The sequence below is a fragment of the Dermacentor andersoni genome, chromosome 5 (assembly GCF_023375885.2).
Source record: "Dermacentor andersoni chromosome 5, qqDerAnde1_hic_scaffold, whole genome shotgun sequence".
In the NCBI taxonomy this organism is placed as follows: domain Eukaryota; kingdom Metazoa; phylum Arthropoda; class Arachnida; order Ixodida; family Ixodidae; genus Dermacentor; species Dermacentor andersoni.
In genome coordinates, this window is record NC_092818.1 from 61,639,211 (window position 1) to 61,700,007 (window position 60,797).

Consider the following 60,797-nt stretch of genomic DNA (forward strand, 5'->3'; position numbering starts at 1 on the left):
GTTGCTTTCTTTGTGGAGGACTACGGTGGCTGTGGAGCCGCTATAGATATCTTCCAGTATTTTTACATATGGCTCATCTACACCCTGATTCCGTAATGCCTCCATGACTGCTGAGGTTTCGACTGAATCAAACGCTTTCTCGTAATCAATGAAAGCTATATATAAGGGTTGGTTATATTCTGCACATTTCTCTATCACTTGATTGATAGTGTGAATATGGTCTATTGTTGAGTAGCCTTTACGGAATCCTGCCTGGTCCTTTGGTTGACAGAAGTCTAAGGTGTTCCTGATTCTATTTGCGATTACCTTAGTAAATACTTTGTAGGCAACGGACAGTAAGCTGATCGGTCTATAATTTTTCAAGTCTTTGGCGTCCCCTTTCTTATGGATTAGGATTATGTTTGCGTTCTTCCAAGATTCCGGTACGCTCGAGGTTATGAGGCATTGCGTATACAGGGTGGCCAGTTTCTCTAGAACAATCTGACCACCATCCTTCAACAAATCTGCTGTTACCTGATCCTCCCCAGCTGCCTTCCCCCTTTGCATAGCTCCTAAGGCTTTCTTTACTTCTTCTGGCGTTACCTGTGAGATTTCGAATTCCTCTAGGCTATTCTCTCTTCCACTATCGTCGTGGGTGCCACTGGTACTGTATAAATCTCTATAGAACTCCTCAGCCACTTGAACTATCTCATCCATATTAGTAACGATATTGCCGGCTTTGTCTCTTAACGCACACATCTGGTTCTTGCCTATTCCTAGTTTCTTCTTCACTGTTTTTAGGCTTCCTCCGTTCCTGAGAGCCTGTTCAATTCTATCCATATTATAGTTCCTGATGTCCGCTGTCTTACGCTTGTTGATTAACTTAGAAAGTTCTGCCAGTTCTATTCTAGCTGTAGGATTAGAGGCTTTCATACATTGGCGTTTCTTGATCAGATCTTTCGTCTCCTGCGATAGCTTACTGGTTTCCTGTCTAATGGCGTTACCACCGACTTCTATTGCGCACTCCTTAATGATGCCCATGAGGTTGTCGTTCATTGCTTCAACACTAAGGTCCTCTTCCTGAGTTAAAGCCGAATACCTGTTCTGTAGTTTGATCCGGAATTCCTCTAGTTTCCCTCTTACCGCTAACTCATTGATTGGCTTCTTGTGTACCAGTTTCTTTCGTTCCCTCCTCAAGTCTAGGCTAATTCGAGTTCTTACCATCCTGTGGTCACTGCAGCGTACCTTGCCGAGCACGTCTACATCTTGAATGATGCCAGGGTTCGCGCAGAGTATGAAGTCGATTTCATTTCTAGTCTCACCATTCGGGCTCCTCCACGTCCACTTTCGGCTAACCCGCTTGCGGAAAAAGGTATTCATTATCCGCATATTATTCTGTTCTGCAAACTCTACTAATAATTCTCCTCTGCTATTCCTAGAGCCTATGCCATATTCCCCCACTGACTTGTCTCCAGCCTGCTTCTTGCCTACCCTGGCATTGAAGTCGCCCATCAGTATAGTGTATTTTGTTTTGACTTTACTCATCGCCGATTCTACGTCTTCATAAAAGCTTTCGACTTCCTGGTCATCATGACTAGATGTAGGAGCGTAGACCTGTACAACCTTCATTTTGTACCTCTTATTAAGTTTCACAACAAGACATGCCACCCTCTCGTTAATGCTATAGAATTCCTGTATGTTACCAGCTATTTCCTTATTAATCAGGAATCCGACTCCTAGTTCTCGTCTCTCCGCTAAGCCCCGGTAACACAGTACATGCCCGCTTTTTAGCACTGTATATGCTTCTTTTGTCCTCCTAACCTCACTGAGCCCTATTATATCCCATTTACTACCCTCTAATTCCTCCAATAACACTGCTAGACTCGCCTCACTAGATAGCGTTCTAACGTTAAACGTTGCCAGGTTCAGATTCCAATGGCGGCCTGTCCGGAGCCAGGTATTCTTAGCACCCTCTGCAGCGTCACAGATCTGACCGCCGCCGTGGTCAGTTGCTTCGCGGCTGCTGGGGACTGAGGGCCGGGGTTCGATTGTTGTATTCATATAGGAGGTTGTGGCCAAGTACTGCACCAGGGTGGCCAATCCTGCTCTGGTGAGAGAGTGCGTTACCGGTTCTGGTCACCGGGATCAGGCCGCACTCCAGGCCTGTTTGTGCAATTTTCTCAACACACGGTTTTTTTTTTTTTTTCCGGTGGAGAATAGCGCGGCACCGTGATTTGAATCACGGTCCTCTTGCACTGGAGACGGATACTCTACCGTCCCCGTAGGAGTTAAATTAAAATTTAATTTATGGGGTTGTACGTGACAAAACCACTTTCTGATTATGGACGCCGTAGTGGAGGACTCCGAAAATTTCGACCACCTGGGGTTCTTTAACGTGCACCTAATTCTAAGTACACGGGTGTTTTCGCATTTCGCCCCCATCGAAATGCGGCCGCCGTGGTCGGGGTCCGATCCCGCGACCTCGTGCTCAGCAGTCTAACACCATAACCACTGAGCAACCACGGCGGGTCCCGCAGGAGTTGTACGCCTCATTTAACCTACAGTGGTGCCCTATTTGGTCAATCAAGGTGGACCAATCTGAGCTCGGTTATACCGCATGGATGGCACTCGGCTACAGAACCTGGTATTTATGACCTGCACATGTGAGTGTGAGGCCATACATATTTGAAGATATATATCGTTCTTTTTTTTTTTTTTAGGAGGGTTCCCGTACAGTGATAAAATAAAGGACAAGGCATTAAAGGAAAGAAAAAAAAAAAGAAATGGGGCGAAAAAAAAAAAGGAACATAACAGGTGATTTGAACTCGTGACCCTTCGATGTTCGAAGGCATACTTTCTAGGAAAAATGGCCGCTCGAGGAGAAGAGCGAACTCGAGCGGCTTTAGAGGCTAGGAAAACTGCCTTAAGATATTTAGACTTGAGGGAAAGCTTCGTAAACAAACTATAACACGGCAATCAGCACTCGAATACGACGAGAGAAATTACTGAGACGTGGAAAATTCCCATGAAAAAAATCTGGTTTGCGAGACAAATGGTTGTATGTATTGAACCTCTTAAAAGATGAGGGGGAAATATGCGCTCACCGAGAGGGCATCTTCAGCACGGGACCACCCCAAGGCACCTTACAGAGATGTGGAGAGCTTCGCGGCCGGAACGAAGCATCCCTTCTCCGCCGGCCAAGTGGGGGAAACGCGCTTTCCGATCGCTCAAGGTTGCGCGGACAAAGCATAACTCTAGCGTCTAGGAAAAGCTTATCCAGGTGCGATGGCGGCACGCATAGCGTGGGAAGCTAGCCGCCAGAATAATTATACCAAGGACTGCTGCTGATGAGGGCGAAATACCTTCGTGTAATTATAATAACCCTAATAGGACTACTTTCGAAAAAAAAAAGAAGTAAACGGCCCAGAGGGCTATACTACGAGAGCTATGACTGATAGTTTTCTATATGTATATATATATATATATTCATCTCATCTATGGGATCGCATGCGCGCGCTGTTGCTTTGTCTCTGCGTGTAGTATAGTTAAGAGAGCCAGTTTAAGGGCGGAGAAGAAGAAAGAAAAGAAAAGCAAAAACTTCAGCGCCGTGGTTTTAAAGCGCACCCGTGGTAGAGAAACGGAATGCGATATAAGCGTGCGTAGCCATGATACGCACACGACAACTGCCTTAAAATATTTAGACTTGAGGGAAAGCTTCGGTAACAAACGATGGCACACCAATCAGCACTCGAATATAATTATAACCCTAATACTAATTGTAAATATTCATCTCATCTATGGGATCTAATGCGCGCGCTGTTGCTTTGTTCTGTGTGTAGTAGTTAAGAGAGCCAGTTTAAGGGTGGAGAAGAAGGGAGGGAAGGAAAGTCTCTGAAGCAAAATTACAGCGCCGTGGTTTTAAAGCGCATCCCGTGGTAGAGAAACGGAAGGCGATATAAGCGTGCGTGGCCATGATACGCACACGACAAACTGCCTTAAAATATTTAGACTTGAGGGAAAGCTTCGTTAGCAAACGATAGCACGGCAATCAGCACTCGAATATAATTATAACCCTAATAATAATTGTAAATATTCATCTCATCTATGGGATCTAATGCGCGCGCTGTTGCTTTGTCTCTGCGTGTAGTAGTTGAGAGAGCCAGTTTAAGGGCGGAGAAGTGGGAAGGAAAGGATAGTCTCTGAAGCAAACTTGCAGCGTCGTGGTTTTAAAGCGCAACCGTGGTAGAGAAACGGAAGGCGATATAAGCGTGCGTGGCCATGATACGCACACGACAAACTGCCTTAAAATATTTAGACTTGAGGGAAAGTTTCGTTAGCAAACGATAGCACGGCAATCAGCACTCGTATATAATTATAACCCTAATAATAATTGTAAATATTCATCTCATCTATGGGATCTAATGCGCGCGCTGTTGCTTTGTCTCTGCGTGTAGTAGTTGAGAGAGCCAGTTAAGATAGGAGACCTTAACTCCGAAGAACTACAGATCGGAAGCGCAGGTACGCCCCGAGGTTCAGTAATACCACCGATGCTGTTCAGCCTGGCTCTTATCGGATTACCAGCAAAGCTACAGGAAATCGATGGCCTCAATCGTACTATCTACACTGGCGATCTCACCCTCTGCGTGAGCGATGGCAGCGATGGACAGGTTGAGAACACATTACAACGTGCAATAGAAGCAGTTGAACAATACCTAACAGGAACCGGACTGGCGTGTTCGGCAGAGAAACCTGAGCTCCTAATTTATGTACCATCGTGACGTGGCCGAAAACCATGCAACTACGAGGAACGAAACAATCCGCAAATTCCCCTAACTACGGCAGATGGTACGCCCATACCAAAGGCTAGCTGACAAGATCAGAGTATTGGGCCTCATTATTGAAAGTAACGGCTACAATTTAGAGACCATACGCAAATTACACAATATAACATCTCAAATCATGCGGCTACTTAAACGAATAGCCAACAAACATAGTGGAATGAAAGAAGGCAATCTTTTTAAACGAGTCCAAACGACCGTAATAAGCAAAATAGTATACGTGGCATCGTACCTACGACGGTACTCGTTACAAAAATACAAATTAGATCGCTTAATCAGAAAATCTACAAGCAAGCAATCGGACTCTCCGTCACCACCAGCAACTATAGACTACTGCAGCTAGGTCTCCACAATACACTGGATGAGCTAATCGAGGCACAGCGAATAGCACAATACGAACGCCTGTCCAAAACAGGTAGGAAGATATTTGATCGCCTAGGTATAAGGTATCATACCCAACATGGCGTCAAAGTAGATATGCCCAGACACATCAGAGACATGATAACCATCCCTCCAATACCCAAGAATATGCAACCTACCCACCATTAGGGTAGACGGGAAAGCAGAGCACGCAATATACAGAAGAAATTCGGTAACAGCAAGGGCACCACATTTGTAGACGCAGCTAGATACAGACACAAGCGCGCCTACACAGCAGTGGTGATAAATTACGAGGGAAAAGGCACGACGAGCGCTACAATCAACACGCTACACGCAGAAACCGCAGAAGAAATAGCTACTGCGCTAGTCACAGCACAAACACCAGCGGGCATAATCATCAGTGATTCCCAGACTGCCATACGAAACTTCGCCAACGATCGAATCTCCCCAGAGGCACTGCGACTCCTAAAATTAGCTAATAACCGCGACAAAAGTATCGATCTCATCTGGACACCCGTTCACACACTACCAGACGATAGCAATGAGGCGGCGCACCGCATGGCTCGAGAACTTACGGACCGAGCCTTGGTTAGCCCCGCCTCACCGACTACGGATGAGTGGGAGTGGAAAGATCGAATGACCAGATTACGCGAAATTACAAAACACCATAGATTGCACAGGCGTACATTCCCGCCGCTGCCCCCCAAAATAAGCAAAAACCAGTCTGTCCAATGGCGGCAGTTACAGACCAGATCCTATCCTAGTCCAGCTATTATGCACGTAATACACCTAGATTTATACACGACGGACAAGTGCAGACATTGCGACTCTAGAGCCACCCCCTGGAGCATATCCTATGGGAATGCCCGGCTGTAATACAGGATAAAGGTGATTCAGCCTCAAACAGCGATAGCCTCCGCGGGCGCTGGGAGTCTGCGTTGCTCAGCTCGGACCTGCAGCACCAACTCTGGGCCGTCCAGTGAGCCGAGGTAGCCACCAAGGGCCAACAACCCTTGGCCGAAACCTAGGCGGGGTCTAGGCTCACCCCACCAAATCGCAGGGCACTGAATAAAGTTATTTGAATGAGTGAATGAATGAAGATGTGACGAGCCACACTTGCTACTGGAATGGTAACGGCGTGCTCTTTTGCATTTACAAGGGGATGAAGTGCGCTGGCGCAGCCAGAAATTGCCTATTTAGCACCCATTTGACTGCTTTAGTGAGGGTTATATATCATATCTACACGTATGTCAGGTATGCTACATATTGTTACGTTTCGCCTACGACGCGCGGTATAGCCGGCGCGGATGCAACGGACGCCGGGGCTTCGTTCAAAGCGGCGGACATTTTGGCCCGTTCAGCGCTGCCGCAACGCCTCCCCGCCAAGCGCGTCTAGGCATGTTTCAATGCCACGTGTCTTCGTGTGCGCGCGTGTGTGTGTGTGTGTGCATGTTGGTGCCCACGCTTGTCAAAGCGCGGCAGCCGGGGAGAGGAGCTCCCCAACTGTGAAGCGAGGAGGTCTGACCGGCGCCGGCCCGGCGGATGCGTCACTTCTCGTCTCAACATGTCCGCGCGGCGCCGTCACGTGCGCCTCATCCCGAGCCGTTCCTTCTTGCCCTCGACTCCGAGAGTATAAAAGCAGCTGCCCCCGGACGCCGAGAGAGGCTTCGAATTCTTCCGTCGAGTAACGTGCGCTCCCGTCTCTCCACTTCGGTCGACCTGACCGGCCGCTCTTTCGCGATGCTCTAATAAACAAGTTGTTCTGTTAGCAGTCGACTCATCCTTTGCCAGGACCTTCGGATGCTTCCAGCTGTGCCCCAGGCCGCCAGACCAACGCTACCCTTGGGGCTTGCGACCCAGATGCAACAATATGCAGAGCTGCTTAGCCTTTTCAGGTGGACTACCCGACAAGGCAGACATTCTCTGCCCAAAAAATCATTAAAAGACAGACATTTCTGCCACTGAAAATCGCTTTTTTCTCAGCTGGTACCATTAAATTTTCTGTAACAGTTTACTTTAACGCACGTGCTGAGATTGCGAAATTGAAGCTTTGGTCAGTCAGCGCCCTTCAATGCCTGATTAAATATGTAACAGCATGGCTTTTTTTTAACGAGAACAAAAAAAAAAAGAGAACCAAAGAGCAGAGACAAGGACAAGAGCTTCTTTCTGAGTCGTGCACTTGCTCTCTGCACCGGCGTCTCTGTTTGCCTGTTACCCAGCCGCCGTGACGTGACAAGTGAACCTGCTCACCGAAGGCTTCCTCTGCTATAGATGTCATCGCGAAAGGTTGCGGAAGACTGTTGCCTTTACGTCGAAAACTGTTGCATTTAAGACAGTTGCCTTTACCACTTCACACCGACTCTGAAGAGTCACTCGTTGCTGCAACGTCCGCCGTTGCTGCCGGGTCCGCCATTGTGTGCATTGTCGCGCGCAGGAATCAGAGCAGCCGACGCCGGAGCCAGTGCTGGACAGGCCTCACGCATGCGCGGAGATCCTGCGCTCGAAGTTCGCTCGCTACCGCAACATCGCGCGCCTGGCCGGCATGCGTCCATCGCTTGTGTTCCTGTCCTATCACGCCGACCTGAACGAGGACGGGAGGGGTAAGCGCGCGCTGTGCACATGCCGGCAGGTTTCTGCCATAAGCCACAAGAAGGTAACGTAGCATCTCGTTGATGACTGACTGAATGGACATTAAAAACCACCAGTAAATCGTTTTACAAACTTGTAAAGTATTCTTTACTAAATCTCGTTTTGCTAAAAAGGGTTGGATGTTTAACAATCCTTCCTCGAACTTCATGCTCAAATCTGAGCTCCACTAAGTCAACGTTACGGATATTAATGTATCTTCACGTTTTTAGGCCGTTTGATGGTACAGTAAAGGTTATATCAGCTTGATAGTTTAACCTACGTATTCTCAAACCATCCGTGACTGGACGCTCTTCCATTCCACAAGCAGTTTAGCACAATGCCGCGCTTCTACTAAAGAAGACACTATGGTTTGTAAGAATTGTTGCAGGTTGTCACTGAAGAGCAGTGACCACTTGTGTCAAGTGATCGTGCACTGCCCTGCACTTTCTTTTGACGAGGTGGATTCGTGGAGTCGAGGAACGTTCTAGCATGTGTGGATAGGGCTTTGGGGCGTCCTTACGATGCAGTCACGTGACCATCCTTACTCAGTAAACAAGAAAAAAACCGGGCAGCAGTCGCTTTCAAGATATGAATCATGCTGGGCTGATGCGAGAATTTTAAGGTTGGCGTTGCCACCTGTCGCAATTGTTTCTACGCCATTTATTTGCTTTCCATGCTTCATCTTAGAGAAAGACTGGCCGCATTGCTATCGCGGAAAGCTAATGTACTTGTGCAGCTTAACTAAATGCCCCTTAACTTAACTAAGTGTCCCTTAAGAGGGATGCCAAAAGTGAGTGGATACCATCAAGCCCGACTACAGCTTCCCTCAATAGTACTGAGTTTTCTATCTCGAAGGTCGCGTTTGAAAGACCATTGGCAGCTCGAAAGACTCTTTTGACTTTGATGCATTGATGAGTTGATGTCTTTCTAATAACCACGAAATGAAAGTGCTGTAAATGTAGATATATGACTAATGGTGAATGATAACAGCATTAATTATGATCATTTCCCACGCCAATTCAAACCCTGCGCCAAGAACCGTAGCTATCCGATCACCGGTCGTACCACAGCAGTCCCGAAACCGGCAGGAAAAGCGATCCTGGGCGCTCACAAACCAGTGACATTGAAGACCGAGCTTGTTGAATTTCGAGTGACAGAATTCGTCTGCTATTCTAGAGCGTGTTACACTAAGTCGTTCCAGTCGGAATCGTGGTCGTCATCATCGCTAAGTGAGGTCGATGGCTGTGGAAGTCGCAGTAGCTGCTATAGTGGATATAGCGAACCATTTTCAGTTTATTCCCTGCAGAGGAGCGGGTCGGAAATCGACAGCACTGCAAGCAGCCATGAAGGTGAATGTGAAAACGTGCATTGGTGTACATGAGCGGCGATAGACGCGAGAGCTTCAGCTGTGGCCATGGCACCGTCGAAGAAAGAACATTGCCGCTGACTTCGCCGGCTCTGACACAATATGCGCGGGGTGGTTGTCCGTACTATGCCCCATCCAATGCCACATCCTGTCTGAACTTCTAGGAAATCAGTTTGATGTGGTAGTTGGTTCAAGTAGGGAGCCAGATCGTCCTTTTTGTCTGTTCAGACACGCGAAGACGGCTAGTACGACATAGAAGCCAGGAAGCTGCGCCTATCCCATCGTATTTCCCGCAAGTACGGTCGGTAACCCAGTATCCAGATTTATGACGTTAGCAATACTCGTGAAGCCAGAGGGGCCACTAAACACGTCATATCGATGAAGATGTCTTGAAGTGGTGCTGTTTAAGACCAGCCACTCGCGCTGACATTAGAACCATATTAATACATGTTCATGGCTACCTTATCTATTATTATTCTGTCAGAGGTACCCACGTACGTAGTGAAATCGAGCAGGATCATCTAGAGTATGACATTTTGTGTAAGGGGTATTTTAAGACTAAAATATAAAAAAAAAACTACGAAGGCATGTATTGGTGACTGCTCGTGCGCAGTAACAGTTGATGGTGTTTCAGTTCGTTTGTGGGCCTCCTGCTGCATAATGAACTACAAGCTGTAGGCAATACTGACGCTTTTCAGACCATGATAGTGTTCCTGTAGATGCCCTCTGCGAGCACACACGGGAGCGTTGGTGCGTGCAGACATTGTGTGCCATCTAATAGGGGTGGTGCGTCAGCAAACCAAACATATTGTGACGCTGTAAGTTACGAAGCAGCGCGTGCCATCACACTATGCGGGCACGTATCTCTCTGCTTGCCCAGTGGTGGACTGCGTGCGCGAGCTGCTGCCTCCGAACTTCGTCATCGCGTATTTCCATCTGAAGCCCATCCGACTGGCCGACGACTCCGATGACAGCGCACACGGAGGCATCTTCGGCGAGGTTCTTTTCCACGCCGAACCAGCCGTGCGACCTGCGCCAACTGACGACGAGCTGCAGCAACCGCCGCCACTGGACAGATCTGTCCCCGGGTGAGCATCCGACCAGCTTGGCGGCTGTGGAGAGAACGATACCAGCCGGTGGAGCGGATCTTCACCGTGCTTTAAAAGAGTGTGTTGCGCTAGTTTGTATTTTGACATGTGAATCATCTTGATATAGCGCGCCACGGGACGACACAACAGGTAAGACGACGAACACAGCCGCAAACTAACAACTAATTTTATTGAAGCCAGACCCACAGGTACATATGTCCGCAAGCTGCGCAGGCGCACCGTTACAAGGAAAATGGAATTCGTCAAACATGAAGTGATTAAACCAGGCGCGAAAGGAATTTCATTTCTGGATTGTACAGTGAAATCGATATTTCACTTGCCTTTAACGTTTCACGAGCAGATTTTTGCTTGCTCTCGCCTAGAATTTTCATGCTACGGTAACGGGGTTAATGCCATCAGTGTAATGCCTGCATTATAGAATGATGAGGCCTGTAAATACACATGGGTGTTTTCGGAATACATTGTGACGCGATGTTGTTTCGAATATTCTCACTTACGCTTCATTTTGTATTGTTATGTGCTTTGTATATTGCGATGTCAAGTGAGGTGGTGCAGTCGACGGAGCAACAACCCTCGAATGACTAACGTTCCTTTTTTTTGCCACCTAGAAGTTGGCCCCGCGATATGTAGATGGCGCTGCCGTGCCTCAACAAGCTGCCATTGCAGGACTTGTGGGCTTCTATGGCACATTTACTACCATGTGTACATATGCCTTGTCCTAGGCAGTGTGACTTAAGCACTTGCGCCAAGAAGTCTGAGCCATATCCCCCCCCGTCTTTCGTTCACCGCCTCCTCTTCGCTCGAAACCGAGGACAGACAGGTCCTGCGTGCGAAGTCGGGGATAAAGTATATAGGCAAATCTATCGGTTTAAAATTGAAAGAAGGATGCTTTTTAGGCGGCATCTTGAAGAGCCCTGGCGGGGTCTCTCGGTGCAAGTGATGTCGGTGGCCATCTTCAGCGCTATGCAGAGGAGACGGCTGGACACGCCCATGCGCAGCCTAGGCGAGGGTTTCGGCTCCACGACCGACACCATCTCGGTGGCATTCCCGCGCAACCAGGACGAGGCGCGACTCGAGCTCGAGGCCTTAGAGCACAGTCTTCAGTGAGTGCTGGCGCTGGCCACTCAAGCCACGAAATTCAACGTGCAAGATCAGTTCGCGCCCATTGGCCGCCTGAAGCTCATACTGCTGCTTATCAAGCCGCTCTACTGACGAGGTATGCGCACGATGTCGCGTGTCTTTCTCTGTAGAGCAGTGTTTCTCAAACGGGAAGTGGGGCTTGGAAGCTTCGAGCTGCGGTATGAAGGTCTCAGTAGAGCGTAGCGGGCCGCAACTTAGATTTGACGTATCCGAACTGCACCCTCTTTTCGACAAACTGTGCTCTAGCAAACTGGCGACTAGGCTCATTCTCTCATGCAGGCATGCTTTATCTTTAACAGCTCGTAACTTCTGTAGCGAATTCGATGAGGTCTTATGTCTCGGTAATTACGCGCTGAAAGTGGTTAGCTTGTGACAGACAAAAGATGTAAGAAGGGAAAGGGGAGGTGCTGCCTTGTATGTTATATATAGAGTTTTTTTTTAAGCTGCACCAAATTACAAAGAAAATAAAAGAAAATAGATTGCTTGTGTTAGATCATTCTAAACTTTGAGCTAAATTACTCGATGCGGCGGCCATTAGTTCTGCGAGAAACCAGAATGCTTAATTGAATAAGTCATGTAAATATATTAACGATTTAGTTAATTGCTTTAGTGCACGTATACTAACATATGTATCGTGGCTAGTGAGCTTGCAAGGCATCGCCAGTTGAAGCTTATTCGGAAGATGCATCGGTTTCGAGATATGCGCTGTCCCGGTTGCGTTATACATGCATTGTTGTGTGATTTATTTTTACACAAAACACTGTTTTCTGCACTGAAGTACAAAAGTAACTGGAACACCAATGCATTTCGTCGGACAAGTCGAAAATTATTATCTTGAAACTGGTGCAGTACTGTTAATTCGTTCCAAGTGCATAAGCCTTGCGAACTCACCGGCTACAGTTCGTACATTGAAATAAGTAGTTTAAGGCAATGAACAAAATGTAATTAGCGTAATTATACTAATTGTTAGCTCTGCCTGAAGTGATGGACGCCTTATCGAGTAGTTTAGCTCAAGGGTTAAAATATTGTTATAGGCCACAGGCAATCTTTAAAAATTTGGTGCAGCTAACAACAACAACAACAACAACAACAACAACAACAACAACAACAACAACAACAACAACAACAACAACAACAACAACAACAACAACAACAACAACAACGACGACGACGACGACGACGACGACGACGACGACGACGACGACGACGACACGACTTGGTATAGCGGGATTGCACGACGGTTGGATAGTTTGAGAAGCACTGCCGTAAAACACGCTTTCGTAAAGTCACTGAGGAATAGCGAAGGGGAAAAAAAAGCTACGCCGTTCTTCTTCATTTTGTTTAACTGTAACCAATGGCATACGTTAAACGAACTTTTTATTTTAATAAGTATCGTTTAGTGTAAACACGCTGGGCCTAATCTTCATTTCGCACAAATAGCTCCGTTCGAAATACATTTCCCTTCTGTGGAACAGCTGATTAACCGGCGCCAAATTTAACCGTCCGCTCCATCCAACAGCGGACTACAGCAAAGAAAAGAAAGCTGCACGTAGACTTGCCCCTGAGCCCCATATTCAGAGTCAGAGTGAGAAGTGGTTTTAGTTAGGCATAAAATGAATTACAAAAATTTGTGTGTACAGAAGGAGGTCCCATAGTCAGAAATTGAATTGGGACCTCCTGTGGCAGTGAATGTAGAAAAATGATTTAAAGCAGCAAACACCAGTAGCGAAATGAAACAATAAAGTACATCCCAGGAAAAAGAAAAACCATGGTGTGTCGCATATTGTGTAGCATTGGCTGCACCAGTGAGAAAAAGAAAGCAATACTGTTTCATTTACTGCCGCCAAGCAAGGAATTGACACAAGAATCAGACGTGGCAAAACAACATACTAGTTACGTGTACATCGTGCTTTTTTTCCGTCTGAATTTCATTTTACTTCATTCGGTGGTTTTACGAGCCGAAACCACGATATAATTATGAGGCACGCCATAGTGGTGGAGTTAGTATCAAGAGGCAAGCAAAGATTTGCCATAAAAAAGGCGCGCTTTGTTTTATCTGCAATAGACTGGGTTAAATGGCTGATCTTCATGGTAAACGCCGCGCAAGAGGAACGGCATCATAATGTAGAGAAACTACTCACGACAGGCGCTGTACTAATCTGTTCTGTTGGTTTGTCTTCTTTTTTTTTATTATTGATTTTCCGTACTACGTTGCTTGCTCGTAGTACAACCAGTCTGTCAACTTTCAGCTTGGAACACTGCTAGAAAACGAATTTTTTCTCGTCTACTTGCTGTCGTATTCTGCTTATTGTTTTATAAAGTCCAAAGATGCGCAGACTACATTAGCATACAGGGCAAAACAAGTATGCAATTTCTTGAACAGCGCTCATGTATGTTCAGTATTTTCGTGTAAAAGTTAGATAAACGATATTATATTGTTGCCCCCAATTCGTCTTTACCTCCTCCCTTCCGCTTACAGAAGAAAAAAAGCGAGAGTATGCAAAAGCAATCCGTCGCATGTGAAAAAAAAAGGAAAAGAGAATGGCAACGATTAGCGAGAAGACATACGAATTTGAAATTTCTTCAAGCGCAAGGTACTGCAGTTTACGATAACATTGCATTAAAGCATTATAAGCATCAAAGTTCCATACTCGTGCACAGTTGAGCTTGGCAAAGAGAAAATGTGCAGTCACAACCAACGTCTGGCGACCCCAGGCGCCCGGAAACATCCTTTTCTTCTTTACTGCGCAGGCATGCAGTTTGAAATCAAGTGGTATAGCTTGCGTGTGCCTGTTCGGTAAATGCAATGTATTGTAACTATTCCACATTGCACAGAAGTAACTGAAATTTTCGCTAAGCTGATGCCTTGGTCTCTAGATATTTTCTCGACTTTACAGTGCCGTATTACTGTACAATCCCAAAGCATAATATTTTCTGCAGTAATGTTATATGCTTCTGCGAATTTCATAGGATGTGCTGGTAAATGGGTGAAAGTGAACTTTCTTTTTGTACATAATCAGCACTGATGGATGTGTACTGTTGTAACCGTTGTTTGCGTCTATTTAACCGGGCAATGGGTATTTATCATGGTTCACCGCACTTTGTTCAACACAACCTTATTTTCCCGTACCTCATTCACATAACGTATTATTTTAGGTTTATATATTTATATTTATGATCACACAAGCTATAGAGTTAATCGCTCCACTTTTACTAGACATTTCAAAAGTTTGTGCTTTGAAGAGTGCATTAAATATAACTTCAACAAACTTCATGAATAGGAGAAGAATGCGTCCAGGACTCAATTGCATACGACGCCGTTGCTCTCACTGCTAGTAGTTAAGCGCGAATAAACAGTGTGCTAAAAAAAAACTTCGTTTCCTATGAAAGTGTACAATATTTGCTTTTTTTTGTCTTTCCTCGTTTCCCCAGGGTTCGATCAAAGGAGTTGAGCTTGGCGGCAAAGGACAGCGTCAGACGACGCCCACGTTTATGTCGAGGAACAAAGAAATAAGAAAAGCGCGACCAACAAGTCTGTGACCTAACTTCAGCATATCGTATTTTAATATTTTCTAATTATTATTTTTTAATGATTGAGGTACTGCTTAGTCTCGCCGCACAAATAAACGGTTCCAGTACAGCACGTATGCAGCGCGTGGCACGAATTCAGCGCTACACATACAGATCATCCCTATGGACCTGAAGAGAACAGCCCAGGGCTTTTATTTGTCTAAACACCGAGATGAGCGTAATAAACGTGCTGCCGGGCTATTCTATAGGCATGAACTGCGTAATATTCTAGGATGTATTGCCTTCATGACGCAGCATTCTTGATTTTTATGTCATCTCGCATTATTCAAAGATGCTTCGCAGTTAATTTTAGTTGTTGACGGTGCAATCGTCCAGGTGAAATCAGCATCAACTTTTTCGGGAAGATGACGGCAAGTATGGGATTACATCACTTTCGCACAGTTCCGCGAGCATACACCCACGTGTTTGTCTTTCTACATGTGACACCATGCTTGATAGTTTCATTAGTAAGCTAATGAGTTTTGCAATTTATACTTCGAACAAAACTGCGGGCATTACTCCATGTAGTTGCGTAATATTTTGCCATCGCTGTCAATGCTTCGTCATTCGGCCAAAACTGCGTTCTTTTTTTTTAGCATTTCCTGAGGTGGGGTTAAAACATTTACAGAATGCGTTAGCAGTTGCAAACCACGTTGGGGTCCTATTTACTCCCCTCGCACTCATCCCTCTTTATGAATACGTTTTCACCCACCTAGAGCAACACGCATTTGGTTGCCACAATGATGTTTATTCTAACACTCCCCCCCATGGCAGCTGACATGCAAAGGAGTGTGTATAATCTTATTCGGATACCACGGACTGTGTGAATCGATGTAAGCAAAGTTTTCTATGCTGTTTGCTTTCACTGACGATAATTAGCGCTGATGTTGACGGCAAATGAGGGGCTTTTTTTTCTGAAATCGGTCAAATCAACATAAACGGAATGCGAGAAAAAAGTGAAAATTTGTTACCTCACCTAAATGCAACGCTGTCAAAGCTATTATATGTGTTTCACATGTCAGCTAAGGGAAGTTTACGGTCACAAGTAATTAAAATTTATGTGGCGGATTTGACCAATATTTGATAACTTTAGATTTGGCTCGTATTGAATCGAAAAACTGAATTTGATGCGGTGTTCTTACGAAAACTTTATTGCAAGAATGATACCTTGGAGTTTTGGCGGAAAAGCCATTAAATACAGGCAAGAGAGCTTCAAGAACACCAACTATACATGAAGAGCACGTGAGTCGTCTTGGCAGCATAAACAGCTTGCTTCGAATTTTTCCGCTGGGTCATAAAATTTTTGGGGGGCACGCCGGAAGACACTCCCGAAGTAAGCGAGCTCTTCATTGTCTTGCCATGAATTCCAAAAGGGCTTCATAAGAGGGCTGGTCACATCTCTCAGTGTTATTTCGTTGACGCGGTGGGTGTAGAGTGCACATTGCACGGGTGATTATGCAAGGGCCCGTCCCCTCTTTAGGACTGGCTCGAAATTTGATGCAGCAACCTTATAGTGTGGTTTTGCTCTAATTTTAGGACTCCTAGCAGCTGGATTTCTTTGAATGTAGAAGACCTTCGTTTTTGTTATTTTTAACGGCATGCTTCATGTGGACTTCATCACTGCCGTACAGTAGGCCTTCCAGTGATACACGTCCCAACGTTTTCTAAGCTCTAACACAGTGCTGTAATTTGAAAAAAAAATGGTAGCCTTGCGGATTAAGGATTTCTTCGTGTCACCTGACATCTTTTTCAATTCTACCAAACACCCTGTCTGGGAGTAGAAACTGCCCTGTGACAGGAAACACGAGAAACTACTGATGCTTCTGATGGAGCCTCATTCTAGAGCCTCCAAAGAAGCATGCGAAGCAGAGTACTGTTCTTGTTTTGTCCAGCATAGCCACCCTCTATTAACCGCACCTCCTTGATTCCTTCGAATTGAGCGCTTCGAAGTGTATTATGCACCACACTGACAACTTGGTTGCATCCTTTGGAGCTTTCATCGTCGCTCCACGTGTAGGAACGGACGGCTTCTTTGAGCATTGACCAGTTCGCCTGGTTTTCCACCACGTAAAGGTGGTATTCGTTAAGCTGGTGACTGTAGTACGCTTCCTGGTCCGGAAATTGGGGAGCACTGGATTTCGTTGGTAATCAGATGAAAAAGTTTTCAAGTCTGCCCTCTTCTCACGCAGCAGAGAATTAAAAGCCTTATACTTCAACCTGTGCATACGTTGCTCTGTAACGAAACGCTGCTTCCGTGAAGCACCTTCACAAGTTATCTTTCCATACGCATTTTTCAGGCGCACAGAGCAAACGTCTGTCCTCGGTGCTCTGAACGAAAGATTGAATTTCGTTCGAAATATGCGGTGAAAAAAGCCATATTAACCAGCAGATCTTCTGGTGCTTGTTGGTTATAAAGCTGTCACCGGTTTCGGATGCTCTTCAGCTCAACAGTAAATTATAACGTTTTGTCTTCTTCCGGTTGTAGTGTGACTCTCTTGCGTGAAGTCGCTTAAAAAAACCCCACAACAGCTGATCGCTTTCGAGCGCAGTGTTTGAGCTTCTGGTCATCTCCCCGGCTGTTGCGCTTCAATTCGCCATTTTCATGCTTGTGCTTTGCATAGCGAGTAAGTGTGCTGTGACTAACAGCAAGCACAGCGCAAAACATATCGCAACAAACACTAATCTTTTCCGTTTACCAGTTGTACATTGTAAACAGCAGCAGCAAGGCTCCGACGAGGTTCCGCTCCTTTTCCTCTCCTATGTTTTACTTCTGATGGTGTGCAGTAAAACAAAACGAACGCCTCTTGTTCCGCCCTGCACAATTCGTTGCACTTCTCTTTGATAGGTTTAACGGATGTTTCTGTCACAGGCACGCACCTGAGTCTCTTTCCCGTGTTTACATTTAGGCAGCAGCATATTCCTGCTTTTCGGGTGGCGACCTTGCTTCTGTTCACGTTAGCGTCAACGTCTAGGAACAGATCTTTCGACAATCTCTTCATTGCCATCCGAATACATAAGCCAGTTCCGACAAGGAAAAAAAAAAAAAAAAAAACTTGCGAGAACACCCACGAAACAGGCCGAGCTGTCAGGCGGGAACTCGCGAAGAGGCTGTCATGTTAGGTATATGACGCCACCCCAAAAGTCCACTCCCACTGGCCAAATGGATTTGGCTTATTTTGATCCGTGCCTCAACAGAATCTGGCTCATTTTTGATGCGAAGTACGATCTGCGCACATATTCGCCGGGAGTTGTCTGACCTATTTAGTTGCAAGCGCTTTTCTAGGGGTAAGTTGCCGAGTTTTCCTTGTCACTACAGTTTTATCTCACTTAGTTCCGGTTTGTGGATTTGACTCATTTCGAAAAAAAAGAAAAACGCTTCAAATGTTGGATTTCTTGCGCGTTTAGTCTAACACGAGAGCGGTGAGTTGATGTTAAACGTTATCTTGCGTGCACCACTGCTGTTTCTCTGCGTATAGTACACAGCGCACCGGGGGTTTGTTTGAGGCACTTTTCCGCCATACTTCATAACCTAGGTGAGAGTTGAGCGTATGCATTTGTCTCGCATGGCACATCACATCCTAGCAGAAGTATCAAACTTGAATTATCGGGCTGCGTGTGCCAAAACCACAATTGGATTATGAGGTACGCTATAGTGGTGGACTCTGGATTAATTTTGACACTGTGGTGGTCTTCGACGTGTCCCTTGTTGTAACGGCGCCCGCCGCTGTCAGTGCGTGATCGGCGAAAGACCAGAGACGACTGTAGTCCAAGCCGCAGACAAGCGGAAAAAGCCCCGTCTTTATTTCCACAGCAGTTAAAGTAGAACCAGCGTGACGTCAGCGACAGGTGGTTCCATACATGCGGCAGGCGCAATCGATCGGCAGTTCATGAGGGAGCGTGCTTTCAGCCTCAGAGAAATAGATCCCAGCACATCCCTAAGTCTAACTGCACGAGCATAAGCCGGTGATAACAACGTTGTGGTACTATATACAAGTATTCCCTTTACCCTGGTCCCTCTAAATGAATACGTTTTCACACACCTAGAACAACACGCATCTGTTTGTCGCAAGGATATTTGCTCCGTCACCTCCGCCAATGGCAACCGACACGAAAAAAGAATGGGTATAAAATATATCGGTATCACGGCGTCTGTGCGCGTATTGCAAGAAAGCTCATAGGCCAAAAGTGTTTGCGTAAATGAATTCCCGCCAATCCTGGTGCTGGATATAATACTGACACGTGTACTTGTTTATCTTTTTCGGGTGACCACTTTTCACCGTCTAACAAATGTTCTCGTTCAGCGCCGGACGCGCACCTATGTATCAGAAGCTCCTCGAAGCTTATCGATGGTTCTTTCTGGTGTCTGTTGTGACCGAAGCTTGCGTAATCTGACTGCATGTGCGACGCGAATTGTGTAGAACTTTCTGGAAGACACACGGACACCAGCTATTACTCTGGAACCTTCGATGGCTCATGTTCAAAAGCCGAATTGCTTGACTGGCAGATCATATTTTGACTAACGCCAACCGTGTTCACCGCTATCGCTGTGCTTTGAGCATAACTTGCTTTTGTGGGTGCAAGTTCGCCCAATAAAAGGTTAGTTTCGTCATTCACAGTTTTCCTGCTATGTTATTCACCGTCACTACTACGTGACAATATAGCCGAATGCAACCGGTCTCGCACCACACGAATTATTCCAGCTCCGCGGTATGTTGTTACTTTAGTAATTTATAGCAGATCGTAGGAGGAAAGAGAGGCTTACGTTTCGAGGCATTCAGCATTATGTGGTCAAATAATTATGTTAGCAACCAAACAACGAATATTTGATTACGTATCAGTGTGTCTGAGAAGCAGAAGTAGTGCAGTCATTTCCCTATTTTAATTGAAGAAAAGTAAGCATGCGAAACAAAACATCGCGTGCACCCCGCCAACTACACCGTGAAATGGTAGACGTGCAAGGAGCCCGGAAATGCGACACCGTGTCGGAAGCCATAGCACACACGAGATCCCACGCACAAACTCCCGGGCTGGAGCGCCAGTGGCTCTGTCGAGAATTCCGCTCGTGGCGCGCCGGTCCCTGCGAGCGACAGCAGTCCACAAGAATCATAAATCCAAGTGCTGAGCAATGGGAGGCGCTGCTGGCCAGCGACCGCTCCGAGGGCCAACTTGGTCTCGTGCAGCGAGCACACAGGGCAGCTGAGGCCGTTGGAGCCCTGGACAAAGGGCCCTTGCTAAACCCAGTCAAGGGCGTCCTAGAAGACCCTGACGGACTACAACAAAAGATCCTGCAGAGATGATTATGATTTTCAGGATGATTATGATAATTGCTCCCTCGTTTGCTTCACTCGGCGACGCATACCCCGCGGCCCAACTTGGCAAGAATTCCAATAAAGAGCGGCACGTACCCAGTGCATGCATGGCGCAGCCTGCTAATGCGTTGTTACGTTTCGCCTACGACGCGCGGTATAGCCGGCGCGGATGCAACGGACGCCGGGGCTTCGTTCAAAGCGGCGGACATTTTGGCCCGTTCGGAGCTGCCGCAAAGCCTCCCCGCCAAGCGCGTCCAGGCGTGTTTCAGTGCCACGTGTCTTCGTGTGTGCGTGTGTGTGTGTGTGCCCACGCTTGTCAAAGCGCAGCAGCCGGGGAGAGGAGCTCCCCAAGTGTGAAGCGAGGAGGTCTGACCGGCGCCGGCCTGGCGGATGCGTCACTACACTCGTCTCAACGTGTCTCTCAGCCTGTCCGTGCCCCGCCGTCACGTGGTCTCATCCCGTGACCTTCCTTCTTGCCGGCGACGCCGAGAGTATAAGAGCAGCTGCCCCCGGACGCCAGGGGAGAGGCTCCGATTTCTTCCGTTGAGTTACGTGCTCTCCCGTCTCTCCACTTCGGTCGACCTGACCGCCCGCTCTTTTGCGATGCTAGAATAAACAAGTTGTTCTGTTACCAGTCGACTCATGCTTTGCCGGGACCTTCGGATGCTTCCAGTTGTGCCCCAGGCCGCCAGGCCAACGCTACCCTTGGGGCTTGCGACCCATTTGCAACAACGGGCGTCAGCGCTGAGATTGCAACAGCGTCGAGTCGCTGTCCTTGAAGAACCTTTGTGACGCGGGCTCGATTCCGCTGAGCATCGGATTAAGTTAAATCATATTTGTCGCCATTGTAGAGTGGGACATTCCCAGTGGTACATACCAAGTTACTCAAGTTAGCGTCAGACATTCATTGAATAGCGGCACATGCTTGGCACATTCCCAGTGGCACAAGTTGGCATCAAAAAGGTTCACTTAACGCCAGCACAGACAGAGTCGCACATGCCCGATGCTCCAAGTCGGCCTCAAGGAGTTTCATCGAAGAGCGGTAACTACCCAGTCTCGTATACAGTGACCTATGTTCTAGGGAAAGAGCGTCGTTAAAAAGTCTCACGTACGTACACATTGCCACGTACTCAATCACCCAAGTTAGCCCGATAGTTGGTTTCGAACCCTGTTCCCTGAGCACAGCAGCACAATGAGCCGACCATTCGGCCACTGCCTGCCGAGGGACACAAACAGGCGGGAAAATGGTTAGATACAAACCTAGATTGATAAAAGCGTAGATAGCCCGCGGAAAGTGCGCGGAGTACCCTATCTAAGCATGTTAACGGGTTAAAGATGGTTAGACATTATGTCAAAAAGATTCATGAAAGACCTGCACAGACGAACTGATACATACATAGTGCTCCATCTTGGCGTCAACGTGTTTCATCGAGCAGCGACACCTACCAAGTCCCGCATCTACAATGACCCATGTCGGCGGGAACGACGAAGTAGAAAATTTGTTTTCTAAAACCAATTTAAATACTACCGGCGTCTTCCTAATATCCCTCAAATCGAGGCCAATCACCCACAGTGGGCATGCGCCATCGTACAACGAAATCCAACTTAATCCAAGAAAAGCGCTTGATCGAAGCTTCCTCTGTGCTTCTCGTTGAATTGCACTCTCGAAGAAGAATAAGAAGAAGAAGAGGAGAAGAACGTGCCGAAGGCGCGCGCATCCTTTCCCGGGTCCCCTGGATGGCTGCGTCCCCAGCCAGCAAAGCGATGTCCGCTTGCGACCAACAGCCTGATTCTGTGGTGGACGTGAGCGACTTTTTCGGCAACGACTTCGTGGTGGAGAGCGTGTTCGACTACCTGGGCACCGAGGAGCTCTTCGCGTGTGCCGAGGTGAACCGGCTCTGGCAGTCGGTCGCACTGGCTCTGCTGAGGAAGAAACTAATATCCGTCTCCATCTGCTGTTCACCGGTCAGTTAATGCTTTTGTACTTGCGGTGGCTAACTCATTCTTTATCGTATCAACCATGGTGAGGGTGCATAAGATAAATTCCTGCCAAAAGCTTTACTCTACCATCTTGGAGCCGTACAGAAAAGATGACGCTTCAGCGACACATGTAGTCTTTGCCAAACGTTTCGAAGCTATAGTGGTTCTCGAAATGAGCTTTTGCGCGATGCCGTGTTACGGGGTTCTCGTAGAACGTGTAGTGGCCAAAAGCTCATGTCCACGAGAAACTTGCCGGTCCCTCTCATTCTGTGGGCCGTGAAAGCGGCGAAAATTGTGCGGGAATGGACAACAAGTACGGTCAATAAGGGCAGTGGCTTCGAAGCTTTGAACAGGTTTAGACCAGAAAAGAAGCGCAGCCGAAAATTTCTGTTCGGTTTAAACAGTTCAAAGAAGATCGCTGAGGAACGTCAGTCTAAGGATTCTTGAAAAAGGTGCAGTCGCAACAGAATTGCACAGCACACGCGCACGCACGCGCACACGTGCAGACGCGCACGCGCATGCGTACACTGATCCATCTCCCACGTGCTCTTCGGCACCAATGAGCATCGTGACCTACCTTTTTCAATGGAGAATGATGCCTTTGTGTGTTTCGCATCACATTAGCGTTCTTCTTTTTCTTTTTTAATACTACCGGCCACAATGTTCACGCACTGCCTCTCCGCCGACATATAGCCGGCTCGCGCTTGGCTTCGTGCAAAAATAGTACGGCGCTTCTCCGCTGCAGATTTTGCGACGTCACCAGTGATGTTTTATCAATTGGGGGCTAGAGTGTAGGCTCTCTCGTGGCTAAAGACCGAACGCTGGCTTTTGGTTGAATTTTTCGTCGTAACTAACAATATTTTGCCAAGATGATCATGACTACAGCTTGTCCACGCACAGCCGCTTTTCACTCAAATTGTGCGAATATATTGTAAAGGCGTGGGGTGATAAAGAAATGAGTGAACGATGCGCATTGTTCTGTAGCGAAGCTATCTGAATTGGATATCTATTATCCGTGATTTAATACCGAGCTAAATAATTTAATGTGTCAAAGCAGTGGTAGCAATTCTGTCCAGATGAGTGCGTGCGCACATGAATAAAGCGTATGGAGGAGAAGACAAAGACAAGTAATTCATGACGATGGTCATTATTATATTTTATTACTCTTGCCTTTCATACAGCTCTTCTAAGAGAAGAAAAAAAAGAAGCTATGACTGGCACCACGCTTTCTACTGGAATGTTAATGGCATGCACTTCTGCAGGTACCAGGGAATCAAGTGCGTTGGCGCAGTCCAAAATTGACCATTTAGTACTAATTTCACTGCTTTAGTGAAGACTATGTAACATATTTGCACGTATGTCAGGTATACTACATATGCAGTGCTGTTGACCCTCTTCAGGTGAATTACCGACAAGAGAAACCTTCTGTGCCCAAAAAATAATGAAAGGACAGTGATTTCCGCCACCAAAAGTCGCTTTTTTCTCAGCTGCACCATTTAAAATATTCATAGATTCTCTTCTTAAACTGTGGACTTTAACGCACATGCTGAGTTTGCGGAATTGAAGCCTTGGTCAGTCAGCGCCCTTCTGTGCCTGACTATAAAGGTTTAACGACGTGACTTTTTTTGAGCGAGGAAATAAAGAGCTGACACAAGGTCAAAGGTTGCTTCTTGAGTCGCACAAGCGTTCTCTGCGTCGGCGTTTCTATTTGCCTGGTACCCAATCGCAGCGACGCGTCAAATGAACCTTCTCACCGATGGCTTCATCGAGCTTAAATGTCATCACGAAAGTTCGCGGAGAACTGTTGCCTTTACGACGAAAACTGTTGCCATTAAGACTGCGGCCTTTATCACTTTACGTCTACTGTGAGGCGTCACTGGTTGCTGCAGGGCCAGCCATTTCTTCAAATGTGCGTTCGCGCGCGCAGGAATCGGAGCAGCCGGGCCCAGAGCCCGTGCCGGACAGGCCTCACGCATGCGCAGAGATCCTGCGCTCAAAGTTAGCTCGCTACCGCAACATCGCGCGCCTGGCCGGCATGCGTCCATCGCTTGTGTTCCTGTCCTATCACGCCGACCTGGATGAGGACGGGAGTGGTAAGCGTGCACAGTGAACAGGCCAGTAGGTTTCCGCCGAAAGCCACAAGAAAGCAGCGCAGCATCACGTTGATGTCTTACTGAAGGGTCATTAGAAAGCGACAATACATATTTTATGAACTCATAAGGTATTCTTTACAAATCTCGTTTGGCTGAGAAGGGTTGGAAGTTAAACAATCCTTTCTCGAACTTCGTGCTGAAACTTGAGCGCCACTAAGTCAACGGTACGGATTTCAATGTATCTTCACGTTTTTAGGCCGTTTGATGGCACAGTAAAGGTTATATCAGCTTGCTAGGTATTGCTCCGCTTTCTCAAACGATCCTCCGCTGGACGCTCTTCCATTCCACAGATAGTTTAGCGCAATGCCACGCCTCGACAACGCAAGACCCTACGCTTTTTAAAAATTGCTGTGCACTTTGACAGAAGAGCAGTGAGCAGCAGCACTAGTGTCGCACTAGTGTTGCAGTACAAGAGCAGCACTGGTGTCGAGGGATGGCGCTGCCTTGCACTTTCTTTAGCCGAGGTGGATGCGTAGAGTCGAGGAACATTCTAGCCTGTGTGGGTAGGCATTTGGGGCGTCCTTACGATGCATTAACGTGATCATCCTTATTCCATAAACAAGAGGCTAAACCGGAGAGCAGACGCTTTCAAAATGCGAGTCACGGTGGGATGATGCGAGAATGTTAAGGCCGGCGTTGGCAGGCGTTGTTATTGTTGTTGCGCTATTTCTGTTCTTACCGGGCTTCATCTTCGAGAAAGACTGGCCGTATTGCTATCGCAGTAAACTAATGTGTTAATTCATTACAACTTCTCTCTGGGCGAGTTGGTGCATACTTGATTTAGTGCACACATGACAAGCCGTTCATCAAGTGTTCCACAGGAGTGGTCTACGCCATTCCCTTGAAGTGTGGAAAGGTTAGGTCGGCCAAACCGGCCGCTGCATTAATGAACGCTTGGGCGAACATGCCCGAAATTTAAGTGATTTAAAGGACCGGTACGCAGAGTTGGTCGCGCAGGTAATTAAATGCAGAGGTTGCGAGGCTCGATTGGGAGAGACTAAGATTCGCGGTAAGATCGCCGTCACGACGGCGCGCGTCAGTTTTGAAGCGTTCCACATAAAGAAATATGGCAGCAAGTGCGTAAGCACCCCCTCTGTATCGCTTTTTGCTGCAGAGCTTCAATTTTTGGAAGCGACCGCCTACTGATTTGATTATCTGTTTGTACCCCTTGCCTTTCTTCCAGTTCTTTTTTTTCTGTGTCTGTTTCCATAGATTATTGACACGTATGTTCATCGATGCGCAATGTCATTTTCTTTCCAGATTGTATCGCTCCCTTCCCCTTCGTTTCCGCCTTTCCCCTTATATAAGGTATCCGTCTTCTGTTAATAAAATTCAGTTGACAGTGAGCGCCTGTGTCTCGTCCTTGTTACTTTGTGGATGCATGTGGTAGCGCTGTAACAGTTTTCAAATCAAATGTGCTAATAAAGCTTCACTAAATATATCGCTTAAGTGTCCCTTTAAATCGATGCTGAAAGCGAGCTGGTAACATCAAGCCCGAGTAGGGTGCCTCAACCTCCCCCCCCCCCCCCCCCCTAGCAATAGTAATTTGTCTTCTATCTCCAAGGTCGTGTTTAAAAGACATTTGGCAGCACAAAAGACTCTTTTGATTTTTATGGGTTGATGAATTGATATGTTTCTATTAACCATGTAATGAAAGACCAGTGCATGTAAATACGTGACGAATATTGAGTGATAACAGCACTAATTATGATACTTTCCCACGCAAATTCAGCACGCGCGCCAGGAACCGTAGCTAGCCTAGCGCCGACCGCACCACTGCACTCCAGAAACTAGGCGGAAACACGATCACGTGCTCTCACAAACCAGTGGCGTTGAGGAGCGAGCTTGTTGAAGTTCCAGTCGCAGAATTCGTCTGCTTTTAGCGAACGTGATGCACTGCGTCGTTACCCGTCAGAATCGTGGTCGTCGTCATCGCTAAGTGAGGTCGACGGATGTACAAGTCGCAGCAGCTGCCATAGTGTATATAGCAAACCATTTTCACTTTATTCCCTGGAGAGCAGCGGGTCGGAAATTGACAACGCTAGAAGCAGCCATGAAGGTGAATATGAAAACGTGCGCATTGCTGTCCGTGAACGGCGATAGACGCGAGCGCATCGGCTGTGGCCATGGCACCTGCAAAGAAAGAACCTTGCTGCTGACTTCGCCGGCTCTAGCACAAACGGCTTGAGCTCGTTCTTGGTATTGCGCTCGAGCCAATGCCACATCCTATCTCAACTTCTCGGAAATCGGTTCGGTACGGTAGTTCGTAAACATAGGGCGTAAGAGCGTGCCGTTTGTCCAGACGCCTGCCGACGGCCATTACGACATGGAAGCCAGGAAGCAGCGCCTAGCCCGTCGTACTTCGCGCAAGTATTACCGTCATCCCTAGTATCCAGATGTATGAAGTCAGCAATACTCGTGGAGTAGGCAAAGATTTGCCGAGAGCCCGAGGAGCCACTGAACAAGTTATTTTTGATGACGATGCCTTGAAGTGCTGCAGTTTTAGACCAGCCACCCGCGCTGACAGTAAAACTATATTGAAATACGTTCATGGTATCGTTATCCATTAATATTCTATCAGAGCAACCTATGCATGCATGGACGTCGAACGTAAACATCTCGAGTTTGAAATTTTGTGTAAGCGATCTTTTAAGACCAAACATTAAAAAAAGCGAAGGCACGTGTTCGTGACTGCTCGTGCGCAGTAACAGTTGATGGCGCTTTAGCTCTTTAAAGGGCCTCTTGTTGCACAATGAACTACGTGCTGTAGGCTATACTGAAGCTTTTCAGAACTAGACAGTGTTCCTGTACATGATGTCTTCGAGTACACACGGGAACATTGGTGCATGCAGGTATTGTCCCACCCGGTCGGCCTACCAATTATATTATGAAGCTGTAAGTTACGAAGCAGCGTGCGCTATCACACTATGCGTGCGTGTCTGTCTCTGCGTGCCCAGTGGTGGACTCCGTGCGCGACCTGCTGCCCCCGGACTCTGTCATTGTGTATTTCAAGCTGGAGCTCATCCGACCGGGCGACGACTCCGATGACAGCTCACACGAGGGTGTCTTCGGCGAGTTTCTATTCCACGCCGAGCCAGCTGTGCGACCTGCGCCAACGTACGACGACCAGCAGCAACCGCCGCCGCTGGACAGCTCTGTCCCCGGGTGAGCATCCGACCAGCTTGGCTGCTGTAAAGAGGCCGATAGCAGCAAGTGGGGGTGGGTGACGCGCTGCCCCGACGAAACTTCATCGTGCTTTAAAAGAGTTAAACGTAGGGATAGTTGGTATTCTGACACGAGGGATATATCTTGATATAGCGCGCAACGAGACGGCACAACGGAAAGGGAGATGAATACAGTCGAAAACTAACAACTAATTTTATCGAAGCCAGGGCCACAGGTATTTATATTCGAAAGCTGCGCAGGTGCACCGTTACAAGGAAAAATTGAATTCGCGAAACAGGAAGCGATTAAACAAGGCGCGAAAGGTTTTGCGTTTCTGCATTGTACAATGCAATATCCTGACCTGCTTTGCTCATAAAAAATGCCTCTAACGTTTCACGAGCGATTTTTTGCTTGCACTTGCCTAGGATTTTCACGTGACGGAAGCGTGGTTCACAAGTGGGGCAGCTACTGCAAGAGTCAGTAAGGTGTATATTCTCCTCATGAGCTAGATGTCTTGCCCTCTCCCTGAATCGGTCATTGATGCATCGCCCCGTCTGGCCGATGCATACTTTCCCGCAAGATAGAGGGATCTCGTACACGACATTGTTGGCACACTCGACAAAGCCCCGTGTGCTGGGCTTACAGAAAAAAGGCGCCTCCCATACAAATCGGCTCACTCTAAGATAATTAAGAAAGGCATTGTGACACGCTGTTTAGAATCCGCGCTCCGAAAGTGGTGTTTTCACAATGTGCAAGCTAGTTTTCATCTACAACTGCGAAGGCTTTTTTCTTTTCAGCTGGATTCCCTGGTGCAGTCGTAGTGTCAGTAGGGGAAACGCCTCACAAGAATATGAAGCGCCATGCTTGCAAGAATGCCGCGGAAACATGGTGGGCACTCAGAGGCCGGAAGTAGTTCCGTACATACACAAGGTCCCACATTGCTGAAAAAAGTGGATACTTGGTTTAACGTGCCGACAGTATGTTTCAGCCCGCAAGAAGCAGACTCAGCTAAGCCGAGGCATCACTTGTGCAGACAAAAATGTTGGTTGTAAAAATAAGCATGAGAAGCGTCCTTAGAGCGTTCCAACAACCTCGTGTATCAGACCCTCCTATTCTGCGGAAAAGAATACATCGGCTATATGGGACGATGCATCCATGATCGATTCAGGGAGAGGGCAAGATATCTAGCTGATAAGGAGAATATACACGTTGCTGACCATTGAAGCAGCTGCCCCACTTGTGAACCATGTTTCCGTGGCGTGAAAATCCTAGACGAGAGCAAGAAAAAAGCACTCGTGAAACGTTAGAGGCATTTTTTATCAGAAAAGGAGGTCAGGATTGTGAAAGCGAAACATCGATTCCACTTTACAATGCAGAAATGCAATTCATTTCACGCCTGGTTTAATCCCTTCCTGTTTCACGAATTACGGATATGTATATCTGTGGGTCTGTCTTCAATAAAAGCAGTCGTTAATTCGCGCCTGTGTGTTAGTCTTATTCCTTTCTGTTGTGCCGTCCCGTTACGCGATATTTCAAGATGGTTCTCATTTCATCGCACTCTCTGGGTCACTTTGTATGCAGTACTGCACAGCCCGTTCGCATAGCTACAACTATGCCACGAATGCGAAGGTTGTGAAGAACATGGTTTAAAGGACATTCGTAGTCGTATTAACTGGGGACAAAGGCAAGTCCCCTTGTGGAAAGTTGGTCCCGGGCTGACGCTTCCTCGGTGTTAGGCCACGATAGATCACATCAAGTGTCCATATTTCTGTGACCCATGATGTCATACAGGACTGATATCTCTAAAGTAGTTCTATAGTCTGTAGATAGAAGCGAATTACACTGCATTGTCAGACCACGTGCAATGCGGAAGTATAGTGTGGTCATACAAGACAGGGAGGAAGAAGTCGCTTCAGTGGTAGGAAAGGTGGGTTAGATGTCGAGGCCCACAGTGCCGCGCTTGTAGGACTGAGAGGAGGAGGTCTGGTGGTAAGAGTAGAAAAGAGGCGAGTAGTGAAGGTGTGGGTTTCTAACTGCCGAAAGACAGCTGCCTGTTGGCGAGAAGCAGATGGGTGAGGACGGGGACAGCGCTGTGGTGCAAGTCACCGGCTGTCGCCTGTAAAAAACTTGCGCCATCTTCCCTACGTGCCCTGTACTTCAATCCTTAATTACAATCGACACAGCCAATCGTCACCAACTGGACCGAGCCAGGCTCAGGCGCGTCGTTCCGAAGGCGAGTCGCAAGCCGTTCCGGTTGGTGCGGCTGCTGCCCCAGCCGGTGGATCACTGCCGGCGTTGCCTGCCGTCCCGCGACGCCACCGCGTTCCATCGACGGTCCGAGGCAGCGGCGCAGTCTTCAGCAACGTGCTGCCCGGCGTGCTCGTGTTCGAAGCACTGCACGTGACCGAAGGTACCCAGGAGGCGGACGTCGCCAACTCCCGCTTCACGGAGGAGGCCACCGGCAGGATAATCCAGGTGCTAAATGTGTGCCACGTGCACAGGAAAGAGCCTTCCATTACCGAAGAACAGTTCCCTTAGACCAGTTTGCGTCTTTTTACTGGGCTAGCTGGGTAGTTTCCGCCGCTTTTGTGACCCACGTTTTCTATCTCATCTAGGAAGGCCATTACAGCGATGCCAATTATGGGCTCACTTTGCTAGTCGTTTTGATGTCCACCGGTGTTGGCTACAGTATTTCACAATTGCTCTGCGAGACGTTTATAAGCAAATGAAGAAAGAAGCAGAACAAATTAAAGAAAACGCGAGATGTTGAGCGTCGAAGAGAACTGTGGTCTACAGATTGGGATTCATAGGTCGTACCTTTGAGTGACTTTCTTATTACCAAAGTCAAAAATTTTTGTGAACTCGGTGTGCCAAGATACGACTCCGGATCTTACCTTTGTCAAGAACCTGGAAAACGTCAAGTGGACCAACACAGCCATGGACCTCGGTAGCGATCATTGCATCATCGAAGCGGTGATCAAGGCTGCCCGTAACAAAACGAGGACCTTTAGGTTCACTGACTGGGACTTGTTCCGAGCCAACCGCTCCGAGCGCGTCCTTAACGATGATATGGACTTAGACTCTTGGTGCGACGAGATAAAGAAGGATGCGGCTAGAGCCACCAAGGAGGTGACAACCGATCTGGAGGTGGACAGGATGGATAGTAGGCTGGCGCATCTATTGGAAGCCAAGCAGGCACTGCTCGCGAGATGGAAGACTCAGCGCCATAACAGAAGACTACGCAAGAAAATTTCCGATATAAACAAGATGATAGAGGCTCATTGCAAGGTGCTATGCAAGCAGCAATGGGACGAACTGTGCGACTCGGTGGAGGGCCAGCTCAAGAACGGTAAAAGCTGGGGTCTCCTTAGGCACCTACTGCACGATGACAACACCAAGTCCAACCAGAAGAGAGCTTTGGCGAAAGCTGTCCATTTGGCGACCGACTCGACTCCAGATGAGGCAGTCACGGAGCACCTCATAGACAAGTACCTGGAGGCCACGGACGATCCGGTGCCCCCCCAGTTTCCCGAGTACGAAGGGCGTGACGTACCATCTATGGACGAGGATTTTACCGTGGCTGAGGTCAAGCGAGTTCTCGCATCCCTCAACGGCAGATCTGCCCCTGGGCCCGACGGGATCACCAACAAGATGCTCAAGCATCTCGACGACGCCTCAATCGAGTTCCTTACGCACAAGATGAATGATATCTGGTGCAGCGGCCTCATTCCCAAGAGCTGGAAAGCAGCCCACACAGTACTCATACCGAAGCCAGGTAAGGCGCCGAGCATCGACAATCTAAGGCCCATCTCCCTGACGACGTGTGTTGGAAAGATGGCCGAGCACGCCATGCTTAACCGCCTCACTGACCATCTCGAGTCTAACGAATGCTATACACACAACATGATTGGCTTTCGGTCGGGGCTTTCGACTCAGGACGCCATGAGACTGATCAAGCACCAGATCATTGACTCTACCTCCGCCGACACTAAGGCAATTCTCGGCTTGGATCTGGAAAAGGCTTTTGACAACATATCGCACGCCTTTATTCTCAAGAGCCTGGCAGAGTGTAACGTTGGCAAACGGGCGTACAATTTCGTGCGCTCCTTCCTTTCCTCAAGGTCCACTAGACTCAAGATTGACGAGTTTTTGACCCACGAAATCCAGCTTGGGCCAAAGGGAACACCTCAGGGGGCAGTGATCTCTCCGACGCTGTTCAACATCTCCCTGATCAACCTGTCGAGGGCCTTGAACAAAATCCCGAACATTAACCACACGATCTACGCGGATAACATCACCATCTGGTGCTCCAGTGGATGTGAAGGGCAGGTCGAGGGTGCTTTGCAAGAGGCCATCGATGTGACGGAGCGGTATCTTATCCCCACCGGGCTAAGGTGCTCGCCCGCTAAATCCGAGCTCTTGCTCTACAAGAAGAGGCCCAGAGGCGGTTCACACCGGTCCTGGAAGCCAGCAACAGAGAGCCGCATTACGTTACTCACCGGTAAGGGCTCCCCAGTACCGCGGGTAGGCACTATCAGGGTCCTAGGAATGTTCATCGAGTCGAACGGGGCCAATGGAGCCGCCCTCAAACGCATTTGCTCCAAGACCGAAAGCGCCCTCGGCCTGATCCAAAGAATCGCCAACAGGTACCGCGGAATCAACGAAGACAATCTGATCCGGATTATCCACGCCTTCGTGTTATGCCACCTCGCTTATTCAGGGGCTATGCACAACTGGCTCGTATCGGAGCGCAACAAGATCAATGCCCTAATCAGAAGAGTCTTCAAGCTTTTTTGCCCTCGGCCTTCCCATCCGAACGCACACAAAAGACCTCCTCAATTTGGGAATTCACAACACGTTCGAAGAAATCATTGAAGCCCAAGAATTTTCCCAGTTTGTCAGACTTTCCGGTACGCCAGCGGGCCGAGCCATACTTGGCAAGCTGGGACGTAACCCCACGGTCGTCAGTCTCGACGCTGTGAAGCTGCCTAGCGACGTAAGGTCCAAGATTTACATACACCGGTTGCCACGAAATATGCATCCCACCTACAACGAAGGACGAAGACGAGCCAGGGGTAAAGCTCTGCTCGCCAGTGCCCGCTTGAACAAGGACCGAACATGCTTCGTAGACGCTGCTTCGTATGTTCAAGAAGAGGCCTTCTCCTCAGTGGTCATCGACGGTGATTCTAAAATCCTTAGCTGCGCTACCGTCCGCACTTCTAATTCCAGCGTTGCAGAGCAGGTTGCTATTGCTCTTGCATTAACGGACAGTGTACACGACACGATTTATTCTGATTCCAAGGCCGCTGTCAGGGCCTTTCAGATGGGAATGGTGGCTCCCCAGGCCCTACGTATCATCCAAAGTGCCAAAGACATGAAACATCACTCTTTGGCCTGGTTCCCTGCGCACCTTGGAACCATTGAGGGTGCCTCGATCAACCCCAACGAGGAGGCGCACTCGGCTGCACGAGGTTTGACTGACCGTGCGCTGGGCAACGCGTCCTCTCCTGGGCGACCCGAGCCTCTCTACTCGTACAACGAAATCTGCAAATATAATTATATGTCAAGAAGACTCCTACCTTCGCCGCACTCCTCGCTGTGCAGGGCCCAGGCAGTCACTCTAAGGCTTCTGCAAACAAGCACTTACCCGAGCGCCGCGGCGCTGCACACAATGTACCCCGAACGGTTCCCAAGCCCGGACTGCCCTCTGTGTGGTGATTATGCGGACTTCGAACATGTCCTGTGGGGCTGCGCCTCTGCCGGTCCCCCTTTCACTCAAGAGGAAATGATGAAGTTAATTAAGGCCCAGGATCAGACCTCTCAAATCCTGGCAGTCCAGAGGGCTCGCGAGAGGGCCGTCAGGTTTCACCTGATGGTCCCCGAGTGGGCCTAGCCAGGTGACGTGGAGCTTGCTTACGTCTATAGTGGACCGAATAAAGTTTTCTCTCTCTCTCTCTCTTCCCGAAAACGCGCTTTCAGGGGCACCAGCCTCTATGAACGTTATCCTCAAACCCACTATAGCATATGCTTAATAATGCCTCAACTCTAGGGAGCCATTCAGGATCGGGGTTTTGAAACTGGTACGCTGCCACACACCTACTTATTCTTGGCACAAAAATATATCCGTATCGGCTTGAAGTCTATGTTTGCGTTCTGATCTGCCATCTTAGATCACCAGAAACCTTGGAGGCCCAGAAGCATAATTAGGCGAGATTAAATACAGCATTCATTTTAGACTGGCGAAAAGCCTTTCAACCACTCTGCCGTTGCTACAGCAGACGCGCCGCTATCTGCTCTGATTGCCTGATGCCATGTTCTGCAGCTTATTCCTGGACCATCAACTAGATGAAATGATTTCAATAAAGCTAAGGGTAAAGGCTGAAGCACTGTACGGGAGAGGAAGGACGAAGTAGTTCCCAGCTTCACCATCGGGGAGCGCTACCTCCACAATGAGCGAAGTTTACTTCATCTGGACAGCGTATTGCTCCGGCGCACATGCGAACATTTGCTCTAACCGATACCGCTGGAAAGAGTACAGTATTACGCCTAATAGTGCGGCCACTGCCCATGATTTAGCAGAAAAGAATACGCACCGGGAGAACTATGAGTGGCTGACGCTACGCTCTGCAGCTAATCTATAAACCAGCAGCGAAAGGACGAAGCCAGCGGTAAGAATTGAAAGGCAGGATAGAAAAAACCAGGAAGAACGAACCGCACGTGTCATTCCACTTTCTCATAGCCATGGAACTCTACCTCCACAAACTATGACGACTTGGAGCAGAGTCGACGGGGAAGAAAGTTTTCTTCTCCCGAAAGCAGATTGCTTGGGGGCATCTGCGAGTATTCACCATTCGTAGGTGCGAACGACAAACATTGATCTTGCATAGAACAGAACTGTGCAAGGCTTGCTGTGCATCATACTGCGCCAGCTATCATGTCATTGCTTCGCAGTATGGCTGAAACGGCTACTTTCTTGCCCTCCTCTCCCGTATAAGAAACTGCAGTGGGCCCTTGTATATTTTAGCTGTCAAAGCTTATTCTTTGACTTCTGATGCTGGAACAGGAGCTGAGAAGCGGAGCACTTCAAATACTCAAGTGTGACGGCAAGCCCCAAGTCAGACTTCAATACTGTAATACAATAGCCAATTTATCTCAACCTAATGCGCTGTGGTTAAAACATCGACTAGAGGAGAAAAAACTTGAGGCTGTAACACAACACGATTGCCTATACAGGACTTTCTCGGGATGCGCAAAAAACCACGCAAGCTTGCCGCGACATGCGAAGCAACCTGACCCCTTACGTTGGTTTTAAACACTGCAGGTCTCTCGACGGACAATCCGGCTTTAGCAGGCTTTGGCAGGCCGACAAATCACCCGGCGGCAAATTAAAGCTGCTTGTACCGCAGCCAACATACAGCTTGGCGCTGAGCTAACCGAAGGGCAGTTCGAAGACTCTGCCGGCCGCGGCATTCTTTGCTCAGCTAACGACTCCGGCAAATCCGAATCTCTACACATCCATGCTCCCTCTAAGTGTCAATGGCCAAGAATAGCGATTCACAATCAACGGGCTCACCCTTTCATCGGAAGCTGTCAATACGCGAAGCGCTTCCGGCGAGGGTGGTACGAATAGATGAGTCGCGACCTCCACGAGTCGGAGAAGCGGGCACTACTTCAAGCCCAACACAATCAACAACCTTCGGTCCATTTCTCTGACGTCGACGTTTTACAAGCTTCGCGACGAGTGAGCGCAGAATTCTTCGACCCTGCTCCCACCGGTTTCCGACCGGGCAGGTTGCACAGCTCTCTCGAAACTTTATTCAACTGTATCTAAGCGCAGCTAAATAGAGCGAAAAACCAGACACGAAGGATCTGGGGATGATGGCCTAAAGTCAAGCGACAGCCTTCTGGAGTAAACATATCGAGATGTCCCCAGGTACCGGGAAATACTGTTTTGTTTTGTGCAAGGTGCCATTTGCTTGCTCTGCATCTTGAGGTGTAGTAATTACACTCTGTGATTTAGAAGTGCACTAAAGTCAAGTATCAAGCGAAGATGAAGTGAATTGTGCTTGACAACATCTAAGGTATCAATATTATCATGGAGTGAGCGTTAGTAATCGAGAAATTGAGGTAAATGCAGGACACCATTAGACTCCCCCGGGATATGGAAGCAGTAGTCCGATGGCGAAGGCAGTCCTCATTATTGTTCTCTCACTAGTACTCAACGACTTGTAATAAAAACGTAATCGTTTTGCATTAGGACGCGAAAGAAAATGTTACTTCTCCAGTTTTATGCAATCTTTAGAAGAAAAGATCTCATCGACGATACCCTTCACAACGACGCGGACGGACGAAAAGTTTCTTTTTCTCCACTATCCGCCGCCCGCGCTATCACGTCTCAGTAGTTTTCGTTATCACGTAGGGTTGCACTGGTTTTGCGGGCTCGCGAAACTCACAAACCACAGGTACAAACTCGCAACACAGGTACAAGAGAATTCCACGTCCATGTTATGTCTCGGGATTCCCGAACGGTCCACGTCACATGACCCAGAGCAGCTACAGCGGCGAACCCAACGTTGTTTCTTGGTTCGGTTTTTCCATGGTCGCGCGTTTGAGTTTTGCGCAGAAATTCGCTGTCTTTCGGATGGCGTTTCACTCACCGACGGCAGTAAATGCCGGTGGTGGCTTATGCAACGTCACCACTCCCCCGCTCGGGCGCGGGCAATTTGAATTGCTCTAAAGGTATGCGTACCCTTGAAGCTCAATTTGTTTCATAAACTAAGCATTTCCTTGTCACAAAACAAGTACTGCAAGGTTTCCAGAAATGCATTTTAACAGCCCATGTCGTTTGTATTTGTCTTTAGTGTACCTTTGATCGCAGTTCTCGTTTGAGCATATAAGCGCAGAGGCGCGCTCATTGAGAGGGCGCTGCCTTTACTGAGCTTTGACGTGGAAAGATGGACGATGTTCGGAGCGTGCTCTTCTGGACGCCACCCGCTATGTTTCGTGTCGTATGGGCGCAGAAATTGTGCCGACTGTAGCGATTATTTTTACTCTAGAAGGTATATTGTTTTTATTCGGTTGTATTGTACAGTGTATGCGGAAATCGTGTGGCTATTCCGAGTAATTATGCTTTATGTTGCTATGTATATTAGCCCCATCGAATCTGCGGAAACTGATAGACGCGGTAGCTTCTCCGCAACGCTAGTGTTCGTTAAGAAACCTGGGCGGCTTGCGCGACCACGAGACAAGGTCCCTAGATGTTGGCGAATTCGTATTCCGTAACGGATCGATACTTGAGGCGTATGCATTGAAAACGACGGCAACACGAAAATGACCCAGAACGAGTCACGGTGTATGAACACAGCGCTGTTTGTGCCGTTCTCCTGTAGCCGTCGGTTTTCTGCGAACATTTAAAGTACATATTCCTTCCAATTACTGTTTCACTTTCTGCCTTGTAGAAAGCAGCCACGCAAGTGTCACGTGCGCCAAGTACTGCTCGGGCTATTGCAACGTATCGTACAAGTCTTCAGTGCTTTCCTTGCTTGAACACAAGACATAATCATCCCGCCGATGTTCAATTGCTTTTTGCCGCTATATTTCTTCGGCCACATGAGAACACATATGTTACTCTGTTCGTCTAGTCAGGTCATCTTATTTGCCCCTTTACTCGAAGGGGATGAAACTGCGTCAGAAATGGGGCGGGGCCGCAAGGAGAGACAATAGGCACATTCTCTAGTCTCCTCTTTCGCTCGGTTTTTTGCGCTGTTTGACATCCTTGGACATGCAAGAAACAGCCTAGTTCAGCAAACTTTGGCCCGTTTGCTTCTGCATGCTGTTTGATATCTGTATAACCCTACGATGTAAGCATCTAGCGTCTTCCTATTTATCCTTTAGCCGGAACATCCTTAATCGGGAACTATTGTGACGGGCAAAAGTTTAAACAATTTTTACACTCTTTGGTCAGGTATACACAGTGCAAAGTTTTCTTAACTTCAGCGCGAATGCCTCATTCATTTCTTGTAAATGAACCCCGTCGGAAAATCGTGCGTGACTAGTTCTGAGCACTGAGTGGCACAGAAGGCAGGACTCAATTTTCGGCTTATAGTAAAGCGAACGTCAAGAATGGAAGTAAAATATCGCGGAACTGCAATGGTTATGAAATGGGCATATTTTCGCATAATGCCTTAAAAATGCCTTAAGTTTATGTAGTGCTGGTACTATGCCGTCGTAAGAATTTTTATCAGATTCACCAATAAAATTAAAAGATATAAATCTTGTTACAGGTTGTTAATCATTTAAAACAGTAAACACTGTCAAGGTCATCGCAGCTCGTGTGTCGTGAACGCGCATCTTTCACAGGAAGTTAACGTGCGACGCCGGGACTGCACCCTCCCATCGATGTGCACTTATTATACAACAAAAAGCCGCGACTACGGAGATAACATATGAAATTCAGGACGACTGCAGAGATTAGGCGACTGAGCAATACCGCACCGAAGTGTCTTTTTAAAACAAGAACACAAACACCAACCAAAACAAGGTTGCATCTCGGGATAATCTGCGTACTACAGAAGTTCCTGGATGAGTCTCTCAGTATCATTAACGGTAGCGTTTCGAGGATCCTCTAGCAATATTTTCACTGCTGTAGCGATTATCAGCAATTGTCGGCAAGGCACAACGTTCCTGGACATAAATACGAAATTACGACATTTTCGAGGGCTAGTTGGTTTATACTGAAAGGAAGTCGCAGTAGACGACTAGTTTTTTGACACTGCCAAAAGTCCCACTAGATGACTTGGCGCGACAAGCCTCGAACGGCAAACAGATTTTTTTCACTAAGAAGTTGGCCCTGCAAAATGTAGATGGCACTGCCCTGCCTCCACCAGCCGCCATTGGAGGACGTACGGGCTTTTATGGCACCTTCGCTACCATGTGTACATATGCCTTGCCTTAGAATGCGCGACTTCAGCACTTCCAACAACAAGCCTGGGCGCTACATCCCACATCTTTCGTACTGCATCTCCTCTCAGCTAGAAACATATGACAGGCAGGTCCTGCGTGCGAAGTTCGGGAGATATTAGGCAAAGCTATCAAAGCCGCCTTGGTCAGGTGTTTCGCAGCTGCTGGGGACTGAGGGCAGTGGATTAATTGTAGATATCATCAGGGAGGTTGTGACCAAATACTAGACCGGGGAGCCCAATTCCTGTCCTGGTGAGGGAGTGTCTTTGTTCAAGGTTAGTGGGCCTTCCTAATTTGGTTGTACCTCGATTAGTATAGCCCTACTCGCTGTCGGCATCTTTCGCCGGTGTCAGGCGTCACTCCAAACATGCAGATGAGCCAAAGGACAGGGGTAATTGGAGATCGCATGGAGTGCACATAAACTAGGTTGTTGTTGTTGTTGTTGTTGATGATGATGATGATGATAGCTAAAATTTAAAGGAGGATGCTTTGTGGGCGGTATGCTTAAAAGCCCCGGCTGGGTCTCGCGCTGCAGGTGACTTCGGTGGCCATCTTCAGCGCGATGCAGAGCAGCCGGCTGGATCCGTTCATGCGCAGCCTAGGCGAGAGCTTCGGCCCCACGTCCAACACCATCGCGGTGGCATTCCCGCGCAACCAGGACGAGGCGCGACTCGAGCTCGAGGCCTTCGAGCGCAGCTTTCCGAGAGTGCCGGCCCTGGCCAATCAAGCCACGGAATTCAACGTGCAAGATCATTTCGCGCCCATTGGGCGCCTGAAGCTCATACTGCTACTTATCAAGCTGCTCGATTGAAGAGGTATGCGCAGGCCATCGTTCCATGTCCTCCGTAGTGCAGTGTTTCCCAAACGAGAAGTGAGGCTTGGAAGCTACACTGTGGGGCGGGGGAGTCAGTGTCGCGATGATAATGGCGAGCTGTTCCAACGCCAAGACTTAGCGCTCAGAGCGTTAGTGCGAACATTCGATGCTGATAGCTGTACAGGGTGATCAGTTTTTCATTTTACGCTATTTTTAGAAATCGCCTCTTGCGGATGAAAACAGATTTCAAGTCTCTGTGTTGGATTATTCAGAGAGGCGGACATTACTGCACGAATAATTAAACATAAATAAAATATAAAAAATAATAAAGAAAGAAATCAAAACTAATAACCGATGAACAAAAATCCACAAATAAACTTCTTCACTGAGGACTTTACGACACATATTGCGATAAAGGAATTGTTGCCGATAAGTTTGCAAGACTCTGTAATTGGAATGAATTTCCAGAATGACACCAGTTCGGAGATATGCACCATCAAACTCCCTGTAAGTAATTCACTCTGGTTCCACTTTTACAGCGAAGGTGTATAGGGCTAGCTGATTCATTCCGTCCGTCCTCCTGTCGGTCGCCTGTACGCCGGAAATTCCTCCGACACAACCCCATGCGCATGGACGAAAGAAAGAGGAGAGGTGCGCGATTGGCTGCGCCAGTAGTGACGTCCGTTGCTCTCCGTCGCAGCCAAGCGCGCGCGGCTCCGGCTCGGAAATGGGTAGGCCCCGCTTCATACGCACTCCTGAGGAGCAGGCAGCTTTCGATCAGCAACGCCACGAGCAGAAGCGGGGACGAGTTAGTCTACACCTTGCCGATTCTGCAGGCCGGGCACAAGAACAGGCTCGTGCAGCCGAGCGCAAGCAGCAACTGAGTACCGAGCATCCGGCAGCCTTCCAAGCCATCGTTTAATGAACCGTCGGGATTAACCCAGTGATAAACGACGGGGCCGCACGTTTCATCTTCGCAGGTTAACCATTTGTGCGGAGTGATTGGGCGGTGATGTGTTTTTTTTTTGTTGAAGAAAACGTTGTTTTATGCATTCAAGCAAAAAGGTAACCGGAACGCCAATGCATTTTGTCAGACAATTCGAAAATTAATATCTCGAAAATGGTGCAATCCTGAGAATTCGTACAAAATTGATAAGCCTTGCCAACTCACCGGCTATATTAAGAAGCACTGCCGTGAAACACGCTTTCGTGAATTCGCTGAGAAATAGCCAAGCAAGAAAAATGCGTTGTTTTTTCTACTTCGTTTGTTTTAGCTTTAACCGATAGTAACGTTAAACGAACTTTTTATTTTAATGCCTATAGTATAGTGTAAACATGCCGGGCCTAATCATCATTTTAGACAAATATTTCCGTTCGAAATACATCTCCCTTCTGTAATAAACGAGGAGATAAATGTTTATCCGAGGGACACGATTTTTATTAGTCATATCATGAGAAGCCAACAAACACTGACACCAAGGACACCAAAGGGGAAATTACTTGTGCCTAATGAATGAAATAAACAAACTATGTCGTTTCTTTATTTCATCTATTAAGCACAAGTAATTTGCCCTATGTTGTCCTTGGTGTCAGTGTTTGTTGGTTTCTTACGATATTTCTCTTCTGTGGAACAGCTTATTAACCTGCGCCAAATTTATTAGTCCGTTCCATTCTGCAGCGGGCTACTGGAAAGAAAAGAAAGCCGCATCTAGACTAGGCCTCTGAGCCACATATTGTGTAGCATTGGCTGCATCAGTGAGAAAAGAAAGCAATACCATTTAATTTCAATGGCACGAAGCCAGAAATCGATACATCAGACGGGGTAAATTAACACACTAGTTACATGTACATCGTGCTTTTTTTTGTCTGAATTTCATTTCACTTCATTCTGGGGTCTTGCGTGCCGAAAGCTCGATCTAATTATGAGGCACGCTGCAGTGAGGAACTCCGGATTAAGAGGCAAGGGAAAAACAAGGCACCCTTTGTTTTATCTGCAAAATTGCTGGGCAAGTTGCTTGATCTTCGCGTAAAATCCGCGCAAGAAGAACGGCAACACAATGCAGAGAAATACTCACGACAGGCGCTGAACTAATTTGTTTATCTGTTTAGTCGGTTTGTCTTCTGTTTAATTGAATTTCCACCGTACCTTGGTTCTTCGTAGTATAACTAGTTTGTCAACTTTTTGCTTGGAACACTGCAAAAAATTATTTTTACCGTCTACTTGCTGTCACATTCTGTTTATTATTTTGTCAACGTAACGGTACAGAACGAAACAGGGAGCGATTGGTTGAACAGCGCTCATGCGCGTTCACTGTTTTCGTGTAAAATTTAGATAAACATTATTTTATTGTTTTCGCCAATTCGCTTTTACCGCCTCTCGCCTCCTCCCCCCCCCCCCCCCCACATAAAGAAAAGAAAGGAGAGTATGCAAAAGCATTACGTCGCATGGGAAAAAAGGAGACAACTGGCAACGATTTTCGACGAATTGTTCAACTTTGAAATTTCAGCAAGCGGGTACGACTGCAGTTTACGATAGTTTTGCATCAAAACGTTATAAGCATCAAAGTTCACTACTCGTGCAGAGTTGCGCTTGGTCTAGCAAAACTGTACAGTCACAACCAAAGTCTAGAGACCGCAGGGGCCACGAAGCATTATTCTTTTTCGCAGCCTAGGCGTGCTGGTTGAAATCAAGTAGTATAGCTTACACGTGCCTGTTTAGCCAATGAAATCTATTGTGAATATTCCACAGTGCACAGAAGTAACTTAAGTTTTCGCTAAGCCGGTGCCGCGGTCTCTAGGCATTTTCTCGACACCACAGTACAGTGCTACTGTATAGCTCTGAAGCATAATATCTTCCACTGCCGTGAAGAGAGGCGCAAGCGAAGCGCGGGATCCACGGCTATTCGTTGTCGTAACAGCCCGGCTTAGCGCTCCCTCACGGCGAGGTCGGCACGTCGACGGCGAGCCCTTTCTCGAGCGAGTTCCCGGCGGTTTTCATCAAAGGCTGCCTGTTCTTCGGCCGAACGCAAGGCACGTGGTGCGCTGCCGTTCCTTCCAACGCAGCCTGCTCTTAGGCAGAACAAGCCAAACGTGGCCTCCCCATCTGACTACTGAACCTGAACAAACGTGAAACACCGGACGCGAGGCGAGATAACACGCGATCACACCCTTTCCCTCCTCCTATCCTTCTCCTCCCGAGGGAGGAGACGCCTGTGATTAGCTCACGCCATGCGCTGCGTCTACTTCTTCATGCATTTAAAGCACCGCTTTTAAGGGCACATACGCTGAACTGACAGTGGCTCAATCGGTTAGCGTAGTGGGCTTGCAATGCGCAAGTCGGTTGGTTCGAATCCGCAGCCCACCAAGAAATGTTTATTTTCGCGTTGCTTGCTATGGCAACACCGACGCGGACACAAGGGAGGCAATACAAGGTTCGCTTGATTTGGGCAAAGTCAACTTTTTTCGTACATATTCAGCATTGAGGAATATATTGATGAATATGTCTGTTGTAACCGTTGTTTGCCTCTATTTAAACGGGGAATGGGTATTTATCATGGTTCATCACGCTTTCTTACACATCATGTTCTTTCTCCCGTACTTTGGTGAAATAATGTATTGTGTAACTTTATTTTAGGTTTATATATTGCTATTTCCGATCGTACAAGCTATGGACGTTAAAAATTCTACTTTTGCTAAAGAATTCAAAAGTTCGTCGTTTGGAGAGTGCATTAATGATAACTTGAATACATTTGATGTGTACGAGGTGAATGTGTCCAGTAGTCAACTGCATACGACAGTATTCTGCCCACTACTAGTAGTTTAAGAGCGAATAAATAGCGCTATATGTTATACTTCGTTTCCGTTGAAAGTGTACAATGTTTGCTTTTTTCTCTTTCCTCCTCCTTTCTCCAAGGTTCGAGCAAAGGATTTTAGCTTGGCGGAGAGGAAGACCGCTGGGCGACAGCCGGCTCATGTGTAGACGTTTATGTAGAGCAGCAAGGAAGTCTCTAATCTATTTTCGGCATATCGTACTTTAATATTTTCTCGTTATTCTTTTTTTAATATGCGAGCTACTGCGCAGTCTCCTCGCACAATTACACGGTCCCAGCACAGCATGTATGCAGCGCGTGGCAAGAATTAAGCGCTACACGTATATATAATCCCGAGACCCGAAGACCACAAGCGAGCACGTTTATTTGCCTAAACACAGAGATGAGCGTATGAAACGTGCTGCCGGGCTGTTCTTTAAGCATGGACTGCGTAGTATTATGTGATTTATTGCCATGGTGATGCGACATCCTTAATTCTCATGTTATCTCGCATTATTCGAAGGATACTTGGCAGTTAATTTTCTTTGTTGACGGCACAACTGTCTGGGTGAAGTCAGCTTCAACCTTCTTGGGAATCAGACCGCAAGTGTACGATTACACCACTTTCACAGAGTTCCGCGGGCATCCACATTTGTGGTTTTCTTTTTACGAGTGACAACATTTGCGATAATTTTATTACTAAGTGAATGATTACTGTAATTTAAACTGCGAATAAAACTGCGAACATTTCTCCATATAGTTGTCGAATAATTTGCTATCGCTGTCAATGCTTCGCCTGTCGGCCGAAACTGCTACTTTCAAGACGAAGCTTTCTTTGCCTATTCCTTCTACTTTCCCACTGCTGCTGCTGCTGATGTCTCGCACACCACGTCGGGAAGTGATTAAGAACATGTGTATACATAATATGAGCGAGTCGGGGAGGAAAGGCGACGCGAGAAACTCCTTTGGAGCACACCACGCCGAATGAGCACAATGCCCTCTGGAGTTCGCCGGGAGTCACCGCATTAGCCCTATGACAACTGTAGTTATCAGTGACTCCTCGCAAGCACTTACTTTTTTATTAACGTGCAAGTGCAGAGGGAAGCTAGATAGAATCGAAGAGGGATGGGCAGAGAGGAGCCAGGAGATGGGTAGAATCGACACAGTCACGAAATGAATTCATAACAAGCTTGCCACTATTTTTTCCCAGTTCCCATACAAGGGGGGGAGGGGGGGGGGGTGTCAGGGACAGGAAAAGTTGACATGAGAAGGCTAGGAAACGCTAATGGAATAGACCCGACAGTGGTTGCGATACGGCATGGTTCCTTTCTTCTATTTCAGCAAAATACCCAGCACGCAAATTTGTCAAGCGGACAACTTGCACAATGCATGCAGAAGCAAAGCCGCATTATAGCGCACCGTAGTGTCTAGGGGACATTGCGGAAGTGGTCACACGTCAAATCAACACTTCTGTGCACTGCGCGGTACCTTTGCGGCCATGGTATTGCTCGATATTTTGGGTTTGATCCCGACCGCGGCAGCCGCATTTTGACAGGGGCGAAAAAAAAAAAAACGTCATGGTGACAAATGACAATCCGGAGTCCACCACTACGGCGTGCCTCATAATCTGATTGTGGTTTCGGCACGTAAATACCCACAATTCAAGTTTAATACTTGTGCCCCGATGTGGTGTGCCATGTGAGGCAATGAATATGCTCAAGCCTCTCGGAGGTTATGAAGTATGGCGCACAACACCACCTCAAGCAAACACCTTCCTCTATGTGAGTACTACCCAGGCAAACAGTAGTAGTGCACGCAGTATGGCGTGCGCAGTATGAAGTATGGCGCACAACACCACCTCAAGCAAACACCTTCCTCTATGTGAGTACTACCCAGGCAAACAGTAGTAGTGCACGCAGTGCTTAACCTCAAGTCATCAATCTCGTGTTGGACGAAACGGTGAAGAAATTAAGCGTTCGCCGTAATTGTCAAAGCAAAAAACACAGAAAGCTTCGCCTACATCGATTCCCACAGTGCGTGGGGTCTGCATATCTCTTTTTTAATTTCCTTCGGGGGGGGGGGGGGGGGGGATAAAAATCTACGCTTGGCTGCGTATTTTATTTACAGAATGCGTTGCAGAATGCGAAAGCACGTTGTGGTCCTACATACAAGTATTCAGCTCGCACACCTCGCTATATATGAATACGTTTTCTCGACTAATAGGGAAGCACGCTTCTAGTTCTCACTATGATGTTTTTTCCATCACCTCTATCCATTGTGGCTGACGCGTAAAGCAGTGAGTATAAAATACATCGGTATTACGCGTCCAGGCGCGTACTACAAGAAGGCTCTTAGGCGAAAATTGTTAATACAAGCGAATGCCCGCAATTCCCGAGGCTAGATATAATATTTGCGAAGGTGATCGGCCTCGCACCACACGAATTATTTCACCTCCGAGGTAAGCCCGCTGCAGTAATTCGTACCAGATCGCAGGAACACAGAGAACCTTATCGTTCGAGGCATTCGGAATTATGTGGTCAAAGAATTATGTGGCCAACCAAAGAACGACTATTTGATTACGTACCAGTGCCTCTGACGAGCACGAATAGTGCAGTCATTTTCCTGTTTAACTTGAACACGTGTGCGAATGGGAAACGAGACAGCGCATGCACCCCGCCAACTACACCGTGAAATGGTACAAGTGCGAGGAGGCCGGATATGCGTCACCATGTTGGAAGCCATAGAAGCCACGAGCTGCCACGCAACAACTCCCACGCTGGAGCGCTAGTGGCGCTGTCGACGATTCCGCGCATGGCGCGCTCCCATGCCTGCGTACGCTGGGAACGGTTCCCTCGCTTGACGCACTCTTTGGCACATACCCCAAGTTGTGAAGAGTTTCATTGCAAGACGGCACGTACCCTTTGCATTTGCGGCACAGCCTGCTAATGCGTCGGGTCACTGACCCTTGTGCCACGGGCTCAATCCCCCTGAGCATTAGAGGAATTTCAAGGATCTTATTTTCGTCATTGCAGAGTGGCACATTCCCGTTAGTACATACCTAGTTAGCCAAGTTGGCGACAAAGACATTCATTGAAGAATGATACCCAGTGACACAAGTTGGCATCAAAGAGGTCCACTGAAGACAAGCACAGACAGAGTGGCACATGCCCAATGCTCCAAGTCGACGTCAAAGAGTTTCATCGAACAGTGGTGCCTACCCAGTCCCGTATACAGTGACCTATGTTGTCGTGAAAGAGGTTCGTTGACGAGTGGCACGTATGTACACACTGCCACATACTCAATGGCCAAAGTTGGCCTTATGGTTGGTTTCAAACCCTGTTCCCTCAGCACAGCAGCGCGATGCGCTGCCCATTCGACCACGGCAGGCCGAATGACCCAAATAAGAGGGAAAACGGTTAGATACAAGCCTACACTGATACGAGTAATATCGTCCAAACCATGCCCTATCATCCGCAGTGGGCATGCGCCATCTTAGAAGGAAATCCAATCCAAGAGAAACGCTCAGTCGAAGCTCCCGCTGTGCGTCTCGTGGAGTTGCACTCTCGAAGAAGAATAAGAAGAAGAGAAGAAGAAGGTGCCGAAGGGGCGCGCATCCTTTCAAGGGCTCCGTGGATGACTACGTCTCCAGCTGGCAAAGCGATGTCCTCTTGGTATCAACAGCCGGGTTCCGTAGTGGGACTGAGCGACATGTTTGGCGGTGAGTTCGGGGTGGAGAGCGTGCTCTTCGCGTGCGCCGAGGTGAACCGGCTGTGGCAGTCGGCTGCCCTGGCTCTGCTGAGGAAGAAACTGATCTCCGTCTCCATCTGCTGTTCACCGGTGAGTCAGTGTTCTTGTGCTTGAGACCCCTAACTCATTATTCAGAGTTGCAACCATGGCCAGGCTGCTTCATATAAATTCCTGCCAAAAAAACTTCGCTCTATAATCTGTACAGCTTATCGATAATGGATAAGCTGTACAGATAAGATGACACTTCAGTGACGCTTATATAGTCTTTGTCAAACATTTCGAGGCTATAGTAGTTCTCGAAACTAGTTTGGTGCGGTGTCTTATCGCGGGGTCGCCGTAGAACGTGTGATGTTCAAAAGCTTATGTGAATGAGAAACGCGCTGGCCACTCTCATACTTTGTTCCTTAAGAGCGTCGAAAGGGATGCAAGAGCGGTATATAATGGTAATAAGCTTTGGACAGTCTTAGACCAGAAAAGACGTGCAGCCAAAAATTTGTTTTGTCTAAGCACTTGAAAGAAGATCGCTGAGGAACGTTGGTCTTAAGGATTCTTCAAGAAATGTACGCGCATGCGTACACTGATCCGTATCCCGTGTGCTCTACCCCACCGATGTGCGTCTTGACCGATCGTTTTCGGTGGAGAATAAGGCTTTGGTAGTAGTTTCGCATCCCATTGGCGTTCTTTACTTGCTTTTTTTTTTTACACTACCTGCCGCAATATTCGCGCTCTGCCTCTTCGCCGACATATATTCGGCTCGCACTTGGCTTCGTGCAAAAACAGCAGGGCACTTCTCCCCTGCAGACTTGGCAACCTCACCGGTGATGTTTGATCAATTGGCCGTTGGAGTGCAGGTTCTATAATGGCTAAAGGCAGCGCGCTGCCTTTGGGTTGAATTTTTTGTAGTAATCAACAATATTTTGCCAAGATGATCGGGACTACAGCGAGTCCGCGCACAGGCTCTTTTTCAGTCAAATTGCGCGAATATTTTGGACATGCGTGAAGGGAAAAAGAATGATTGAACGATCCGCGTTCATATACAGAGAATCTCACTGAATTGAATATCTATTATCCGTGATTTAATACATGGCGAAGCAATTTAGCATGTCAAAGAAGTGGTCTCAATTCTGTCCAGATGAGCGGGCGCACGAATAGAAACCTATGGAGGAGGACACAACGGCAAGTAACTCATAACGATGGCTACTATATTTTATTACTTTTGCCTTTTATACAGGTCTATAAGAAATAAAAAACACAAAGCAAGGGGTGACTGCCACCACGCTAGTGACTGAAACGTTAACGGCATGCACTTCTGTATGCAATACGGTCTCAATTGCACTGGCGCAGCCCAAAATTGACTAGTTCGTACAGAATACGCTGCTTTAGCGAAGCCTATATAACGTATTTGCACGTATGTCAGGTGTCCTTTTTTGTATCTCGAAGAGATGGTAAAAAATATTGTATGCTTGATATGCAGAGCTATTAAGCCGGTTAGGTGGATTACCCGACAAGACAGACATCACCTGGCCCCAATATCATGAAAAGACAGAGAGTGCCGCCACGAAAATCGCAGTTTTCTCACCTGGAACCATTACAAATATTCACAAAGTATTTTTCTGTAACTGTTCCCTTTAACGCACGTGTTGAGATTGCGAAATTGAAGCCTTGATCAGTGAGCGCCCTTCTTTGCCTATCAAAGGTATAACTGCGTGACTTCCTTGAACGAGAACAAAAAAAAAAAAAAAAGATGTGAGCAGAGACAAGGACAAGTGCTGCATTCTGAGTCCTACAAGTGTTGCCTGCGCCGGCGTTTCTGTTTCCCTTTTATCCAACCGCCGCAACGCGAAAAGTCAACCTGCGCACCGATAGCTTCCTCGACCAGAGATGTTGTCACGAAAGCTTGCGGAAAACTGTTGCCTTTACGACGAAAACTGTTGCCATCAAGACTGTGGCCTTTATCACTTTGCACTGACTGTGAGGTGTCACTCGTTGCTGCAGGTTCCGCCATTTCTGCGAGAGGGTATTCGCTCGCGCAGGAATCGGAGCAGCCGAGCCCGGAGCCAGTGCTGGACAGGCCTCACGCATGCCCGGAGATCCTGCGCTCGAAGTTCACTCGCAACCGCAACATTGCGCGCCTGGTCGGCATGCCTCCATCTCTTGTGTTCCTGTCCTATCACGCCTACCTGGACGAGGACGGGAGGGGTAAGCTCGGGCTGTGTACAGGCCAGCAGGCTTAGGCGAAAAGGCACAAGAAAGTAACCCAGCATCTCGTTGATCACCGACTGAATAGACATTAAAAACCAACACTACATCATTTTACAAACTTGTAAAGAATTCTTTACAAATCTCGATTGGCTAAAAATGGTTCTTGGCTAAAAAAAAAAAAGAATTCTTGGACCCTGCCCAGACCGGTTTCCGACAGGGCAGGTGGCACAACTATCACGAAACTTTGTCCAAATGTATTTAAACCAAGCGGCAGAGAGGGAGAAAAAAAAAAGGGAGGGGGGCACGAACGATCATGGGATGATTGTCTAAAGTCAAGCTATAGCTTCCTGGAGTAAACGTGTCGATATGTCCGTAGGTATCGCGAAATTCTATTTTGTTTTGTGCATGGTGTCATTTCTGTTTGCTCTGCATCTTGCGATGTAGTAATTACACTCTGTGACTTAACTGTTATTCTCCGTTGTGCATGCGCGCGCGTTGAGCGTGTGCTGTCTCCAATCCTCTGTGACGTGAAATTTTGACCATGTACGGAGCTTGGGCTTCTAGAAGCCAGCGGCTACGTTTCGCGTGGTATGGGCGCGAAATTTTGGCCAACTGTAGCGAACATTCTTACGCAAGAGGATATTTTGTTTTGATTCGTTTGTATTGTAGAGTGTAGGAGGTAATCCTTGCTTTTCTCAGTCATTTTGCAAAAAGTGCTGTTTATATTGGCCCCACATACTCTGCGGAAATTGACGGACGCGACAGCTCCTTGGGAACGTGAGTGCTCATTAAGAAACCTGGTGCCGTGTGTGACCACGTGGCATGGTTCCTAGAAATGCTGAATTCGGATTCCGGAATGAATTGAGACTTAGGAGAGTTGCATTGAAAACGACAGCCACACGGAAAGGCTGCACAACGAGTGCTGTGGTATGAACACAGCGCTATTTGCGTCCTTCTCGTGTATCCGTAGTTTTCTGTGAAGAATTAAAGTATGAGTCCCTTTCAACTATAGTTTCACTTTCTGCCCTATGGGAAGCAGTCACACAACTATCACGTGCGCGAAGTATTTCGTCCACTATCGCAACGCATCGTTTAAATCTTCAGTGCTTTGCTTGTTTGAACCGCGAAAGATAATCCTCCCGACGATGTTCAATAGCTCCTTGCCGGTGTGATTTTCCTCTTTGGCCACAAGGTCACAGAAATGTTACTCTGTTTGTCTATTCAGGTCATCGTATTTGCCCGTTTACTCGAAGGAGATTACACAGCGCCAAAGACGGAGTGGGACCATAGGGTGAGACAATAGGCAGAGTCTATCGTCTCCCCTTTCTTCCCGTCTGTTGCGCTGTTTGCCCTCGTTGGACATGCAGGAGTCAGCCCAGTTCAGCACACTACCGCCCGTTTACTTTCGCATGCTGTTGCATATATGCTAAACCCTACGATGTAAGCATCTAGCGTCTTCCTATTTGACCCTTAGCCGGAACGTGGTTAGTCGGAAACTATGGTAACGGGCAATAGTGTACATATTTTTTAAAACTCTTTGGTCAGGTCTCGCAGTGCAAAGTTCTCTTAGCTTCAGCGTGAGTGTCTCATTAATTTCTTGTAAATGGACAGCGCCGGAAAATCATGCGCGGCTGTTTATCAGTTTTCAGTTTCAGTTTGTTTGTTTATTCAGACACACATTGCCTGGGTTGAAAGGACTAAAGGCAGATGAACTCTGCCTGACAAAGGGCCCTCCACCCATACATTTGCTCAGAAGCAGTGAGAATAAAAAAAGAAAAACAATGGCTTTGTACATTAAAGCGTCACAAAAAGATTTTCATGAACAGAAGTAACATCGCGATCAGGCATCTTAAATTGAGTAACGGAATCACACAATAATGCATCAGCAATAAACCATAACAAGAACAAACGCGTACATAAATGGCAACATATTAAAAAGTACAAAGTTTGTGCAAGCGTTATACAAAATGTAACGTAACCATTCCTAGTAATGTATAACTGTTAGAAAATGCAGCAGAACACAGAGGTTATAGAAGAATAAAAAGGTTTTTTTTTTTAAACTCAAGAACTTATTTAGGACAGAGTACCAGATAGTAAGTACATTGTAACATTTTTCTTGAAACTGTGGATAGAAGTACATCTTTCAATAAGTTCGTGGATATAACTGTTGTTGCGGAGAAGGTTAGGTATAAGGTAGATCAATGTTTGTTTACCGTAAATGGTTCTGAATACCGGTATTCTAAATCGCTCGTGTCGGAGATCATAGGGAACATTAGTAGGGTAGCACTGAGCCATATAACTACTCAATTCGTTTCCAATTTCCTTGCGAATATACAAGGCGAGCTTCAGATTAAACAGTTGGTTAACTGTAAGCAATTTAAGCTTGTTAAAAAATGGCGCAGTGTGTTCAGTTGGTTCCAGATTTTCTATGCAGCGAACAGCTCTCTTCTGTAGAATTTTTAACCTTTCAAGGTTCGTTCCTGAAGTCGTACCCCATATTAAGAGACAGTAAGTGAGATGAGAATGAACTAGTGCATAATATAACTGGAGCTTTAGCCAGTTTGGTACCAGAGACCTAAGTTTATATAAGACAGAAATTGATCTAGACATACTGGCATGTACTTTGTGGATTTGCGGTGTCCAACTGAGGTTTTCATGAAAAAGTACACCAAAGAATTTAAACAACGGGACACGCTCGATGTCGTTATTTTTAAATCTAACAGAAATGGTGTAATCTTCGCATTTATTTCTGCCTTTGAATAAAATATATTTAGTTTTACTAACATTTAATTCTAGCTGGTTACACTCAAGCCAGTATGAAAGCGATATCAACCACTCGTTCGCCGCGATTTCTAAATCTCTTAAACGGCTGCCAGAGAAAAACAAGCTGGTATCATCCGCATACAGAACTATAGAGGAAGTTTGTGGTACCGGCACGATATCATTTATGTAGATAATAAAAAATAGTGGACCGAGTATAGAACCTTGTGGTACACCGAATTTGAAAGGCTGCAGCTGAGATTTATACCCGTGAAGAAACGCATACTGTAGCCTGTCTGTTAAGTAACTGCGTAATAATTGTAGAGCTACCCCTCGAATGCCGTAATGGGGTAATTTTTCAAACAGTATATTATGCTTGACCAAGTCAAATGCTTTTCGGAAGTCTAAAAAAATTCCTAGGGTGAACACCTTGCTATCAATATTCTTCGCTAATTTTTCTTTGATATTAAGTAAAGCTGTTTCAGTAGATTTTTTTTCGCGAAAGCCGAATTGTTCCTTGATAAGCAATTCATGTTCATCTAGAAACTTGGTTAGTCTTGTTTTTATTATGTGCTCTAAAACCTTTGAGAATAAAGGTAACACCGAAATCGGTCGATAATTGTTAAGATTATTGAAAGGACCGCCTTTGTGCAAGACCGCAACCCTAGCTATTTTCATATTTACTGGAAAAATGCCTGTTGATAATGCTCTGTTGCAAATATGTTGCAAAGGTGCTGATAAAAGGTTAGCAACGAAAATAATTGGAGTAGCTTTGATGTCATCATTACCGGCAGCAGTATTTTTATTTAGCTTCTTAAGAAAAGAGTTTATCTCTAATTCACTACAAGGAGACATAAATATAGAATTCGTAATGGAAGAGGATATATATTTCTGTGCAGCTAGCTGAGTGCTGGAAGATGAATATCCGCCTGAAGATAAAAAGTTGGAATTGAATTTATCTGACAAAGTCTCTTTACTGTATTCGACACCATCAGTAATTAGTGTACCAGGGATGCTGTTCTGTTGTTGACCAATAAGCAATCGTAATGTGTTCCAAATTTTTTTGGGGTCATGAGAAACAGCAATAAACCTATTCTTGTAATATTCACATCGAGCTTTCTTGAGATCAGAACACTGAATGAGCACTGAATGACACATAGGACAAGACTCGATGTAGTTTTCGGCTTCTAGTGCGCCGAACGTCAAAAACAGAAGTAAAATATCGGAGAACTGTGATGGTTACGCAGTGTTCATTTTTTTTGCACAACTCCACAGAAATGTCCTAATTTTATGTAGTATTTGCACCATGCCGTCGTGAGCATTCATTATTAGATTCGCCAATAATAAAATTAAGAAATATAAGAGTTGCTATTCTTATAAAACTCTTATAGAAAAAGAAAAAAAAGACGTGTGACGCCGCAACTATATCCTGCCGTCGGCGCGCAGATGTTAAACTGAAATACGCGATTACAGATATAGCATTGTACATCCAGGATGGTAATTATAGAAATTGGGCCAATTGTCATTAACACAGCGCAGTGTATTTTCGTAACAAGTACGCAAACGCCGACTGAAACAAGCGCATATCTCGGCATCGACTGCGTACTCCAGAAGTTCCTGTATGAGCCATTGAATATTATAAAGTGTAGTGTTTGGAGGATTCCGAACCACTATTTTCGCTGCTGTAGTGATCAGTAATTGTCGACGACAAGGAACAACGTTCCTGGACAAAAATACGACATAACGCCTCCAAACCGCGAGAAAGGACAGCTCGCTGCAAGCTGTGCAAGCGTTACCCAGCCGAATATGGAGGAAGGAAAAAGATGGAGAGAGCGTTATGTCGCGCAGCCAGCCTTGGCAAGCGAACGCTGCGTGGCGCCAGTCCCTTTGCTCAGTCTATTGCTTTGTGTCGGCCCAACACGCGACCTCTTGCGTCGAGACCACGGAACAAGAATCGAGATTTGTGGAGGCGTTTGGTGCCCGATAGTTGGTTCTTTATTCTACGAGTGGTTTTTAACCGATGCGCGTTCTGCCGTTAGCTGCTCGGCTGCTGAACCTGTATCTCTGGTCTTAGTTTGCCTGTATCTCATGGTCACGCGTTGGGACGACACTTTTGGCTTCAGTCGCGTTTCGCTATGCTCCCTCCTATATTTTTCTGACCACCAAGCAGGCGAAGCAGCATCATGTGATCCAAGAATCGACACAAAAACGAAAGCAGCACCAGCGCTTCCAGTGGTGGCACTCGCGCTCCCTACAACGTGCATGCCTCGTCACATAGACAGAGCATGACTTCAGCTCTTGCAGCTAGTGTGCCGAAACTCAACGAAAACACACAAAAAAAATACTATATTTTTGACCAGAACGTAAACGTAACCGAAATGTTATTTATTATTTGTTGTTTCGGAGTGAAACCGAAATATTTCTTATCCTTTTTCGGTTCAGTGGTAAAGTCGGCAATCCTAAACAACCGACGTCAGACAACGTCAGCATTAGCGCGTATCTCAGAAAGGGATAGTGCGAGCAATAGCCGGCCGTGTGCTCCACTAATCCAAGCCGGCCGCTCAGTGAATTAGCAGATGGGCCGCGTAGCAAAACTTGCCGGACTTGCGCGCTGAAGAGCTTATCGTTTTGTTTTCTGCGGGTATAACGCTTTGTTACGGAAATTTTATCGTTCCTTTATGTTGGTTTAACTTCGTTTTATCCGAACAGCGGCCTCGAATTTCGGCGAGTACAGTCAATGACATGCGGCTTCTGATGACGTGCGGCCTTGAGTCAAGCACTGAGCATGATCTCAGAATTCATAATTCACTTCTTGAGAAAAAGAAATATTATGTTTTAATTATGACATTGCTTCAAAAATTATGCATGGGAACCAATACCTGGCGTTAACTTTTACTGGTCATCTTGTTTTTTATCGTTCCTGATTAGACACGGAACGGATATTTTTTGTGGGACTAAACTAAAAGCAGAACGAAAAACATTTCGTTCCGACACCCTGCTTGCACCAACCAATCTGGGCGCTCCCATGCACTTGGCCATCCAACGCGTCTTTCGTACTCCGTCTCCTCTCCGCTCGAAACCCAGGACAGACACGTCCTGCGTGCGAAGTTGGTGGGAAAGTAGTCAAAGCTATCAAAGCTAATTTTGAAGGGAGAATGCTTTGTGGGCGGCATGCTGAAGAGCATCGGTGGGTTCTCGTGCTGCAGGTGACTTGGGTGGCCATCTTCGGCGCGATACAGAGCAGCGGGCTCGACCCGTTCATGCGCAGCCTAGGCGAGAGCTTCGGCCCCACGTCCAACACCATCGCGGTGGCATTCCCGCGCAACCAGGACGAGGCGCGACTCGAGCTCGAGGCCTTCGAGCGCAGCTTTCCGAGAGTGCCGGCCCTCGCCAATCAAGCCACGGAATTCAACGTGCAAGAACATTTCGCGCCCATTGGGCGCCTGAAGCTCATACTGCTACTTATCAAGCTGCTCGATTGAAGAGGTATGCGCAGGCCATCGTTCCATGTCCTCCGTAGTGCAGTGTTTCCCAAACGGGAAGTGAGGCTTGGAAGCTACACTGTGGGGCGGAGGACTCAGTGTCGCAATGACAATGGGGGGCTTGCCCGACGCCAAGAATTAGCGCTCAGAGCGGTAGTGCGAACATTCGATGCTGATAGTTGTACGGGACGATCAGTTTTAAATTTTACTTCATCTTTTAAATATCGCCTGTTGCAGATCAGATAATTCTAGTTCTTGAGCTGGATTATTCAGGGAGGAGGATATCAATTGCATGAGAAATCGGAACACATATTTAACCAATTAACAAAATTCCAGAAATTGACTTCTTGTTTCTAACTTTACGGCACATATTGCAATTTACGAATTGTAGCCGGTGAGTTCGCAAGGCGTATCCAATAGAAATGAATTTCCACAAATTCACCAAACAATTTCCACAAATTCAATCAAACTCACCGTAAATAATTCAGAAGTGTTCCACTTAATTGTTTTTAACAAAACGCTCTTTTATGCATTGAAGCGTAAAAGTAACTGGAACACCCATGTATTTCATCGCACTCTTGCGAAATGATCTCTCGAAATTGTAAATTAATTATCCTTAATTAGCGGAATATGTGTTTCGATTTCTCGTGCCACTAATGTCCGCCTCTTCAAATAAGCCAGCTCAATGACAAGCCAGCTCAATGACAAAGGCGATCTTTAAAAATTCTGTAAGGATTAAAAAGGAATCGCACCGTATGCAATGAGTGCCTAACGTCCAGGTCTCAGCAGGGCATAGTGGGCGCGAACTTAGATTCGAGGCGCCCGAACTACGCTCTTGTTTCGACAAACTGTGCTCTAGCAAATAGGCAACTAGGAACAGTTCCTCCTGTAGGTATGCTCTGTGTTTAATATCTAACTTATGTAGTGAATTTGATGAGGGCTTGTGTGTCGTTGCTTAAGTTTGAAAGGGATCACCCTGTGATAAACAAGAGCTGTGAGAAAGGAAAGGGGAGTCGCTGCATCGCAGGTCATGTACTGGGCTTTTTTAGACTGCACTAAAGTTATGTAGATTTATGTAGACTTGTGGCAGAAAGCACAATTCTAACCATTGAGCTAAAATACTGCTGAGGCGACCACTGCTTCTACGAGGAATAAAAATGCTTAATTGAATAAGTAGTGTAAATATACTAATTAACGTTTTAATTAATTGCTTTACGGCACTAATTCCAATCTATGTATTGTAGCGTATAAGCTTGCAATGCATAGCCACTTGAAACGTATTCGGGCGATGGTATCGTTTTCGACATATGCGCCGTCAAAGTTGCGTTAAATATGCATTGTTGTTGCTCTTTCTAAAGAAAACGCTATTTATGCACTGAAGCACAAAGGTAACTGGAACGCAACTGCATTTCATGGGACACATTGAAAATTAATATCTTGAAACTGTTGGAGTTCTTAGAATTCGTTTTACTCTCCGGCTACATATCGTAAATTAAGGTGATAAGGTAATAAATAAAAGGTAATTAGTTCATCTATACTAATTGCTAAATAAGCATTTTGATCTCTCTTGGAGCAAATGGCCCATCATCGAGTAAGTTAGCTCAAGGGTTAAAATTGTGCTATCCGCCACAGGTAACTCTCACAAATTCGAGTGCAGCTCAAAAAAAAAAAAAAAACTAAAAGAAAAAACGAATTCAACAATAAACGAAATCAGAATAGCGGGGTTTCCCGGTTGTAAAGTTTGACAATCACTGCCTTGAAACACGCTTTCGTGAAATCACTGAGAATCAGCCAAGGAAAAAATACCGCCTTTTTTTTCTTCTTCAGTTTGTTTAACTATAACCAATAGCATACTTTAAACGAACTTTTCATTTTAATGGTCGCAGTTTAATGTAAACACGCAGGGCCTTATCTTCAGTTTATACAAATATTTCCGTTCGAAACACATTTACCTTCTGTGGAACAGCTGATGATCCTGCGCAAAATTTAATCGTCCACTCCATCAAGCAGCGAGCTACAAGAAAGAAAAGAAAGCCGCAACTAGACTAGCCGTTGAGCCACATAATGTATAGAATTGGCTGCATCAGTGAGAAAAAGGGTAAAGCAATACTATTTAATTTTAATGGCCTGAAGCCGGAAATCGATACAAGATCAGACGGGGCAAAGCAACTCGCTAGTTATGTGTACATCGTGCTTTTTTTTCGTGTGAATTTCATTTCACTTCATTCTGGGGTTTTACGCGCGGAAACCACGATGCGATTATGAGGCACGCCGTAGTGAGGGACTCCGGATTAAGTGGCAAGGAAACATTGGCCATAAAAAAGGCTCCCTTTGTTTTATCTGCAAAATAACTGGGCAAGTTGGTTGATCTTCGCACTAAAAGCCGCGCAAGAAGAACGGCAACACAATGCAGAGAAATACTCACGACAGGCGCTGAACTAATTTGTTTAGTCGGTTTGTCTTTTTTTTTAGTGAATTTCCACTGTACATTGCATGTTCGTAGTATAACTAGTCTGTCAACTTTTATCTTGGAACACTAAAAAATGCTAAAAGATGCCTTTATTCCCGCACACTTGCTGTTATATTATCTTTATTATTTTATCATGTCTGAGGATGAGCACACTGTACATTAACAGACAGAACGAAACAGGGAAGCGATTGGTTGAATAGTGCTCTTGCATGGTCAGTGTTTTCATGTAAAATTTAGATAAACCTTCTAATATTCTTTCCAGCATTTCTCTGTTGCCCCCTCTCCCCCAAAATAAGGAAAACGGGAGAGTTTGCAAAAGGAATACATCGCATGGAAAGAATGGGACAACTGGCAATGATTTTAAAGAGACTAGTCAAACTTGGAACTTCAGTAAGCGGGAAGCGCTTCAGTTAATAGGATAGCTTTGCATTAAAGCATTATAAGCATATAAGTTCAATGCTCGTGCGCAGTTGCGCTTTGTCTCGTGAAAATGTGCAGTCACCACCAAAGTCTGGAGACCACAAGTACCACAAAAAAAAAATTTTCTTCCCAACCTAGGCAAGCAGCTTGAATGGTAATGAATTGTGAATATTCCACATTGCATAGAAGCAATCTAAACTTTTGGTAAGCTGATGCCTTGGTCTCTAGACATTTTCTCGACTTTACGACACAGTAGTAATGTATGGTTTCAAAGCATAATAATTTCTGGAGTAATTTTATATGTTTCTGCGAATATTATGGTATATGCTGGTAAATAAGTCAAAGCAAACTTCTTTTCGTACATATTCAGTATTGATGAATGTGTGTCTTGTAACCGTTATTTGTTTATATTTAAACGGGGAACGGCTGTTTATGGTGGTTCGCCACACTTTGTTAAACATAGTGTTCTTTTCCCCATAATTCGGTCAGATTACGTATTCTGGAACTTGCATTATTTTAGCTTTATATATCGATATTTTTGATCACGAAAGCTATGGACATTAAAAATTCAAATTTAATCAATGAATACGAAAGTTATTGGTTTGTAGAATGCCTTAAATATAACGAATAAATTTCATCTCTAGTAGGCTAATGCTTCCAGGACTCAGCTGCATAGGACGCCGTTGTGCACACTATTAGTAGTTCATGTGGGTAAAAATAGGGCGATAAAATAAAATTTGTTTGCACACTATTAGTAGTTCATGTGCGAAAAGATAGGGTGATAAATAAATTTGTGCACACTATTAGTAGTTCATGTGCGAAAAAATAGGGTGATAAATAAATTTGTTTCGGCAGGGGTGCGGCCCGCGACCCCGGCCGACCACTAAACCAAGAGTGGGTTGGGAGGGGTTCCTCAGGACTCAATAAAGTTATTTCCTCCTCCTCCTTCCTTTGAAAGTATCCAATGTTTGCGTTTATGTCTTTTCTCCTTTCTTCAAGGTTCGAGCGAAGGACTTGAGCTTGGCGGCGAGGCACACCGTGAGACGACGGCAGTGCCACGTATAAAAGTTTGTCTCGCGAAACAATGAAAAATGACAAGCGCGAACAAGAAGTCTGTGATCTATATTCAGGATACCGTACTTTAGTATTTTCTAATTATTCTTTTTTTTATGTTAGAGCTACTGCATAGTCTCGATGCACATATACAAGATTCAAGCACAGCACGTATGCAGCGCGTGGAAAGAATTCAGCGCTACAGGTATAGATAATCCCGAGACGCGAAGACAACAGCTGAGCCCTTTTATTTGCGTAAGTACAGAGGCAAACGTATGAAACGTGCTGGCGGGCTATTTTATAAGCTTGAACTGCGTAATAATCTGCGATTTGTTGCCGTGGTGATCCGGCATCCTTGATTAACATGTCATCTCGCATTATTCGAAAGATACTTGGCACTTTTAGTTCTTGACGGCACAACCGTCCAGATGAATTCAGCTTCAGCTCTCTCGGGAAGTTGACGGCAAGTATGATATTAAAACACTTTCAGAGAGTTCCGCCAGCATGCACCGTCGTGTTTGTCTTTCTACGAGGGACACCATGCTTGATGATTTTATTAGCAAGCGAATGATTACAGTGATTTATACTGCGAATAACACTACGAACGTTATTCCACTTAGTTGTCTAATACTTCGCTATCGCCATAACGCTTCGCCGTTCGGTTGAAACTGCGCCTTTTTCTAGCATTTCCTGTGGGGTGGCTAAAGCATATACGCTTACATGGGTGTTCTTTATTTACAGAATACATTAGCTGTTGGAACCCACGTTGTGCTCGTATTTAAAAGTATTCCCCTCACACTCATCCCTCAAGGTGAATACATTTTCACCCACCTAGGGCCACAGGGATCTGATTGTCTACAATGCTGTTTATTCCATCACCTCCACCAATGGCAACGGCCAGGTAAAGGAGCGGGTATAAAATATATCGGTATTACGTGTCTGGGCGCCTATCACTCGAAAGATCTTAGACCAAAATGATTTGTACAAGCTAATGCCCGTCCGTCTCGAGGATGTATTTAATTGCCGAAGGCGATCGGCCTCGCACCATACGAATTATTTCAGTTCCGCGGTGAGCCGACTGTAGCAATTCATAGAAGATCGCAAGAGGATAAAGAAACTTGTCCGCCTGCAGGACTTTGGCACAAGGGAGGGTGACAACCTACACACACCGCATCCTTACATCATTACACCCCACAGCGTTACACAGGGTGCGTATCGTCTGGACACCTGGACACGCCTCTCCATGGCAATGAACGCGCTAATGCGGTAGCCCGAGAGCTCGCTAACCGGGCGCCATTGGAAGAGCTTCCAACCCAGACGACGCACCGACAGAACCACTGAACTACACTGAAACTCTACAATATTACAGAGATAACAGGAGACACTTCCCTCCCCCACATAATTCCCTTAATCGAGAAGATGCCGTCGCGTGGCGACAGCTTCAAACTAATTCATTTCCCTGC

General features: G+C 46.6%; 2 protein-coding genes across 2 annotated transcripts in view; both read left to right on the top strand.

Moving 5' to 3' along the window:
* LOC126530714 (uncharacterized) overlaps positions 1–10,284 on the top strand; it is a 13,749-nt gene extending 3,465 nt beyond the window's left edge. Inside the window, exons 2-3 of the mRNA XM_055070467.1 lie at positions 7,633–7,798; positions 10,073–10,284. Of these exons, the coding sequence (XP_054926442.1) occupies positions 7,633–7,798; positions 10,073–10,284 (378 nt within the window). The remainder of the gene's footprint in view (positions 1–7,632; positions 7,799–10,072) is intronic.
* An 11,773-nt stretch (positions 10,285–22,057) lies between these two features.
* LOC129384879 (uncharacterized) lies at positions 22,058–43,947 on the top strand. Its single transcript, XM_055070468.1, has 6 exons — positions 22,058–22,285; positions 24,228–24,393; positions 27,411–27,618; positions 29,802–30,093; positions 39,113–39,392; positions 43,305–43,947. Exons 1-5 carry the CDS (start codon positions 22,058–22,060, stop codon positions 39,386–39,388), a joined length of 1,170 nt encoding a protein of 389 aa, XP_054926443.1. The 3' UTR covers positions 39,389–39,392; positions 43,305–43,947.
* Positions 43,948–60,797: the final 16,850 nt, after the last annotated feature.

Coding starts and splice junctions, on each gene's coding strand:
- LOC129384879 (XM_055070468.1), top strand. CDS start 22,058: ATGGCTGCGTCCCCAGCCAGCAAAGCGATGTCCGCTTGCGACCAACAG. Junction 22,286..24,227: donor TCTCCATCTGCTGTTCACCG/GTCAGTTAATGC, acceptor TCGCGCGCGCAG/GAATCGGAGCAGCCGGGCCC. Junction 30,094..39,112: donor CCACCGGCAGGATAATCCAG/GTGCTAAATGTG, acceptor CTCGCGCTGCAG/GTGACTTCGGTGGCCATCTT.